At 37.1% G+C, this 72,089-nt stretch overlaps 1 long non-coding RNA gene and 1 pseudogene across 1 annotated transcript; one reads left to right on the plus strand and one right to left on the minus strand.

The window, feature by feature from the left end:
* Positions 1 to 9,833: 9,833 nt before the first annotated feature.
* On the minus strand, positions 9,834 to 54,496 carry LOC143689660 (vacuolar-sorting protein SNF8 pseudogene; annotated as a pseudogene).
* A 1,339-nt stretch (positions 54,497 to 55,835) lies between these two features.
* LOC143689684 (uncharacterized) lies at positions 55,836 to 59,590 on the plus strand. Its single transcript, XR_013178889.1, has 3 exons — positions 55,836 to 56,152; positions 56,786 to 56,866; positions 59,344 to 59,590. It is a non-coding gene; the product is annotated as an uncharacterized LOC143689684 (long non-coding RNA).
* The last annotated feature ends 12,499 nt before the right edge of the window (positions 59,591 to 72,089 follow it).

Below are 72,089 nucleotides of genomic sequence, written 5' to 3' on the forward strand. Positions count from 1 at the left end.
ATTTAGATTAAAAGGATATGAAGTTAGAAATGAGAGCAGAAATGTTTAGGGTGAAATTACAATGGTCTTGAAGCATCTGTTTTTTTTCCTTCACAAAAAGGAGAAGGAGCAGCTCAGATCCTCTGGAGATCTGTATGTATTAAGTACTTCAGGGAAAAAATGTTTGCTATTAAAATTCTTGCTCCATGTTAGTAGTGGCTCTGTTGCATGATTACTATTGGTTTACAAGCTATTTGTGAGAACATAATGGAGGAGCAATTTTCAGTGACCCCAGGCGGCTACTTTTTTACTTACTGCATTAGGCAGTCCTTTTATTCCTCCTCTGACTCTTTTTTTTTTTTCATGGGCAGGCACCAGGAAACGAATCTGACTCCTTTTTAACATGCAACTTTGGGTTCTTTCTCAGTAAGTGGAAATGATGGACAGAGCACACAGAAATAAATAATGCTTGTTGAGACAAAATTCTTTAAGGAGTGTGGACACTTGATTTTTCCCATCAGGTAGGGTTAACCCTACATAGGGGTCTCTCTTTATGTTGTTAGATCTAGAGGAATTTTCCTTCCCTCCCAGTTCTCCCCCTCCTTCTCTCCCTCCTGTCTGTCTCTTCTTTTCAATACTTAGTGCTTAGAGACTTGTTAAGGACGTAAAATGATTTACTGAGAAATAATTGAAACCTTAGCTTGAACAATAACTTTTAAACAATTCACTAAATATCTGTATATAGACCCTACATGTAAGTGGTCCCACTATTTAGTGGGGTTCTGATATATTCTTACCAAAGATCTGGGGATAATGTGCATAATTGTTATAGAACAAAAAGAAATGGATAATCTAAAAGAATATCCATGAAAATTTCTCAAAAATCCCACAACTCAGAAATAACCACTTGTTCTCTTTTTTATGTAAATGGCAATAGCATTTCATTAGCGTTCCCTTGTTCTGGAACTCTTTTCTTCCTGTGTTTTCTTGTAGTGGTTGATTCCCTCCTGTTTTGCACAGGAGGTGACTTTCTTATTTCAGCTTCCTATTTTTTTTGCATGTAGTTCTTAGTCTTTGCATCTGCAAACGCTCAACATTGACATTTCCTACTATTCTAGAAGCTTTATTTCCCTGCAATATTCCTTCTTTCTTTTCTCCTCTGGCAATTCCCAACAATTTCCAGCTGGCCAGCACCTCTGCTTCCTTTGCCTATTCAACTTCCCTCCTTTTGCTTCCTGACCCCCAGCCTCCTACCTCACTCACCTTCAGGCATCAACTCCTCAATAAAGTTACCACTGTACAACCACCCACAACCCTCCTGCTGAATTTTCACCCCCCTGCTTCCACCCACCCACTTTTCTTAGTTTTCTAGAGCTGCTGTAATAGAGTACCAGAAACTGGGTGGCTTAAAACAATGGAAGTTCACCTTCTCACAGATCTGGAGGCTGGGGGTCCAAAATTCAGGTCAGAAGGGTCACACAGCTCTGAAATCTGTCGGGAAGGGTCTGTTCCATGCCTCTCTTGGTTTTTGGTGGTGGCCAGAAATCCTTGGCATTCCTTGGTTTATGGTAAAACTTGGTCTCTGCCTCTGTCATTATATGGCTATTTTCTTGCAGTCTTTCTGAGTCTCTCCCTTTCTCACAGGGATACCCATCACATGGGCTTAAGGGCCCAACCTATACATGTAAGATCTTATTTTATCTTGCCTAATTCTATCTGCAATGACCTTATTTCCAAATAAAGTCACAAATTGAGGTACTTCAGGAGTTCAGGACTTCAACATATTTTGGGGGAAACCAATTCAACCCATAATACCACTCTATCCTGTAGATATTACTATCACAGCACCAATAAAATATTAGGTTCATTTTTGTTGATCAATCCCTCTTTTATCATTTATTGAGCAACTATTTATGGAGTCCTCCTGTGTGCCAATCCGAGGATCTGGGTCAACAGGGTGAACAAGACCAACAAAGTCCCATTCCTGTGGGGGACAACTGACTACAAACAAATGAAAATGTAATAAACAAATGCTGCAAAGGAAATAAACAGGCTGATACCACCCAAAGCAATAAAAGGAAAGGACCGCATTGAACTGACCATCCTTAAAGCAGAGTCCCTGCTCTCATTACCTGGTAACCCCAGTGCTTTGTAAAATGTCTGGCCCATAGTAGACACTTAATATTTGTCTGTTGAATTGTTTTTTAAAATTTTTAATTTTATTACATGGTGTTACCTTTATTTTAGAAAAATAGAAAATATAAATCAACAGAAAAAAACCACAACCCTATTAATGCATAACCTAGTAGCCAGAAATTAACACTCTAAAATTTTTACGTACATTTTTTTCCCAAAAAAATGTCTTATGGATTAATATAAATATTCTTGTAAAAATAAGATCATATGGCATGTGTTTTTTTGTACGCAAGCAATCCTTATGCATCTACATTAGCTTTTTGAAAGGCAGTGTGCCATGTCGGAATAAATAGTTTTAAATGTGCACAAACTTGAAGGAATCAGGTGACTCTTCAGCAATTTTTGCCTTAGGTCTGGTTCTACATTTTTATAAATGCACTACAGTGAAGTCTTGGATGACTTCTTTTCCCAGTCATCTGAAAGGAAAAGGAAGAGATGACATAGAAGGATGATTCTCTGAAGACAAAGAGCTCAATCTTAGGAGAACACCAGCATTAGTCCTGTTTTATCTGTAATTCCTAATCAAAGGTTTTCATTTTTACTATGCTCTAATATATAAACTCCTTTATTTGAGTATCTGATTTTGCTCTCAGAAAAATTGCATACAAAGAAACTTGGCTTTCAAATGCTGGTTCTGCTTTGGGGGAACTTCAGACAAATTGTCAAGTTCTTTTGAGTCTTAGTTGCCTTTTCTGTAAAATGAGAGCAATAGTAGATTAACTAAAGTAAGTACACATATAAAACCCTTATCACAGGGCAGTGCGATGGTGGCTCAGTGGCAAAATTCTCGTCTGCCATGCCGGAGACCTGGGTTCGCTTCCTGATGCCTGCCCATGCGAAAAAACAAAACAAACAAATAAAAAAAAAAAAACCTTGTCACAATGCCTTATCCATAGTAAGCATTTAACAAATATTTATGCTGTCACTACACTCTCTTTTTCTATGCATATGTATACACACATACAAATACACACACACTCACATGTATATATGAATACACATACCCATAAATACGTGTATAACCCAAGTATACAAGAACTATATATACATAATATTATATATCTAATATATATATAATCTAATAATATATTATATATCTCTTCTGAAAAAAATTAGGTGTTTCCCCCCTAAAGTTGTGCAATATTAATTACATTTATACTTTGTGTCCCATCCCTACCTTCTTCTATTAAAATGTGCTCTGCTGGCTGGATATCTAATCCACTTGTTCTTTTCAACTACATAATTTACTTGTCTTCTAGTATAAGTGATTTCCTCTCCTTTAAGCCTCAATACTCATTGCATGGAGAATTTGGGTAGCATTCATTTTGCCATTATTCACTCTCACAATGACATAGGAGAAAATTTTGAGGCTTAGTAGCTCTAATTTTCTACTACTTTGACACTTCTAAGATACATTTGATTGGAGGAGTGAATTGAAACTATTTCATAAAATGGAATTTAATACGGAGAATTGCAAAGTAAGAATGTAAAAACAGTGGACACAATTATCATTACCCTAATTCCCTTTGATTATTCAGAATTTTGCAATTGAATGAAGTTGGAGAACACTTTAAGTGTAACAAAAGACAGACCAGGGAACTCCTTATTTGATATTCTGAACTGATGTGATGGAATAATGTAGCCCTCATAACCTCCAACAGGAAACCCAGATTTTAGATAAGAAGAAAACAGAGCTGACCCTTCAAAATGTAGGGCTTCTGGGTTAAAAGAGCCTTAAGCAACTGATTTATCTGGACCCAAGGAAGAAGACAATGAAGAGTATGAAAGAGATAGAGCAAAGAAGAGTACTCATCCAAAGGTCCTTTTTATCTTTTCCATGGAAAGACTACAGTTCTAGTAGTCTAGCACAGTGTCCCATGAAAGGATGGACATATATTTATGTTACTACTAACAAATCAGGAAGCCTTACTGAAATGTATGCTTTCGCCTAAGAAATCTTGTGGTTGGCAGATAAGGTCAATCTACCCGAGCACACTTTCCACTGTGGTAATATCAGTGGAGTTTTCTGGGGCAAGGCAACCTGTATATACACATTTTCTGAAAGAACCCTACTTTTCTAAAGTCGAGATGCCTTTATTTGTTGAACATTTTCATAAATCAGCTTTCAAGGTAAATGGTTCATAAGATTTTACTACCCACTGGGTATTTACTCAGAAAATATTTCCTTCAAAATAAATGAATATACACTTAGATTTGGCTTTTTATACTTTGAGGCCTCATTTGAGTCTGCATCTAGTCTTTGAAGTAATTGGAGCTTGTTGTCTCCATCTTATAAATAAGATAGGCAAAAGTTCAGAGAAACAGTTACATGCTCAAGGTCCAACAGTTACTGAGTCAGTAACGCTTCTTTGAAGTCTAATTTAAGAATCTCTATAAGTGAAAGGCCCAGGATTTGGACCTACTTCTAGATCCAATGTGGTAGCCCACATCCCAAAATGTTCCATTATTTAGGTCCATGTTCATTTGGTCCTGGTTTATAGATTTTTAGAGATATCTTCTCTAATTTTTTTTTTGTTTTTAATTTTCAGGCTGAGGGATAATGCTTTTCTCCCTCAAGGGATAGTCCTCCACCCCCTGAGTCATTTTAGAGCTTCTCTGGAGTTGACCTGTAGCAACCAAACTGCACAAAGAATTCCATCAGGATTATGTCAAAAGAATGAAATTGCTTTCTGCCCAGGATGTCCAGAGTTTCACTGGTATTTCTAGACAAGAGCACATTGAATCCTCATCATCTGAGCATGAAAAATTTATTTAACCTTTGGGTATTTCTATTTTATACCTATCAACCTTTTTGTTTAGTGGTAGCTGAACTGCTAGCTGACCTGTCTGGAATATTTTAATGGCCATCTTATTTGAACAGAGACGCTAAAATCCTAAATAAACTATCAACTGAGTAAATCTAATTGCACATTAAGAGAATGGCCAAATCATCCTCCTTTGTGATCAAGTCGGGTTTATCCCAGAAATATAAGTTGAGTGCCACATTAACGATGTAATTGACTTAAATTAACAAATGAAAGGAGAAAATTTACAGGCTCCTCTCAATCCAATGGATGCTGAAGAGGCATTTGATAAAATTCAGCACCCATTCATGATGATAATGCTTAGCAAGCTAGGAATCAAAGGAATCTTCCTTGACACAATATTTAAAAGTGAAATATTAAAAATACATATTCCCACTATTTTAAAGGCAAGGAATGTGCTTGCTCTTACTGTTGCCATTCAACATTGTCCCACAAATCTGAGCCAATGTCATGGCATAGAAATAAATAGGAAGCCTAAATATTATAAAGGAAGAGACCAATTTCTTTTTTTCTTTTGCTCATGGTCAAATAGTCTAGCCTAGAAAATGCATGGACTTCCCATCCTCGCAACAGTCCTGTGGAGTAAATGCTTTTTTGCTCAAGGTCACATTGCTGGGGAGATCTGAAGCCAGAACTTGCCCTTGGGCAGCTGGAATCCAGAACCACAGGCTTCATCACCATCTATTATCTCTTATGTACTGTTCGAGAATTGAACATAAAGAATTGAAATAAAGAACAGGCACCACAAACACGACCAGGGCTGTCAAAAGCAGTATCAAACTTTCCCAGCTATTTTTCCCCAATCTTCAAAAAAGTGGAGGCAGTTTGCTTAAGAATCAGAGCCCATGCCCTAAAAAAAAAAACAAAACAAAAATCCTTCATTAAAACTAAAGCACTAGAGCACAGGAAGAATGCCAGTGAGTGCAAAGTCCTCACTGAAATTTTAATTTGCAGATTTCAGATCAAGGATATCCCTTTATTTTTCCATAAGACCTTACAGGTCAGTTAATTCTCATTTCTATTATAAAATAAACAGCATATTTATGTGATCTGTCTCTGAGGGTTCTGAAAAGCCTATCATGTAAGGTATCCTTGAGCATTTCACAAAATCATATGTCTAAGAGAGACTTTATAATAAAAGCAGGAATATTTTAGACAAACTGCTGTTGCCTCAATATCACTTTCTGTCCTATTGGTCAACATTTGTTTTGAAACTTGTAGCAGAAACTACATCAGATCAACAAAAGGAAAGAAGATATTTATTTTGCCATTAAATCTTAATTTTCCAAAATATAGTTGACTTCACTATTCTAAGTTAATTTAGTTGCATTCAGCTTAAAGCACCGTCGAATTTTGCACTTCACATGTGGTTAATTATACTTTCTTTTCTTCTACTATTAAAAATCAGTGCATAGGTTAGTATCTCTTGCTGGGTCTTTAGAAAAGAAACTGCATTGCCAAAACCTGGTATTTAGAACCAGGCTTCAAAGCAGACAGAGGAGCCCAGAATTGTGTTTCAGGGAAAAAAAAAAGTTGTCTGTAACATATCTAAATGCCAAGAGAATATTCGGAGAAGTTGTGGTGTGAACATTCTCTGGCTTTAGGCATGGGTCATTAGGGCCTAGTTTATTACTATTAATAATTACAGATAATCATTATAAAGTAATATCAATACGTGGATTTCCTTACTCACTTTAAAATATCTGGTTTTAGTTTCACCTTAGACAATCACATTGAGCTGAATCATGTCCAAACACCTTTTGAAGTTGAATAAATGATTTCAAATTGTTTCCAGAATATTTGGTTTCTGCAGAACATGTTGGCCACGCTGAAAACATTGTGTAGATAACATATCACAGAATCACTTGCTTACTAGGTTTGGGAGAGATCTACGGCATTCTACCAGGGAAGGGAAGTTTGCCGTCTTGTCTGGATGCGTTGTTGCTACACATATAGTTTCTGACACTGACAGTTTCTGAGGCTATTCACCTTTTAATAAAATAAGTACAGATAGTGTGAGGAGACCAGAGGAGGACATGGTGAATTACAGGAATTGCAGAAACTTTACCCAGCCTCATGGTTTCATTGCACAACATAGATGCGGATTTTCTCTGTCATAATTGATTCCTTAAAACTCGAGGTCAAAGTGGATTTGATGGATAGTTTAAAAATATATGTGGTCCCCACTGTGTATTCTCAGCCTGGTTTGCTCATTCTGGTCTGAACTCATCCAGAGAAAGACATTGTCTTCTCTGAATGTGTTCATAAGGATGATAGATGTTTTGCCAGAGAAAAACGAACTCTAATGCACTCATAACTCTCCCAGGAATATATGTTCTTCTTGGGAAATATTTGTTGCCTGACCTAACTGCTGGACTCTGTCCTCCGACATGAGCATGAAACAGGGCTTCTGAGGTGTTCATGTTATGCATCAACCTCGATGTTTATAAGTTCACCCGAGCAGATGCCTTCTTGTTTGCTTGGCCCGCTGGGCTGTCAGATGGAGTCAGCTCTCTCACTTAGGAGCTGTGTGCACCATGTCACCATTCCGTACATGTTGTTTTGACATGTACCTTGGATGATGATCCAATTTCTCTGGGGGCTGAGCAGAACTGACTGGCCGCATCAATATCAAGGCCAACACCATCGGCATCATTTCTGTGAATATTAATCAGATGCCTAAAATAAGTGAAGGGCTCTGGAACAAGCAAAAATAAGGTCCTTGGATATGCATCATGTGGAATGAACATCACATTATCCCTACCAACCAAAAGAGCTTAAAAGAGAAAAAGTTAGCCCTTATTTAATGTTCTTTCTAGCTGTGCTAGTTACTTTTACAACACATATCATATTGGGCTTTGTGGAGAAGTTAGTCAGCTAAGTCTTGACTGAGTCACAGAAGGAGAATCCTGCACTCATGCTTGTTTCAAATGGAGAGACTGTTTTTAATTCAGCCTTATTAAGGAAGTCATTGGTCCCCAGTGAAGATGTAGAACATAACCTATTCCACGGCCACAGTAAGGACACCATGATGAAGAGGCTGTGACTAAGAACTGAGGATTTATCCTCACATCACCTAGGTCCAAATCCCAGCTCTGACTGGCACCTGTCACTTCTGGTCGCTGTATCTCACTGGCCCTGTCTAGAGGTGGGATCATAATAGTAAGGTCTATTCCATAGATGTGTCATGAGACCTAACCAAGAATACAAATAATCCTTCAGCAAGTAAGTGAACACATCATGGCCATCACCTACTTCCGTTATAAAACACATTGAGATACCCAGTGTTCCAAACAGAACGTGAGACAGCAGAATCACAGAGACGAGTGACACAGAGTAAGGCATTCCCTGGAACGAGTAATTAGCAGCAGGTGTTATTTGGCAGAGCATATTGGAGGAGACAAACCGACTTAAAAATACAATTGATAAAGGTTACATCTGATGTTCATTCTGCATGTGGGCTGAAGATGGAAGCCATGGGCTGAAAACAAGGTTCTCAAGGATGGACAGGCAAGGGCCAAGAACAGCATCAGCAGATGTGAAAGGATCAGCAAAACGTGATCAACCCAGAAGAACAGAAACCTGGAGAGGGATAGAAACAATACTTAGCCACATCTGGTTAGGATACTTTCTTTTTCTTTTTGTTCTTTCTTTTCTTCCTTTTTTTTTTTTAATATTTTAAGCCAGTTTCTAAATGCAGTAGAAATAGAAATAGATAACAGAACCCCACAGTGCAATATTCTCATTTATGCTTGAGTAAATGGCAAAGTAAAATAAATATAGTTTGCATTCCATTATTTTTTTTTTCTGTATCCACTAATTGTGAAAGAATCTTTTTGGTCATCTTTAAGTCCCTGGAGGAACCTTATTAGAATATTATTATCCAAGATTCCAGGACCCAAAGGTGTTTACCTACACAGATTACAGAAGAATGTTGTTACCCCTGGAAGTCTTCCACATTTCGGTTGCCTTTCCTTTTCCTCTTTCCATTCCCTCAACAGCTCAGTAAGGCAGATATCTTGATTTTACTCTGAGGAAACTGGGTGGCAGACCCTGTTCTAGTTTGCTAGCTGCCGGAATGCAACACACCAGAGATGGATTGGCTTTTAATAAAAGGGGATTTATTTTTTTAGTTCATCAGAGGAAAAGCAGCTAACTTTCCACTGAGGTTCTTTCTTACATGGGAAGGCACAGGATGGTCTCTGCTGGCCTTCTCTCCAGGCCTCTGGGTTCCAACAACTGTCCCCAGGGTGACTTCTTTCTGCATCTCCAAAGACCTGGGTTGAGCTGCAAGTGCTGAGATGAGGTATGCTGAGCTGCTTGGGCTGTGCTACATTGAGTCTCTCATTTACGCACCAGCCAATTAAGTCAAGCATCATTCATTGCAGCAGGCACGCCTCCTAGCTGACTGCAGATGTAATCAGTAACAAGATGAGGTTCACATACCACTGGCTCATGTCCACAGCAACAGAACTAGGTGCCTTCACCTGGCCAAGTTGACAACTGAATCTATCTACCACAGACCCCAAACTCCAACCTCATGCCTTCCTATCTCCACTAGACTTGGCATCATATTACTTGTCTCATACATTCTCTGAAATGAGACTGGTCCCTTACTCAGTTGACATCTATTTCCCTTTATCTGTATACCCCAGAACTTTCATAGATTGAGAAGGAGAAAAGCTATCATCATCTTATTTCCTGCCTAAATATGAAATTATCACATCTACTCTCCCTAAGATCCACCCAAATGATATATATACTGTTTTTCTATTTTTTCAAACAAAATTGTTCAGGTTTTATTCACCAGTCACTCCTACCTCTTCTCCTTGCCTACGGATAGGGGAAGGCTTCTCTGACTGCCTCAGCTGTCATCCGCTGGGAGTAGAGGTCAGTGAAGACACCTTGCAGCCTGCAGTGGGCTTTCCTTGGGGCCTGCAAGGCCAGCCCCTGTTCCAGCAGATGTTCCAGCATTTGCCCTGCTGGCTGTGCCTCCCATGCTTTGATTTCACTGATAGTCACACAGTCATTTTTCTCTGCCACCTGCAGCACCACAACATGATCCAAATTGAGCTCAGCTGGACCAGACTGGATGAGGCAAGTTGCACCTGCCCACAAGAATGACACTAAAGTGAATGCCAAGTGCCCTTAATTTCCTGATGGCCACAATCAGGTCATCTTGGCTGACATTTTGGATAAACTTGCCCCTTCCTTTTAGCACCTGTTGATGTCTTTCCTCCAGAGTTATCAGACCTTGAAGACCAGGCACACTTCAATAACCTGGACACCCAGCTCAAAATAGAAATCCCCCAGGCCCAGCATCACAGACGAGAATCTTCTTCCCAAGCCCAGGGAATTCACCCAATGGTGGCACACACGTCCTGGATCTACACTTGGGACTTGGGTTTCTTCTGGATCTCCTGTTTGTTTTTGCTGGCAGATTCCTCCAGGATGGTCTTGAATATATCCAACTGCTTTGACATCTGAGCCAGCTAGTCCTCAGCCAAGACTATTCCTTGCTCCCTTACTTGGCCTTGGTCAAACTTCTTGGTGATGGGATGGCTCTCACCCTGCGGCTGTGCGTCCCTGCCTTGAGCCTGCCAACCATCCAGCTGCCCACCCAGCTGCCAGAGCTCCGGGTCTCTGTGTCCCAGGATTTTACTTGTTTCTGTTTTTTTTTTTTTTTTTTTGGTTGGTTTGTTTGTTTTTGTTTTTGAGAAGTTGTGAATTTACAGACGAATCACGCATAAAATACAGGATGCTCATATACCACCCCACCAACAACACTTTTGCATTGGTGTAGAACATTATTTACCATCGATGATAGCACTTGTTTTATAATTGTATTTTTAACAGTATTTAACTTTGCTACAATTAATGAAAGACTATTAAAAAAATTCTATGGTCCATTATTTACATTAGGCATATTTTTTCCCATGTGCCTCTTTATTTTTACCAACTTGTTATACATGTGTTATAACACATGAAAAAACATTCTTCTACTTGTGTTATTAACTTTAATCTTTTTAAATTCTGATTTCAAGATCTATTCACCATAGATGTATGGATAACACAGATATTTTCCAGCTAAATTCCCACTTGCTCCCACATGCTTTATCATTGTGTGTTTTTGGTTTGTATTGTCAGCTTGTTATGGGCAGAGAAGAATCATAAAGGAAGATGAGTTAGATGTTCATTACAAAATGTTTTATGATCATATGAATGATAGGGATGTATTTTGTGTTTAATGAGCATGGAAAACTTTAGATGGTGTGCCAGGATTACATGAGAGGGTTATTCTGTGGCTAACATGTTTTGGTATTAAGAATACATTCTGTTAACCGTAGATCACCAATTTACCTCCCCTTGGATGTAGCTCTAGTTGCCTTTCCTCCTTTCTCATTTTAGAAAACAAAGAGGCAGTTGTTGACATCCTGCAACGTGTTTGAGAAGAGGTAGAAAAAGATTAGTCCACATATTTACAGAAGGCACGTTCCTAATTGGACATCTCCTTTAGAGGGCAACTGAATGCTGCCGGCATGGATGCTTGACATCTCCATGAGGTGCGATCATAAAGCAAATGGGGAAATAAGGCAGCAGACACTGGGCAGTGTCCTCAGCAAAGGAGGTGCCAAGCATTCTTCTAGGAATTTATTTCAATGAATGAAGACAGGATTATCCAAGTCATGTGCTCTGTCACTGGAACAACAACTGAACTATTTTATATTTAGAATGTTCTTCCAGCTGCATATCACTTCATTTCAAAAGGAAAATCATAGAGGAAGAAAAAAAACCATAGGTGGGCATTTGGAGCCATTACCCTTGAAGAAGTTCAGACTGTGAAAATCAGGACATTTCATCCATACCACTAAGAATAGAAGGCAACCTCAGGGAATGAATGGCTTCTCCCTAAGCAGCCACAACTGGTTGTGTAGGTTGTACAATGAACAATATTAAGGGGTGCCATTCACATTGTAGTGCTATTGTAGTCTATGTGAATGACACTTTGTAGAATCGTGCAGTGTGCAACCTGAACAGATCTAGAGATTATACTCCTCCAGTCATAGTGCTGACATATCTTGAAAATTTAAGGAGGGGAACTTGAGACTTGGGGTCCCTATTAATGGACAAATTGGCTGTTTTGGTGAAGGGTAGAAAAGAGGGAAAACATGATGCAGTGAAGTCTCTCTGTGACATTATGAGTGAGCATCTTGTTCCACCACTTCATTGCAGCCTTGGATAAGTTATCTAACCTCTCTAAGCTTTGGTTTTTGTAAATAGTGATTAAATCATAGGTTTCAAGAATGTTATGAGAAGAAATAGAGATAACTCAGATCCAGAATGCACGTTGTGAGTGCTAAATAATTGAAAGTCATTGCTTTTGTTATCATTATTCAGTCAACCTATGGAAATCCAAGTGGCATAGGACCTGGGCATAACAGAGAAAAGCCTCCCTCAATTTCGAACCTTCAGGGATATTCATCTAAATGCAAGAATGAAATAATTGCGAATTTGCAGATCAGAGTCATCAAGCATGTTCCATTCAAGGAGGGAGGGGGCCAAATGATATATGTATATATATATGATGTAAATCCTGCTCATAAAAAGGGATTTGAATCAGCTTATTTAATATAAATTCATATTTGGATGGCCCAATGCTTATTTTTCAATTGACTTACAATTATGGTAGAATTTTTAAAATGTGGATGAGGAATTTTTGTAGAAGTAAAATAAGAGTAAGAAACTAGATTATAGACAGGTATACATTTGTATGAAATTTGTATTTCATGAGGTCTCATAGAGTTACTAAGAATCAGATACAAATTTTCCTCTATGCTCCCTTAAAAGACAAAGCAAAGAGAGAGACATGATAGGATTCCAGAGTTATATTGTCCATAAGGTTAATCAAACCACTTGTTACTCAAGGATACAGATTTCTCTGATTCTAAGATCTCAAGAATTCCTTTCTAGGTACTCATAAAGAAATGGTTGGATAATAACAAATTATAAAGACTATATGTATGAATGCAAGACAAAACATTTCCTAAGATAGGACAAATCAAAGATCTTTCTTATCCTGATTCAAAATTGGACTACTTCTGGGCACTTGACATTTGGCTTTCCCTTGCCCAGGGAATCTGGAGGTTGAGGACAAAGAGAACCATAGCTGAGCTCTATTTCCATTCTGACCTTGGCCCTGCTTTTTCATGACAATATTCAATCTGCCCCCGTGACGTTACTTTCTGAATGCTCAGCGTAGGAACCTCACTTCTTAAGGGATTGGCCAGCGGTTGAATGGAACTCTATCAGTTCCACCCAAAGCTAAGGACATTGGCATTTGTAGGCTTTTCATACATGACCCAGCATCTCTTTCATCATTCACCTACCCTACAAGGACCTCTACTTTGCAGATTTTGTGTTTTGTGAATTCAATACCTGTAGACTAATATAATAGTTCTCATTCCTTGTGCCATCAGCCTGTTCAAGAAAAAGGCACAGTTTAGAAAAGAAAGGGGGAGACAATAATTAATAAATATAGACCCAGGTGTTTGTTAAAATAGATTCCACTGACTCATTTTAATCCATTCACTTTCACTTTTCAAGATAGAGAGACATTCCCCATATTAAAATCACACAGTCCTGTAACTTGTCAACATGGGATGAAAAAAGGGATGAATTGAGTCTCCAAATTATAGAAGGTCATATATAGAAATTGGCCTATAATATCTGGGTGGGTAGTTTTGATATATTCCCCAAGTTGAAACATCAAGTGTGCAACTGATAGCTTTGCTATTCCCATGTAGGCTTGTGCATTTATTCCCAATTTCTCTTTGATTTTCTTCTTAAAAGTTAAGGCTGGACCTACACTATCAAAATAACCCATTTATACAGCTTCCACCTCTTTTGTTTAGATCCTTAAATAAGACTTTATCAGTTTGAAGTCATGGTTAATCCAGACAGGGAATCACGAAATTTTTCCTTTCCTGCTACTTAGGGATAAAATGGTTTGCTAAGTAAATTAATAGTGCCAATGAGATTTCAAGGGAAATGTTTGCCTACTTTAGAAAACAAACTGTTGTCAATTATATTCGAAGCTCAAGCTATCAATTAAGAGCGGGCCAGAAACTGTTTAAATGCATGTTGCGGCAGACTCAAACAGATGTGGGAACAATTCCAGCTCCACCATATGAGCTCAGTGACCTTGGGCAAGTTACTTCTCGAGTTACTTTATCTGGTTTCCTCCTTGAAGATCAGAATGAAAATACTTCAAGTGAGCCTGTGTGTCCTAAAGCACCTGACAGATATTAAGTTTCAGTATGTGTCAGTTGCCTTTTCCCTTCCCTCTCTTCCTTTTGTTCCAAAACGTCACCTCCACCTGCGAAAGAGATGCATGGTTAGTTATTCCAATGTAAGGGCCTCCACTTGAAACTCTATTTCTTTTCAGATTTTCTATTTTGCAGAGTGCCCTTTAACTGAATTTGAGAGATGGGATTTACTTTCAAGGTTAAATGAGAATATCTAAAACTATAACAAAATTATGTTTTGTCCCCCTAAAGTTAGATTCTCATGAACATTTCTATGATGAGCATAAATAGCTAAAAAAATAACAAAACTGACTTCCACTATTGGAAATACATTTCGGAATATATACCCCTTAGAAAATGTACTGGAAAGGTTATCTTCATATATAAAGGGTTATGCATGCATATAGCTAACTCAAATTCTAGAGCAAAGGTGTGGTATGTAAAGCAAGAAGACATGCATTTAGCTTTAGATACTATTTACTGAGCTGTGCAAAACCGAGCTAACCATGCCCTAGAGACCTGCCTCCAACACTACATTCATGATTCCTGCATATACAAATTCATTAGATGTTTAATTAAGTTAAATGAGGAATTGAATTTACTTATTTAATCATTAATTAAGGAACAAGTAGTGCTGTGCTTAAATTTAGCTCCTCAAGAAAAAAAGCTGAAGAAAATAACAATTTTACCTTCTTTTGTACCTTATAACCACCAATGGTTTCCGATTCCATCCTCTACCCTCTACACACGTGTACACATGTGGGCACACACACACACAAACACACACACGCACACCCATACTATGAAATCAGTTTTTGAAAATATTTTTACCTTTCCATTTCACACTTGGTATCATTTTCAAAATAAAAGTGAAAGTTAGAGTACTTCTGGGGAAAATGGAAGAATAAGTGCCTCCAGGACTCAGTCCTCCCACCAAAACAACAATTAAAAAGACAAGAACTGTCTAAAACAACTATTTTGAGACTCTAGAGAACAGAAGACTGTTCAGCACACAAGGAGGAGCAGGAGGAAGAAGCCAAACAATTGCAGTTAAGAACTGTAAACCGCTCTCCCCACGTGGTGGCTACAGGCACCCATCCCCCACTCTGAGGCAGTTTGCCACGGGTGTCCAGTCTCTGGCTAGCTGCTAGAGACAGAAAGGGATATAAAAACCATCTTCCCCAAGAACAGGGGAGGGTATGGCTGATTGCTGATCAGCCAATCATGGCTTTTGATTAGCAAGTTTAGATAGCTGGTTCCCAGCAATGATGACAGCCATTGTTTTAACCCTGTCCAGACAAAGGCAGAAATAGCCATTATCTCAGAACTCCCTGGAGCTCTGGGGCAGAGGCTGAGGAGATTTAAAGACACAGGGCCTCATCAGGGCTTCTGGGGACAGCTAGCTGAAGGGCTTCATCTGCTGGGTAGGCCAGAAAAGCTCAGCTTGGAAGAGCCATCAGAAAAGATTTTGAAGCCCTTCTTGACCCCTCCCCAGGACACTTTGGATACAGTTAGTACCTCTTCATGGGTCCCCGGCCCTGCTTTGGCTGGGAAAGTTTGACTTGGGAAGAGTCTCTCCATGCTAACCTTCTCCCAGAATTGGTCCTTTAGGCAAAAGCAGCTTGAGACAATGAAGGGAGTATAAAAAATTCAAGGTGGGCAGTCTAAGACAAAGACTTGCCAGCGTCAAATACTCAAGAGAGGGAGGTATGTCTCCTCCAAAATAAAGGGGACAACCAAACTTGCTCAGACAGGGGATCTCCAAAGCAACTAACAAAACAAAAACCCTGAAAAAGACAGAGGCCCAGAAAAACAGGAAAACCTCTGCACACTTCATTTGCCTTAGGTAGCTCTTCCTGCCCAAGAAATCTCTGTCTTATCATCAGCTGGTTATAAGACCAAGAAACAGATATACCAGGGAATAAATTCCAGAGTCAACATTTTAAATATTAAAATGTACAGTGTGCAAAAAAAGAGTATAAGACAAACAAAGAAACATGAAATGATGGTCCATCCACAAGAAGAGGATAAAAATACAGAAAACACCAATGAAGAAGATGAGAATGTGGACATACTAAACAAAACCTTTAAAAAGAGTCATCTTAAAAATGCCAGGGAGATGAAGGAAAATACCGAGAAAGAACTAGGGGATATCAGTAAAGCAATGAATGAACAACATGAGAGACTAAGTAAAGAGACAGAAATTGTAAAAAGGGACCAAACAGAACTACTGGAGTCGAAGACCATAATAACTGAAATGAAAAATGCCCAGGATGGTTTCAAGAGCAGATTGGAACTGGCAGAAGAAAGAATTCATGAACTTGAAGACAAGACACTTGAAATGAGTCATGTTGAGGAGCATAAAGAAAAAGAAATATTAAAAATGATAGTAGCCTAAGACAGCAATGGGACACCATCAAGTGTGCATAAGTAGACATTATGAGTGTCCCAGAAGGAGAAGAAAAGAGAAAGTGGCAGAAAGAATAGTCAAAGAAATAAGGACAGAGAACTTCCAAACTTAGCAAAAGAAATAAATATGCAATCCAAGAAGCTCTGAGAGCACCAAACAAGGATAAACATGAAGAAAAATATACCCCATCATATATGGATTACACTATCAAAAACAAAGGGCAAGGGGAGAATTCTGAAAACTGCTAGCGTAAAACAATGTGTTACATTCAAAAGGGTCTGAATTAGATTGAGTGCCAATTTCCCATCACAAATCATGGAGGCAAGAAGGCAGTGGGTTGAACTACTTAAAGTGCTGAAGGAAAACAATTGCCAGCCAGGGATTTTATACCTGGTCAGACTCTCAAAAATGAGAGAGAGATTAAGACATTTTCAGATAAACAAAAGCTGACAGAAGTTATCACCACGAGACCAGTCCTACAAACATTGCTAAAGATGTTCTTCATTCCAAAAAGAAAGGACATTAGATGTGGTTCAAAACACGATGAAGAAATAAAGATCTGCGGCAAAGTTAACCATTTGGGTAATTATAAATGCCAACATTATTGTATTGTATTGTTTGGTATGTAATTCTACTGCTTACTTCCTATATGTGCCACTATGCAAATGCATACAAATTAATAATAAATATATGTTTTTGAAATAATGTACGAAAGATACAAGTGGTAACCGTTACATAAAATGGTGGAGAGTTAGAGAGGTGTTGGAAAAGTATATGTGCATGCTATGAAGTTAAGTTGGTGTCAAACCAAATATGATTTGATATTTAGGATGCTAAATTTTAATGCCATGGTGATCACAAGGAAAACATAAAAAATATATCCAGATAGAAGTAAGAATTCACTCAATATTAATGAATTCTTATTCACTTATTCATTCCTATTCTTATATAACACAAAAAAGAAAATAAATATAAAAGTAAGCTTTACAGAAGTGAGGGACAAAAAAAAGGTATAAGGTTTACAAAGGCTAAATAGCAAAATGGCAGAAAAAGTCCTATAGTATCACTAGTGTCTTTAAATATAAATGGATTAAACTCTTCAGTTAAAAGGCAGAAATTGGCAGAATGGATAAAAATATGCTGTCTGAAAGAGACTCAACTTAAAGTCAAAGATAAAAGGAGGCTGACAGTGAAAGGATGGAAAAAAATGTACTGTTCCAGTAGTAACCAAGAGAGAGCTGGGGTGGCTATACTACTATCATATAAAATAGATCTTTAAGTCAAAAACAGTTATGAAGGACAAAGATGGTCATTATATAATGATAAAAGGGATAATTCAACAGAAAAATGAAACAATTATAAATATGTATGCACCTAACCCAAAATATATGAAGCAAATACTGACAGATTTGAAAGGAGAAATTTATGGTTCTACATTAATAGCAGGAGACTTTAACACACCACTTTCAATAATGGATAGGACTTCTAGTCAGAAGATAAATAAGGAAGTATAGTACTTGAGTGACACATTAAACTAACTAGACCTAACAGACATATATAGAAGAGCACCCAATGAGAGCAGCATACACATTCTTCTTAAGTGTATGTGGATCATTCTCCAGGATAGACCATATGCTGGTCACAGAGTCACAATAAATTAAAAAATATTTAAAATCATACAGTGTCTATTCTCTGATCACAATAGAATGAAGTTGGAAATCAGTAATAGAAGGAGAAATGGAAAATTCACAAATATGCGGAAATGTAACAGCATACTCTTAAACAACCAGTGTGTTAAAGGGGGAAATCAGAAGCAAAATTAGGAAATATGTTGAGGTGAATGAAAATACAACCTAACAAACTTATGGGATGCAGTAAAGCCGGAGCTGAGAGGAAAATTTATAGCTCTAAGTGCTTAAACATTAAAAAAAGAAGAAAGACTTCAAATCAAAGAACTAATCTCAAAACTGAAAAACCAGAAACAGGACAGCAAATAAACCCAAAGTGAGCAGAAGGGAGACAATAATAAAGAATAGACTGGAGATAAATGAAATAGAAAACAACAACTACAAGATACAAAAACAACAGAGAGAATCAACAAAACCAAAAGACACCTCACCTTTATTAAAAGGGCCATGAGCAAATGACATTTTTGTTGAACACATCTATAAAGTTTGGAGTTTATACTGAAATTTGTCAAATAGCCTTTCCAAAATTATTCGCGTGAAATATACACAAAAATAAAATGAAATTGATCTACCTAATTTCTATTCATTAAAAAAAAAACTCCCGACAAAGAAAAGCTCAGATCCAGATGGCTACACAGGGGAATTCTGCCAAACATTCCTAAAATACCTAACTCCAATTCTCCTCAAACTCTTCCAAAAAATTGAAGGAGAGAACACTCCCTAGCTCATTTTATAAGGCCAACATGACCCTCATACCAAAGCTAGATAAAGATACTACAAGAAAAGAAAACCACAGATCAATAGCTTATATAAATATAAATGGAAGCACCCTTAACAAAATAACAGCAAACTGAATCCAATGCATAGTAAAAGAATTATATGCCATGGTCAAGTGGAATTTATTCCTGATATGCAAGGTTGGTCCAACTTAAGAAAATCAATTAATGTAACACACCACATTAACAGAAGGAAGGAAAAGAAACCACATAATCATCTCAATTGATACAGAAAAGGTCTTTGACAAAATATGGCCAGGTATCCTGATAAAACCACTTAGAATGCTAGGAATAGAAGGAAACTTCTGCAACATGATAAAAGGCATGTATTAAAAGCTCACAGCTAATGTCATATTCAATGGGAAAAGACTGAAAGCTTTCCCTTTGATGTCAGGAACAAGACAAGGATGCTCACTGTCACCACTTTTTCAATACTGTACTGGAAGTTATTGCAAGAGCAATTAGGCAAGAAAAAAAAATCAAAGGCATCCAAACTGGAAAGGAAGAAGTGAAACTTTCCTTATTTGCAAACGATATGATCCTATGTACAGAAAATCCCGAAAATTCCACAGCACAGTTCCTGAACTAATAAATAAATTCAGCAAAATGGTGGTGTACAAGATAACACTAAAAAAATCAGGAGTGTTTTTATACACAAGCAATGAACAACCTGAAGAAGAAATCAAGAAAAAAAATTCCATTTATAATAACAACTGAAAGAATCAAATATCTAGGAATAAATCTAACCAAGGATGTGAAGGACTTGTACACAGAAAACTACTAAACATTGCTAAAAGAAATTTAAAAAGAACTAAATAAGTGGAAGGATATTCTATGTCCATGGATTGGAAGAATAAATATCCTTAAGATGTCAGTACTACCCAAAGCAATTTATACATTCGGTGCAATCTCAATCAAATTTCCAGCAATACTCTTTCCATAAATGCAAAGGTCTTCAGATTTATACATTGATTATATACTTTTGGATGGATTATATGGTATGTGAATATATCTCAATAGAAATTGTAGTTCAAAATTTTTTTAAAATTTATATAGAAGGGTAAGAGGATCCAAATAGCTAAAGCCATCTTGAAAAAGAAGAATGAAGTTGGAGGACTCACACTTTCCAATCTTAAAACTTATTACAAAACCACAGTAATCAAAACAGCATGGTACTGGCAGAGGGATAGACATATGGACCAAATTGAAAGTTCAGAAATTAACCCTCACAACTACAGCCAGTTGACTTTTGACAAGGTGACAGGGAACACTCAATTGGGAAATAATAGCCTCTTCAACAAATAGTGCTGGGAAAATTGGATCTCCATTTGAAAAAACAAAAGGAGGATCCCTACCTCACATCATATACAAAAATCAACACAAAATGGACTACATACTTTAATTTAAAAGCTAGAACCATCAAACACCTGGAAGAAAATGTAGGGAAGCATCATAGGACTTTGTGTTAGGCAATGGTTTCTTAGACTTTGCACCCAAAACACAAGCAACAAAAGAAAAAATAAGTTGTTGGACCTCATCAAAATTAAAAACTTTTGTTCCTCAGAGGCTTTATCATGAAAGCAAAACTTACACAATAGAAGAAAATATTTGAAAAGCACATATCCAATAAAAGATAAATATCCAGAATATATAAAGAAATCCTTCAACTTAACAACAAAAAGACAAACAAATCAATTAAAAAATGCATAAAAGGCTTGAAGAGACATCTCTACAAAGAAGATAACAAATGACCAAAAAGAACATGAAAAAATGTTCAACATTATTACCCATCAGGGAAACAAATCAAAACCACAATGAAATACCATCTCACACCCATTAGAATGGCTGCTATAAAAAAAAAAAAAAAGAAAATAACAAGTGTTGAAGAGGATGTGGAGAAATAGGAACACTCATTCATTGCTGACACCAATGTAAAATGGTGCAGCCCCTGTGGAAGACAGTTTGGCAGTTCTTCCAAAAGCTAATATAGAATTGCCATATGATCTGGCAATCCCACTACTAGGTGTATACACAAAAGAATTGAAAGCAGAGGCTCGAACAGATATTGGCACACCACTGTTCATAGTGGCATTATTCACAATTGCTGGAAGATGGAAGCAGCTCATGAAATATTGCTCAGACATAAAAAGGAATCAAGTTCTCATAATAGACAACAACAAGGTTGAACCTTGAAGATATCATCTTGAGTGAAATAAGCCAGAAGAAAAGGACAGATATAGCATTATCTTCCTGTTTTGAAACAATTAAAATAAGCAACTCATAGAGTCAGAATCTGGACTATAGGTTATCATGGCACAGATTAGGGATAGGGAATGGGAAGTTAAGGCTTAAAATGTACAGGATTCCTATTTGGAATGATGGCAATGTTTTAGTAATGGATGTTGGTGATGGCAGCATAACATTGTGAATGCAAATAACAGCACCGAAATATATATCTGGATATGATTAAAAGGGGAAAAGTTAGATTTATCTATGGTAACAGAATAAAATTTTTTAAAAATCCATGTTACTGCACTACACAAAGCTGTGAAGCCTCAGTTAAACCATGGGCTTTAAAAACAGTACAATTATAATAATGTGCTCTCATCAACTGTAGCAAATATTCCACACCAGTGCAAGGAGTTGTTGCTACATGGGAATCCTGTATTTTATGCATGATTGTTCTGTAAATGCACAACTTCTTTAATAAATTTTTAAATGAAAGTAATTTGTTTACAGATGATATGTTTGATACCTATTTCTTCTACAGATGGCATTTTCTTATTTATGAGGACAAAATGATTTGCCAAGCTTCACAAAATAGAAATGTTGGCATTCCCCCCCCCCCCCCCCCCCCCCACCAAGGACCAATCTTCAGAGAAGGAATTAAATTCTACCCCAATAGCATTCTTAGGGGAACTCTATCAATGATCTTCAACTCTTCAGTAATAAGCGTTTTAAAAATTCAGGTTACAATGTAGTTAGAATCACAAACAGATATTTTCAGGCTTCTATCTTTTAACGAAAGTGAGGGTAAAATGAATAATTGCATTTATTCAACACCTAAAATCAAACTCCCTCTCATCAACTGCAGTGAAATGTTGAATGCAGTATAGAGCTCTTGGGATTGAAACATCATTTAAGTCCTGGCCATTTTCTCTGTGAATATAAACAGCTCCTGACTGCAACCTTGGGGATGGTTTGTGAATCTCATGGGTTTCCCAGATGGTTTGTGTTTTGGTGTGCTGGTCTAGTGCTCCATGGCAATTTATTCTGGTTTATAGCATCAATCCATCTTTAAATCATTTAAAGAATCTCTTATAGGTGTTTCCCCAAAACAGGATGTGAATTCTGGTGAGCTTGATTTTGTTTTTCATGTTGACAAGTGGGGATTTGGAGGGTTTTATTTGACAGTGTAACTCAGGGCTCAAGAAGGCTGAGAATCCCTGCACTGGCATAATTGTCCACGCTGAAGTGACTGGGCTAGTTGTCATGACAACAGACTCAAAAATGATCTACCTGAATTTTCCTTCTGGCTTTTCAGGGTACAGAACTGTGAAGTGTAGGAAACCCTCTTTTTCATTGCACTTGCAGGAAAGGCAGGTGAGTTTTATCACCTATTACCTCTGAAAGCTGATTTTCAAAAATCCTTTCATTCAAATTGCAGCCTGGAGGACTGGTCAGAACATATGCACATTTGAATCATATATCACTCTACAAAGCAGCATAAGCCATGTCAACTGAGTAATCAACCATGTTTGCTAATGGAAGGTGAGATCTGTGTGAACTAGAGTGAGAGGTAGGACTTCACACAAGAGGAAAGACAGTGATGGATAGGGAACGAGGGAGAGAATTATTTGTCCTCTGAGCTCACCAAATGGAAATAGAAAGAGTACTGGATCAGTAAGTTGTCTCTCTGTAGAATTCTAATATTTCTTTGAATGATCCAGTAAAATATGGACGCTTTTAAGAGTCTTAGAATTCATCCATATAGGATATATGTTAAAGTATTTCCATATGTATATACACAGTATCAATTTCAAAGAACAAGATATTTGAGTTTATGCTCAATATTTCATGTTCAGCACAATTCTACAAATATTTATTAAGCAGATACCAGTTAGTGAACACAGGTACTGCATAGAGTGTGAAGGTGAAAAAGACAATCAAGAGACAACTTGTCCTGCCAGGAGTAATAGACAAATGCAAGTAACTGCAACATAAACCATGATAGCAATACTTTAAAGAAAAGTGCAAAATACAGGGAAATGCCGTAAAAAAGTTTGGCTTCATAATCGGAGAGACAAGGAAGAGCTTCAAAGAAGAAGAGGCATTTAAGATGAACCTTGAAGAATGAATAGAGTATCGGCAGAGAGAGAATAGGGAGATTGGAAGACATTCCAAATGGAAAGGATAGCGTGAATGGAGGCTCAGAGGTGGGAATTCACTGCATTTTTTCAGGGTAAGGGTAAAGAATTTGAGATAAAACCATAGTGCAGATTGGTACGGTGTCAGGAAAGGGTTTATGTTTAATTGGGGGAGTTACTGAGAATTTCTGGTAATGACCAGAGTGGAGCTTCACCAAAAGAAGATGAATGAGACACCAACCTGTATGTAAAATAAGCTAAAGTAGGGAAGAAAGCGGGCACAGGATGGTGAGAATGATACGCAAAGGGCCCTTACCTAACAAATGAGAAAGTATTTGGCAAGGAAGAAGGAAGACTCAATAATGGCTGAGGTTCCCATGGCTAAAAATGGAACTTGAATATCAGTAAAAATAATAACTGCAATGGGTTGAAGTATACCATGCGCACATGTATACACACTCACACAATCCACTGGCTACCTTTGGAGGATATTTGTTAAGCAATTAATTGTTTTGAAAACAGGTAAACATAGGGGGAAAATCAAACATTGATAGTGACTTTCTTATACAAACTGTACCTCAAGGTAATCAATGGTTGATAAGTTTCTCTTTATAGAAATAGACTAGCTAATAAACGAAGAAGAAAGGATAGAATAGAATATCATTACCTTCCCTAATGAGATAATCATCCAAGCTAGTGGCTCTCAAAATGTGGTCCTTGGACCAGCAGTATCAGTATGGCGTGGAAGGTTTTTAAATATGCAAATTCTCGAGCCTAACCCAGTCCTATTGAATTAGCAGCTCAGATGGGGACCCAGGAATCTGCGCTTTAAATGCCCTCCAGGTGATTCTGATGCACACTGAAAATTGACAACGACTGAACTGGACAGTAATTATAATAGTTGATAACATCACAAAAAGAGACCAAGTACATCACAATGTAGCAGTTTTGCCAAAATTCCTATCATACCTCTATATCAAATGATCATTTTAAGGAAATACAGAGGACGATGGTATATGCTAAAGAAACTTTCAGGGAAACATAATCAACTAATTCCTGACTGTGGGAAATTCTGCAGGATACACACATTAGTTTCTTCAAGAAAGGAAAGAGAGAGAAAGTGTGGGAATGGGAGAGAGCGTTTATAGACAAAAGGAGGCTTTAAACATATCTAATAATTGCAATGCATGACCCTCATTGCAATCTGATTCACACAGATGACAACCACAGCAAAAAAATATTGACAATCAGGAAAGGGGAGCATTGTTTGGAAATATCATATATTATTAATGAATTCAGATGAAATAACAGTTGGTTGTGACTACGTTTAGAAAAATTTAGGGAGATAGACTGTAACATTTACAGCTTCAAAATAACCTCAGGAGAATGGGTATGGTAAAGATAAAACAGGATTGCCCATGAGTTGATAATTATTTGCTGAATGATGGATAAATAGAAGTTCATTATACAATCCTCTTTACTTGTCTAGATGTTTGAAATTTTCCAAAATACTTTTTATAAAAATAGAAAGACTTAAATATCACCTTCTCCCATTCCCCACCCCACCTCCACAGACACACACAGTGAATCTGAGGTTTGGTAGATGGGGTAATTACAACACTGGTGATGGGGGGAAATACTAGATTTGAGAGGGAAAATGATTAATTTCTTTTTGACTTTGTTGAATTTAAGGTGCTGACACTAAATTCGTGGGAAGAATTCAGGCAGTCATTTGGAAAGGTTGGTATTAGAGAATCACCGGGTTAGATATCCTTTATTGTAGATATCAACATATGCAGTCTCAAATTTGAAAAAAAAAATAAGGAGCTAAAGGAAAAAGTTAATTGCAAAGTAAATATCAGAGAATAGTGTTTTACGGTTCATTTAAAGAGTATGTAGTGTTTTAAGGTGCCTGTTGGCTTTATGAATCCCAAATCTAACAACAAATGAATTCTTAACCATGTGCAAGTCAAGATAGGGTTGATTATATACAGACAATTAAGAACTCCCCAAATCTCAATAGCTAAACATAATTTTTTCATTTGTTTCTCACTCACACTAGGTGGACTGCGCGGGTCACCAGGGATTCTCTGCTCTCAGGCTCCACTGGTGAAAGTGCCATCTTGATATGGAGTTTCAGAACTCCTGACATGAGAAGCAGAAATGTGGGGATTCATGCTATGGCTTTTAAAGCTTCTTGCAGGTCTCTTGTCCTTTCTTCACACCGTTCCCTGAGCTTAGCAAGTTGCCTGCCACATCCAAGCTCAAAGGAGCAGAGATGTTCCAGCTTACTACGTGCCTGGAAGAGTAAGTAGAATGTTTGGGAACAGCCCTACCAGCTACCACAATCACAGAAGAGACACTTGAGTTCAAACAACTCTCTCAGCCTTAGAAAGCTTGATTCAATTTCAATGGCATCATGCTGAGGTTTGGAAGATAGAACAGATCAAATATAACCTGGTAAAAACAAATAAAAATCAGACACAATTCACTGCTTCATTAAAAATTCCTCCCCATCTATGGCAAAAAAAGTATTTCCAAGAGTTGTTTTCATACATTTGAGATCAGGATAAATAATCCCAGGCTCCAGCTTTCATCCCAACTTGTTTAAAAAACTAAAATGTTGCCAAGTAAACTATTACTTCTCTCAATTTAGCATGGAAATGATCTGGTACAGAGACAGTATACCACCTGCTGGCTGATGGCTGAGTGTATAGATAATAACACAAGGTGTTTATCTTGTGTCTTTCATCCAAAACGCTCATGGAGTTTAGCAAACATAATCTGATCATCCTAAAAGGCATGATGTGAAGAAATACGCTTTTATTTAATCAACCCAGAGACGTAAAACCTGATGTGAGAAAATGTGGATATAGGAGGACACCTGTCCTCAAATGGAATAAGGCATTTCTTATTTTCAGTTCTTATTCCAACTTTACAGAGCTGCTCCAGTCTTGTGAAGGCACCACATTCTCACCCCTGAGCCTTAACTGTTCCCACTGCCTGGGATTTCCAAGCCTTTTGAGGGACCTCCTTCCCTTATCCTGAGGGACTGTGCTTTCACCTCCTGCTCCTGGGGTGGGGGTGGGTGGTTGGTTTCCTCTACTCATCAAGACTGGGATAAAAATCTCTTTTATCTTTTTTCCCTAGTGTATTTTTATAGTACTCATTAGCATATTGAAATTGCTTTTTTACCTGGTGCATCCCTCCAGGAGGAGAGTACTGCTTTGACCTCAGGACGGTATTTGGCCAACTGCTGGGTATGTCAATGCCTAGATTGGACCAAGGCAGAGGTTTCCACTGTCAGCATTTGACCAGACCCTGATGAATGGAAGCCAAGTGAAGTTTAGGAAACTTGCTAAAGTTAAACCACCAGACTTTGGGAAATAATGATAGCAAATATACATATTTAACATCACTTTCTTTTTAAAAGTTTATTACGAGTATATATATATCTCATAAAATTTGCCAGTTAACCATTGTAAGTGTACAATTTGGTGCTGTGCTACCATTACCTCTCATTACAAAAACTTTCACATATCTCCAACAGAAACTCTGTACCCCGTATATAATAACAGATATTAATTGAGCATATTATGTGCCAGACAAATTTTAAGCACCTTAGACATAAAGGAAGGTGTTTTAAAAGGGCATTCTGCCTCATTTTTGGCTTAGATCTCATGGGCAGGGGGGAAGTGCAAAGTATCGACTTCCAAAGTGAAGTTGAATCCAGGCTACCTGTGTAGGTTTTGCAAGAAGGCAACTGCAAAAAGATTTTGCAATGCTTTGCTCATCAGCTAACTGCAAGATGCATAAAGAGTGGGTAGGAAACTGACTGGAGGTTGAAGATTAGGGTAGAGATTATCCTTTTGATAGAATTGTTGATATGCAGAGGCATTTCCTCAGGGGCTACCTCATCCCCACCTTAAACAAGTAAAAGAAGCTTTGAGAGGACACCTTAACTTGTGTCTTCTGGATTTGGGAGACAGTGGGAGAGGTGTCTGATGCATATAAAGGTAAATTTCTGTAGTGATGTTTCCAAGCAACAAAGGACAGGAAGACCCAGAATGGGGTGGGGAACTTGCCTTCCTCTGTGATGGGGTGTCATGAAGGTGAGTTCCCAAGAGCCACTAGCCCACAGGATGGAGCCAGGTGGGTCCTCTTAGACTGGACTCTGTCCAAGGGCCTGCCAAGGAAAAGTGATGCAGGAGAGAGTGGACTGCCTGAAGCCCAAGGAGGAGTGGAAAGTCCAACACTCTCATATTCAGGAGTTGCAGTGGAGTAGCCCCAAATTAACCTGGTATCTCTGCAACCCCAAACCATCACATGAGACAAAGTGCCTGCTCCAAACATCTGCCAAACCTCTGAGTTAGGCACCAGTTGAAACTAATGCTGGATGGAGACAGTGTCAGCCACTCAAGGTTGAGCACTGTATCTCCTAGTCCTCTCACTCTAATCTTGAAAGGCCAGGGCTGTGCGTAAGGTGGGTTGGGGAAGGGACTAACACTGTAAAGACTTTACTCCCTCCTCTACCTCAGGTCCCCAGTCTAGGCATTACCAAGGAGAGAAAGAAGCTTTAAAATGAAGAATTCTGAGTCTGTATAATTACTGGATATTTTAATTACTTACAAGAGAACATTCCTATGAATGAAACAGACTAGGGAAGCTATAGGACCTCTTTGTTGGAACAGACAAACATCGGCCCCAAAGTGCATTTGAACTTATAGGAGGGGAAGGAAAACCGGTGGCTCTATGCTTGCTTCCCCATGGCATCAACCTCAATCAACAAACTGATGATGATGCATTATGTTATTTAATCCTGATTTTCTCAGGAGGAAGTAATGATTATCATTTAAATCTGACTGATAAGGAGGTTGAGGCACAGAGAGATTCAGTGTGGTTAGCCTCTTAGACTGTAGAGCTAGTAAATGGTAGTGCCAGAAAGGATAGGTCAAGCCTAATTAAAATTAGGCCTAAGAGACACCCCCAAGAGAACCTCTTTTGTTGCTTAGATGTGGTCTCTGTCTCCAACCAACATGACAAGCAAACTCACCACCCTCCTCCTGTCTACTTGGGACATGATGCCCAGGGGCGTAGACCTTCCTGACGACGTGGGACAGAAATCCTGGAATGAGTTGAGACTCAGCATCAGGGAATTGAGAAAACATTCTTGACCAAAAGGCGCAAGAGTGAAATGAGATAAAATAAAGTGTCAATAGCTGAGAGATTTCATGCAGAGTCAAGAGGTTATCCTGGAGGTTATTCTTATGCATTAAATAGATATCACCTTGTTAGTCAAGATGTAGTAGAGAGGCTGAATGGAACTGCCTGAAATGTGGAGCTGTGTTCTAGTAGCCTTGTTTCTTGAAGATGATTGTATAATGATATAGCTTTCACAATGTGACTGTATGATTGTGAAAACCTTGTGTCTGATGCTCCTTTTATCTACCTTATCAACAGATGAGTAAAACATATGGAATAAAGATGAATAATAGGGGGAACAAATGTTAAAATAAATTTAGAATGAAATGCTGGTGATTAGTGAGGGGGAGGGGTTGGGGGTATGGGATGTATGAATTTTTTCTGTTTTCTTTTTATTTCTTTTTCTGAATAGATGCGACTGTTCCAAGAAATGATCATGGTGATGAATATGCAACTATGTGATGATATTGTGAATTACTGATTATATATGTAGAACAGAAGATCAAAAGTTACAAACATTTGCATTTTTTTGGTGTTTTTTGGTATTTTAAAATAATTTGAAAATTAAAAAAAAAAATGATAGTGCTGGATCCACCCCCAGACCAATCAACTCCACTGGGTTAGAGCAATTCCCCAGGAAGAAAAGGACTAAAACTCAGAGCACTTTGACTCAAGTGCTGACCTTAACCCTCATTAGATGTTTACCTATGGGAAACTAATCAAGTCCTCATTGATAAAAGCTAATGATAACTGCCTCCCTCCCCCTCCTTAAGAGGGACTTTAGGAAAATTCAAGTTCTATAACAGGTATGAAAATTCTTTAGAGATTAAGAAGGTTTATACAATAAAAAAAGAACCTGAATAATATCGCCTACTAAATGAATTTGAGTTCTCACCGAGATTTGTATTCAAAGGAAAAAGATAATAAAAAAAGATCTAATGATGCTTAGCATATAACCCTTGTTTTTGGGTCCCAACTCAGAAGTAGCCTTTGGATTCAGTAAGGCTTTCATAATGTTTTAGAGTCAATGGTACCAGGTTTATTCAGATAAATATGAAGCTCATGACTTAGGGCATTAGATCTATTGCATAAGTGAAAGATCACATCTCAAACCAAAGAGATTCTAGCCAAACGAATTGTTTTTAAATGAGCAGAGTTGCTTACAAAAAATACTTTCATTCAGTATTTTTTCATATGGTGTTCAAATTGTAGGCTTTGTGAAGAAATAGAAGGAACATATGCCTCAAGACCAGATATTACTATTTCATCTATGATTTTTATGTGCTTCATCATATCCCCAAATGATGATAGAACCTCCCACAACTTTTGGTTCTGGCACTGGACATTCTGAAGATGGTGGGCTGAAACTCATATATATCACAAGCCTTTTTCCTTTTTTTTTCTTTTTAATTAAGGCCTTCACTTCATACCAGAGCTGTCCAATAGATACATTAATGTGAGACCTACATACCAGGCACATATGTAACTTTAAATTTTCTAGCAGCCATATTAGAAAAAAAAGTAAATGCAATTGGTGAAATTAATTTTCTGTATTTTATCTCACTCAATATATCTAAAATACTGCTATTTCAACATGTAATCAGAGTAAAGATTTTCCAATGAGACGTTTTATATTTTTTTTCCTTAATACTAACTCTTCAAAATCTGGTATGCATTCTACACATCTTAATTCAAGCTGGCCATATTTCACATCTTTAGGAGCCATGTGGGGTTTAAAGCTGCCCCTTTAAGCAGCATGAGTTTATATAGTCAGCTAAGCTCCTCCTGGCCCCAAGGGAACCCACTTAGAAACAGAAAGTCAAAATCTTGAGAAGGTAGGATTTGCCTATAGAACTATGGAGCCCAGCATAGGCAAAATTTGATGTGACATTCCAACAAGATTCCTCTGAAGGTCATCAGAGATCTACATAGGGTAAAATATGCAATTCGGCCTTATTTTACACTGGTAGAAGAGTATTGTGTTAACAAAAAGGGCATTGGGTTTAAGAGTGTCACCTATTCTATTACTGAACTCAAACATCAGGACAAGTATATTTGCAGATTTTACACAAATTCAACTTCTCAGGGCCAGAATCTTTATTACGAGGAAAAGGTCTCCTAAACTGTAGGGAACTCATAAAGGTCAATATTTTGGTTACTTTGTTTGATTGACAGGAACAATGAAACTTTACTCTCTGAAAAAAAGGAATTGTAATTCTACTGAAACAGAATAGAAATCTTTCCATGGAATATGTTACACAGTTTGTTCTGGTTATTTTGTTAAGTGGTTTTTATTATTTTTAATAGATTTCATTTTATATGGCCATGTTGACTTCTTTCCTATTCACGTTTGTTTGTCAATCTTTTCCTTTCAAGCAGGTCATGCCATTTGATGTACTTCCTTTTTTTTTAAACATTTTTTATTGTGTAATATAACATATATACAAAGCAAAGAAAGAAAAAAGCAATAGTTTTCAAAACACTCTTTAACAAGTAATTACAGGACAGATCCCAGAATTTTTCACGGGCTATCATACCATCATCTCAGAATTTTCCTTCTAGTTGCTCCAGAACATTGGAGCCTAGAAAGAATATTTATTTTTTTATCATCACTTTTTTCTTTTTTTGTGAAAAATAACATATACACAAAAAAGCAATAAATTTCAAAGCACATCGCAACAATTGTAGAACAGATTTCAGATGTTGGTATGGATTACAATTCCACAATTTTAGGTTTTTACTTCTTGCTCTAGAAGGCTAAAAGAAATATCAGTATAATGATTCAGCAATCATTTTCATTTGTTAAACCTGATCTTTTGTGTATGACTCTGCCATCACCTTTGATCCTTCTATCCCACTCTTTAGGGGTATTTGGGCTATGCCCGTTCTAACTTTTTCATACTGGAAGGGACTGTCAATAATAAGGGGTAGAAATAGCTGATGTTCGAGAGAGGTTGGCCTCTCTAGGTTTCAGGACTTATCTGATTCAGGCATCAATCTGGAGGTTGTAGGTTTCTGGAAAGTTACCTTAGTACATGGAACCTTGTAGAATCTTATATATTGCCCTAGGATTGGCTGGAATGGTTTTGGTTGGAGTTTGGCCAAGTTATGATAAATAACAATGTCTAACTGACGCTTGCACAAAAGTGACCTCCAGAGTAGCCTCTCGACTTTATTTGAACTCTCTCAGCCACTGGTACCTTACTTGTTACACTTCTTTTCCTACTCTGGTCAGGATGGCATTGTTGATCCCAAGGTGCCAGGGCCAGACTCATCCCTGGGAGTCATCTCCCATGCCACCAGGGAGACTTTCACTCCTGGATGTCACGTCCCATGTAGGGGGGAGGGCAATGGTTTCACTCGCAGAATTGGGCTTATAGAGAGTGAGGCCACATCTGAGCAACAAAAGAGGTCCTCCAGAAGTAACTCTTAGGCATACCTATAGGTAGGCTAAGCCTCTCCACTACATACATAAGCTTCATTAGAGCAAGTCTCAAGATTAAGGGATTGGCCTTATTGGTTTGGGTGACCCTAGTGTTTGACACAGTACCAGGGGTTTTCTCAGTGGCAAAGTTTAATAGTTCCATATTTTTTCTTCCATCCCTCAACGGATTTTGCCAATACTTTTTGATTATCTGCTTAATATATTCTCGGATTATCTTGGCAACTACAATTCTAATTCTTATGAAGTTTTCTTTCCCCCGTGTCAGTGATACTCTCCACAGGTTTACTTTTTTTTTTTTTTTTTTTTAATTTTGAGACTCAAAAAGTGTATTTTCAGGGATTCCAATCAGCTCTCCTTCTATTGGTTTCCTTCTTAAGAAAAGCCCATTTGAGTTAATTCCTAATTATACTATTTTTGATAAACTGAACCATTTTATCAACTGAATTCAAGCAATCAGCAGTCCTTTGAAAAAAGGTTTTATCTGTCTCCATCCAAAGGCAATCGCTCCCCAGCCCCCTAACATATTTACATTCCAGACAAAATAATAAAATAAAACAAAACACAATAATAGAGTCAAATTCTACTCTCCCTTACTAATAGGGACATCAGCCAAATGAGTAATGTGAAAACAGAATGATCTCTAAACTACTTCTATTTGACATTGGACCGAATTATGCTTCTGGACTTGCATTTTGTGACACTGCCCAAGAGTTACTATGCTGCTTGTCTTTTGCTTGGGTTGCTGGTAACATTCATGCTTCCCACACATCTAGCAATTGAAAATAAGTGAACAAAAGATTTTCCAAACATAATCAATAGGGTGGCTTATCCATCTAAGAATTAAGATGAATCCTCTGTATCATCTACTCCCTCTTTCTTGTTATACTTGAAATGTTTATGGTGACCCTGCTTTGGGCAAGTACTCTGCTGGTCTCTGGGAGCCTACCTTTGGAAGAGTTTCCACTTTAGTAAGAAATGTAAATCATGCCACTAAGTCGTGGTAGAAAGCGATAAGTTTTGTAAGAGAGAAAGAAAAAATGTCTGCCATGGCAGTTGAAAGGGGAAAGAGATTACTTCTCCTGGAAGCATCAAAAGAGCCTATAGGCAAGGTAGCTTTTTTTTTTTTTTTTTTTTTTTTTAAAGAGAGAGGGAGGAAGGGAAGGAAAGACAGAGAAGGAAGGAAGGATGGGAGGAAGAAAGGGAAACATCTTTAAACATTTTCTTATTATTTTTTTTTTTTATTATATTTTGTTTGTTTTTTTTTTTTACATGGGCTGGGGCCGGGAATCGAACCGGGGTCCTCCGGCATAGCAGGCAAGCACTCTTGCCCGCTGAGCCACCGCGGCCCGCCCGGCAAGGTAGCTTTTGAAATAGGTCTCAAAGGTTGAATTTGGCCATTTGGAGATAAGAGGTAAAGGAATGTCAGGCAAAGGAAGCAAGAGAAAGTAAAAGACCTGCTCTTGAATAAGCAATAATGAAAGGGTTAATTTAGTCTTGGTAATGTGCTCACAACTCTGGGAAGATGAAGGATGAAGCCATTGCTCATAAAAACACAAATGGTTACCTGATTAATTATGGACTAACAAACGAGGTCATTTCCAAGGAAAAAAGGCCTTTGTGTATATAACTCAGGGTAAATTGTTGCTTGGTAACATGGAAATCAGCAAAATAATTGTCCTATGCCCCCATGATGGAGAATTAGGCTCTCTGGTCACTAGTTTGTGCTTTTGAGGAATAAAACACAGAGTACCATCCTTTAGAAGGAAAGCATAATTTCCATCCCAAACATTTGTTTTGTGTACATATACTTGGCAGCAGACACGCACAGCACACACACTCATTATGGTAATTTATCTCTAGCACAATCAGCATTTCTACCCAATGTATTTCTGAAGAGAAAACATCTAAATAAACATACACACTTGAGCTGTTATAATCTCTGAAACATTAGTACATTTCTTTTATGATTTTAATTCAAGAGGCTCTGCTTTTGTGATTAATGCCCTCGATTAATCAGTGATGGGCAAATTATTAGCCTACTCAAAGAACGACCAGAAATGTTTATGGAAAGACACCGACTGGCAGCTTTAGAATGCTCTCTTAGATCAGAGTCATCAGAGCCGGGGGTGGGAGATTAGACCACACTGTTCTTTTACCGATGAAGAAGCTGGGTTCAGAGAGGCCCGCTGGAGACACGCAGCCCAAGCTCAGACCTTAAATTAAAATAAAAGTTACCAATTGGAAGTATGTCTTTTGACTCCACTGCAACATCTTCTCTAATGCTGCTTGATGCCTCTTCATTCATGTGCCAGATTGGTTTGGTCACTGAGATCCTCCAGAGAAAAACAGTTTAACCATTTTTGTTTGCCTCTTTTGTTGTAACCTATATGTGTTCTCCTATTTTATTAACAGTTTGAAAGAAAATGTCTGTGGGATCCTGAGATGAGTTGATCAGGTAATAAATCCCAATGTACTGTGCCTTTAGACTTAGAAGACTTTCTTTAAACCTGGGAGCATGTCTTGCCATTTGAAGACTTAGAGCTTCATGCAAAAATGAGATTTTTAAAAAGTTTTGCTTCCCAGGCAAAAGCTCTCGATTTGAGATTTGAATGTGAACATTAAAATCCCCCAGGGGGCTCCGTCCCACCCTTATCCTCTTTATTTTTACTTTATTTTATTTAAAAAAATATTTTTTTATTGAGGAATATCCCCACATATACAGCCCAACCATATTATAAAATCAGCAGCTCACAATATCATCGCATTGTTGTGTGTTCATCACCATGATCATTTATAGAACATTTGCATCACTCCAAAAAAAAGGAAAAAAAAAGAACTCCTACATCCCATTACCCTCATCCCTTCCTCTCATTGACCCACAGTATTTTTAACTACCCATTTTTTACTCTTTATCTCCCCCTATTATTTATTTATTTATTTTTTACGTGTCTGTCCACACCACAGATAAAAGGAGACTCAGACCTTCTTTTTTCACAATCACACAGTCATGTTGTAAAAGCTAAATAGTTATACAGTTTTCTTCAAGAATCGGTGCTACTAGAACACAGTTCAATAGTTTCAAGTACTTCCCTCTAGCTACTCCAATACACCCAAACTAAAGCAGGATATCTATACAATGCATAATAATAACTTACAGGATATCATCCTAACTCTGCTTGAAATCTCTCAGCCACTGAGACTTTATTTTGTTTCACTTCCCTCTTCCCCTTTTTCATCAAGAAGGCTTTCTAATTCTTATAACAGCAGGTCCTGGCTCATCCCCAAGAGTCAGGTCCTACATTGTCAGGGAGTTTTACATCCCTAGGAGTCATGTCCCACATAGTTCATCTGTCAAGTGGGCTTAGAGGGATTGGCCACATCTGAGCAACAAAAGAGGCTCTCCGGGAGTGAGTCTTAGGCCTAATTATAAGTAGGCTTAGCTTCTCCTTTGCAGAAATAAGCTTCATAGGGGTGAGCCACAAGATTGAGGGTTTATCCTATTGAACTGGTTGTCCTCACTGCTTGCGAGAGTGTCAGGAATTTGCCAGATGGTGGAGCTGAATATTTCCTCTTTTTTCCCCAGCCCCCCAAGGAGTCTTTGCAAATACTTTTTATTCACTGCCCAAATTACTCTGGATTTTGGGGACATCACATTAACTGTAGAAACCAACAGCATCTTACATCTCATTGAAGATTCCATGTAATTATGGTGTTCAAGTAAATTGACCATACAAGTTAAATTAGATAATGTCCTATCCAAAATATAAATTCTGTACCGCATAAATATCTCTCCCTTTGGTCTCACACACAGAGGTTGAAGTTTGAAAATATGGGCCATATCATCCTTTATCTAGTGTTCTGATTTCCCTTAGTCCTACCCAGACCAGTTTCATTCATATCTCTAGACAAAGTCTGATCACTTTTTCCAGCTTTTTTAACAGTTCCTGTGTGGGGTACTGCTGACTTTCATAGCTTCAGTGCTCTGACTCTGTCTCAGGTGTCACATATATTCCTGAAGTTTCAGAGAACATCCAGGTTATATACAAATAGCTCCACCCTGATCCTCTTGACTGCAACAAAGCTGCAAACTCTAAGGACTCAGGGTTCAACACTCATCAGAAAATGAAAAAAGATACAAGGGAAGAAATGAATCTGAGCTCATGCTTGCTGGCAGGCAATGCCTTCTGGGAGCATTCTGTGTAGTACGGACTGAGTACACATTGCCCAACATATTGGTAGACCAGAAGAGAGGGGAAAAGAAGCCAATCTGTTCATTGTGATAAGCCATGAACAACAGTTGACCTCAATTGATAATGGAACAATGGAAGCTGGCTTTTTCAGATCCATAAAGGAAAGCTTTAGTGTCTGAATGGCACGTACCTTGCTTCCAGCTTGATTTAGCACAACACAAGCCACAGGTGTCTGCAGCCAAAAAGTACCTGAAATTTGCATTCTAAGGAGCTTGAAATCATCAGGCAATTTTGAAAATATCCAAGCAATCTATATGACTTGGAGATTTTGCAGTGATCTCCCAAAATATACATATCAATTATGGAAAAAAGTGAGCTCTGTGCGTGGAGTTAAGATGTAAATAGTACTCCTCTAGAAAAGAGTATTCCTCTTCCACTAGAATCCCCCTCAGATTTTTGAAGCAATAATGAGCTTCACAAGTTCGGGACATCATAAACTTTAGATTTTTTTCATTCTCAATATGGTGGAGGAACTAGTTTTCAGAAATAAATCACAAGAAGTGTATGCCCAATTTGCTATTTGAAAACAAAAGTAATCATTGAACTCCTAAATAGAAGATAAAAATGTGTTATTTAGTATCCAGATGAATGTATCTTTTTTATTAAGGCATTCTGTTTGCTATATACCATATCTGTATCAACACTTATACCGAATGTGTTCCTGATAAACTTTTATAATTTCTAGCTTAGAAATTTCTTTCAGCAATGATGCTTATATAAGAGAAAAGGCATATGTGAGCATGAATTCATTACTTTTAGAAGATTATTTTTCCTGAATTTCAAGAATTGTCATTTTAGCCTGATAAAATTAACCTACATTTAACCTACTCCTATTTACTGTTAAACATTTTAGATAATAAAAAGGTCATCTAATTAGTCATTTTCTGATTATTTTCCTGTTTTCTTGCTATCCGATAGCCTATTCCATTGAATAAACAGAATCAGCCATTAAATCTTTCATAATTTTTTAATGAGAAAATTATTAAACTTTTCGTGATTTTTGGGGTACAATTTTTCTTTTAAGCTCAAGTGTTTGTCCCAAAGTCAACAGGGTGTTTTTAGGCTCTCCTTTTCCCTCAGCCAGGTCTACATTTCTGACACTAAAACACATAGGCCAGGTCCGAAGGTAGATCAGTGGCAGAGTTCTCGCCTGCCATGCGTGAGACCCGGGTTTGAATCCCGGCCCATGCACTCCCCCAACAAACAAACAAAAAAGAACAAACAAAAATTCAACAAATGGTACTGAGATAAAGGAATACTCACATGGAAAAAGAATGAAATGTGACCCCGCCACACAGCATACAAAAAAAACAGGTGGGCAGTCAGGAAACACAGCTCCATTCCAGTGTCCCACTAATCCTGTAGGTGGGGGGAGCAGAGGTGCATATATTTTTCAAATCCAGGACTATCTGTGCTGCTTTTCCTTGTGTTATCTTGATTTGACTAAGTATATGAAATGAAATCATTTAAATATCCAGGAAGCATTTCCTCAAGTAACATTTCAGTAGTGTAAATACCAGGTCTCAAGTAGAATGGAATGCTCAGGTAATGTCAGATCTATTTATGGGAAGAGATTTTTTAGAGGAAAATGACTGCAGAATGAACACTCACATGATGGGGAAGGAAAGAAAGCACAGTGACCGATCACAACTAGGGTGGCACTGCAATTAAATGAGTAGGAAACAGTGCAGATCGACCAAACATACAAGTGGTTATGATTTAATGCTGTGAAAAATAAGACGCTTTTATAAACCCAAGAATGTCAGTGCTTTTGTGTTGTTTATTGTATCCGAGGGACAACTAATTTCACAAAATCTCAGCAGGAAACAAGGAAAGAGAAAACATCAAGGCAAGCAAAGGGAAGAATAAAACAAAAGGAAAAGAAATAGGATAAAGTCTATAAAACATGAAAGAAATGTAAGCATAGGAAAGCAATTGCAAAGATGGCTCAGAAATCCATGATCCCATCTGTGTAGGACAAAGTTTAAGAAATAGGACAATTATTTTTATTATATTCCATAAAATTATCAAAGATAAAAACTATATTATTTAACATATTCTGACTTTTTGTCCCAGAGTTTTCCTGAAAGTTACTAGGTACGTGTATCAATGAGCAATTCCAAAAGTATGTGCTGCAACAAGAGAAACTCAGAATTTTATATCTGATAGGGGTCTTGGAAGGGATTTAGTTCAAATCCATCATTCTATAGATGAAAAAACTAAGAAATACTTTCCCAGAACCAGAATCCTGGCTGCACTTAATTATGATTCAACGAAAAACAATGAGAGTATGATAATGAAATAATAAGGAAGTAATTTCAATACTGCAAGATAGACATTATATTGCTGACCTGAAAATACTAGCACTCTATTTGTTGTATTATCCTATATAACATTAGCCTTAAATTTAAAGCCATGTGTATTTTATGGGAGGCATTTTACCTGAAGAAGTTCATCAGATAGGGCAACTTCATGCGTTTCTGAAGTAAGCTTTCTTCTTTTTTTGTATGCTGTTTGGCAGGGGTCATGTTTCATTCTTTCTCCATGTGAGCATCCCATTATTGCAGCACCATCTGTTGAATTTTTGTTTGTTTTTTTCTTTCTTTGTTTGCCTGTTTGTTTATTTTTTGGGAGGAGTATGGGCCGGGAATGGAACCTGGGTCTCCTGCATGGAAGGCGAGAATTCTACCCTTGCACCACCAGATAGAAGCTTTCTTTAAAATCTCATTTCTCCTTCACAGAGCAAGTTAATCTAAAATGCTTCTGAAATTATTTGAATCTGGATTCAAAAATACTTCAGACTTTTTATTTATAAAGAAACTATTTTAAAATAGAATCCAAACATTATTTCCTGTGAATCTGTCTGAACTGTTTTTTGAGATCATTAGTCTGTTTTCAAAGGAATTTTTTTTAGGAAACGGAAAGTTAGAAATATCTTTAAAACTGCAGAGTTACAAAATGTTCAAAAACATATTTGAAAACTTTTCCTCTGAATTTTTTTTTTACTGATGTCCACGGGTTTTCTATAACCTTGCAAATGCCATATCAGACTTTACCATACATACTAGACCAAAGGAATTGGATAAAAGACAATTACAGTTTCCAAATCAAAGTTTTTTTTCCATTGCAAAAGTAATAATTTACTTGTGATTGAATTTAAACCTTTTTTTCCATTACAAAGATATTAATACCACTGATGACCATATCATTGCCAGCACTTAGTTATATTTTCCTTAGGGCATTTTTTTCCTGAAACAGTTACTACTCCAATACCCATTTCTTCTTATTTTTTTGTCTAAAATTGTCTTAAAATTGATCTTCAAACAGAACTGCAGGACAAGAGATGAGTGGTTGACTTGAATTACCTGGAACAACATCTCAAATTTTTACTTTGCTGAAGTCTCTATACGTACCAACACTGATTTATGTAATGTCTTTGGTAATATAATACTGTTTGACTCAAGTTCCTTACTATAAATGTTTTAAATAAGTGTATTTCTGTCCACAAAATCATTGCTTTTTATTTTACCTATTCTTTTTTTATATATTAGATCTAATTCACTAGAAACATTGAATTATCAGAGTACCACTTCAGACTTGTATCCCTCCCTCAAAGGAAGTCTAATAACTTCTAGCAAGAGGTGATCTTGAAGAAAAATGAAAATCAGAAAGCTGAATGGTTTACAATAACTGCCTAAGGCACACAGATTAATCAGTAAAGAATTTCTTCCCTGAAAATATTCTTAAAATGTTATCTGCCTGTGCTGTTTGAAATTATGTACCCCAGAAAAGCAGTGTTCTTCTAGTCTTGATTCAATATAATAGGGTGGGATCCTTAGATCAGATTGTTTCCATGGAGATATAATCCAATCAACTGTGGGTGTGCCCTTTCATTAGATGGAGCTGTGACTCCACCCATTTAAGGTGTGTCTTGATTAGTTTTTTGAGTCCTTTAAAAGGGGAAAAATTTTGAGGAGAGTTCAGAGGTGACAGAGCCAACAGGGAGAGTCAACACAAGATTCAGATGTTTGGAGATGCAGAAAGTATAACCTCCCCTCCACCCTGGGAAGCTGTTTGAAACCAGAAGCCAAAGACTCCAGCAGACACCAGCCACGTGCCTTCCAGACCCATCGACTTTTCTTGAGTCAAGATAACTTTGTCTGAATGCCTTAGCTTGGACATTTTAATGGCCTTAGAACTGTGCACTTGCAGTGTAATAAATTCCCTTTTTAAAAAATTTACGGTATATTGCATTCCAGCAGCTTTAACAAAACCAAACACTGCCCTATAAGAAAGATGTTGTCAATTCAATGTAACAAAGATGGTCCCGTAGAAAGATCTGTTTTATAAAGCAGACAACACTGGCTGTGCTCAGACATGACAGTCTATTTTAGGAGGAGTGTGGTCAGTCCACCGCCTACCTAGGAAGGGGAGGGCTTGCATGGCCTGACACAGGAATCATGGAGAAAGAAACTTAAGGGTGTTTGATCTGCCATTATAGGTAGACTTGTGTCCCATGTTAATGGTGGGCAACAGTGGCTCAGTGGCAGAATTCTTGCCTGCCATGCCGGAGGCCTGGGTTCGATTCCTGGAGCCTGTCTATGCCAAAAAAATTAATTAATTAATTAATTAATTTTTAAAAAGGTATGTTGAAGTCATGTCTGTGGTTCCAGAACTGTGACTTTATTTGAAAATGAAGCCTTTGAAGACACGATTAGTTAAGATGAGGCCAAACTGGATTACGGGTCCTGATCTAAGACAACTGGTGTCCGTATAAGGAAAGAGAAATTTGGACACATGGAGATGAAAAGAGAGTTGGAATGAGGCATCTACAAGCCAAGGAATACCAAGGATTGCCAGCAAAGACCAGAAGCTGGAAGAGGCAAGGAAGGATTCTTCCCTACAGGTTTCGGAGGAAGCATGGCTCATTCCACACCTTGACTGCAGGCTCTCAGCCTCCAAATCTGTGAGGCTTAAATTTGTGTTTTAAGCCACCTAGTTTGTGATACTTTTTTTTTTGTAGTTGAAAGACTGGCATGTTAAAGGCACATTGAGATTTATCTGTGAAGCTCTAAAAGGCAGAGCAGAACTCATATGTGGATTCATCAAGGGGCTAGAAATCAGCTCTCTGAAATTAATATGTTTCTAAATACTGAGATTTTCCAAGATGTAATGGTAAGTCTCGTACAGGTTTCCATCTGGAGAAGTTTAATAAGTAATTGCTAAGTGACGCACTCTCTAAGATATTCTAAAGAGAATTTCTACACTGGGTTGTAGGTTGTAGAAGGTTGTACTATTAGTTTGCTAAAGTCCCTTCCAACTGCAAAACTCAAAGATTATGTGATGGTGCTAGAAAGATTTCGATATTGAGAGGGAGATTGATATACATCCCAGATGATGCTTGATTCCTTTCATCACCCTCTAAATCTGGTTTTTGACCGTCTGCTCAAGGAATCATGCACTATGGTCTCAATCTATTTTTTTATTGTACGTCACATAAACACATCAATTAACTAAACAATGCTGCCCAGAATGATCCATTTCTTAGCAAGCCAATAAGTAGAATGTCCACTAAATACATAAAGCTTTCTGCTGTGGTTTTGTGCTAATTGGCGTTGCAAAGCAATGAGATTTTCTAATTTTCTAGTTCTTGTTTTTCCTGACAACATCTGTTGACCTAAACCTGGCATTCAGCATAGCACATATGTGCCAGAAATTGCAAAGGTAGCCAAGAACAAAAAAGGAGGTGGGATATTGTTTGGAAGCAGGGAACAGATACAAAGGAGGGGAAGTGTTTTTTATTTTTTTTAATCACTTTTCAAAATGAGAAGCAAAATACAAATACCCATAATAAGATCCTATGGTTTGGAAAATTGTTTGCCCTGTGACCTTTCACAGGGATATCCAAAACCAAAGGAATGATCAAACCCACCCCGAGCCATCACGGACAGTTGTAGAATTTCTATATGTCCTTATCAAAGAACTGCTTGGTTAATGGAGCCATGGACTGAATGTCACGGTTGTCCCAAAGCAAATAACTGTTTATACAAAGCAGGTAACATTTACTAATTATTTGTTTGTTTGTTTGTTTGTTTCTTACCTTTTTTGCCTTCTTTGTTTCCTGTTAAATTTGCTTTGAAAATCAGAAATACTCCATCCTATACCTCTAATTCTATCTTGTTTTTCCTTCTGAAACATAAAGCAGTTCCTGATTGTTCCCAGGTATCTAAGCTAAGAAAACCCAGAGTTCCAACATACAGAAGAGGGAGTACTAGATGCAGCTATTCTCTGGGTGTCTGATATTTTTTGGAAGAAACCTTTCAATGAAGCCCCGTTTAGTCACATGTTTGGTTGAGGTCTGAGACCTTTGCAGGATGGTGCACTCATTCTGTTTTGCCTCCATATGACTTAATAACATCAAGCAAGCAAAGTGAGAATTATATCACAAGACAAAAATGTTGGTAAACCACCATTTACTGGCTTCATAAATATATTTTATTGCTATTGATGTTATATTGGGAGAGAGAGAGGAGAGACTGAATAAAAAATAATTGTCTTCGCTCAAAGAGATAGCTTCCTATTGCATTTTTACAGATAGTTTTTATTGAACCACTAGTTGCTAAAACTACTGATTACCTCTGGCCTCAGTTGGAAATAACCTCCTATCCAATTATAATTTCCAGAATAGTTCCTTTTTCCTCTTTGGAACAGGAGGCAGCAGCAGTAAAAGGTAATTAGTGAGAACTGCAGGGAAAGCATATTTTCTACACTGGGGCGATGATGCTGAGCTTGACTAAGTGAAGGAAAAGTGACTTTATTTTCTCCCTTTGATAGAAATTTTGACTGTTAATGTTGAAGTGTTTTGATATTGTATAAGACAACCTCCCTGAGGGAGACGGACATTGAAAATGAGTAAATGAAGACCAAGATAATTGAGCTGAGGGCTTGATTGTTTTTCAGATTCTGACAATGTCAATTGTCTTTGCTCTGCAAATAAGCTGGGAGGTAGAAGAGAACATAGTCTAGAAATAGAAATTTCTAAAGAGCTTTAATAGGAAGGAAACGATTTTTAAAAGAAAAAATAGTCAAGTTTTTGGTAGAAAGCAGATATTACGCAAATAAGGTCTGGTATAACAATGTAGCAATGCCCAACATTGTTTTCAAATGAACAGGACAAGAAAAATATTCCACTGTTCATTTACTCAGTAGGACATTTTTGAAGGTGTTATGTTTGTTCAGGGATGTGAAGTCAAGGAGCTTGAAATCCGGAAATGGTGGGAGTGGGGGTGAAGGGGAGACTGTTTAGAAAATAGTTGAAGAAGGACTTCAACTTGGTAAAACCAAACTGAGCTACTAGTTTGTGAACGTGCATGCAAACTGGGCAAAAAGTAAAATTAAAAAATTACAAAGAAGAGAAGAAAGTGTCAGATTTCTAGGGGCTAAAACCAAAAGACCTGCAGCTTAGGCACAAAATGTCCCCAAATCCCAGAGGAGAGGCAAGAAAATTATTTTCTCATTTCTGAACCATTCCCAGAAAGAAATCCAGGAATCATGGTATAGAATGAATATGAGATTCCAGCCAGACTTATTAGGAAGCATCCTCATACATTTAGAACTGAGGAGGACTGTGCCAGTTTGAAACTTGTGTACCCCAGGAGGGCCATGCTCTTTAATCCTGAATTAATATAATAGGGTGTAAACCTTTTATTGCATTGTTCTCTTGGAGATATGACGCACCCAATTGTGGGTGTGACTTTTCTATTAGATGGAGATGTGACTCCACCCATTCAAGGTGGGTTTTGACTAGTTTACTGGAGTCCTTTAAAAGGAGGTTTTTAGAGCTGCTTCAGAGCTGACAGAGATGCAGACATTTGAAGATGTTTGGAGTATTGAGGGAGTAGACATCTAGACATGGACTTTAAAACATGCAGAGCCCAGCAGATGTAGCCATGCGCCTTCCTATGAGATTCTAAGCAAGCCAGAACCCAGAGTTTTGTCCTGGAGAAGCTAAGTGGAACAAGGACCAGCAGATGCCAGCCGTGTGCCCTCCCACGTGACAGACACTGGCCTTCCTTGAGTCATGATATCTTTTTCTGGATGCCTTAATTTGGACATTTTTAAAGCCTTAGAATTGTAAACTTGTAACTTAATAAATTCCCTTTATAAAAGCCAGTCCATTTCTGGTACATTGCTTTCCAGCAGCATTTAGTGAATCAAAACAAGGACGTTAATAATAACTAAATCCAACCTCCTCAATTATAGCCAAAGTCACAGAGGCAGGGGAAATGAGGTGACCAGCCCAAGGGGGTTGGCTTACGAAGCTCCAGTCCTTGGAATGAAGCTCCTGACTCCTTCCCAGGCAAGAACTTTCCCCATTGCCAAGGATTTCCTTCCCATCTAAAGCTTTCTATATTACATCCATTTTGTGGTCCCCAATCTTACACATTTGTGCAATACTACCCTGATTATATTTGCATCCCTCTACTCTGATACCCTGCTCTATGCTGCCTTTATACTTACAAATACTAGCTGCAATTAGTCATTCCTGAAAATAAAGATAGATCAATGGAGCACAAAAATCTGGGTTTAGCCCTCTGAGAGTGGCCAAGAGTTCAGAAGAACTAGATTCTGAAAACCATGTTTCCCTCCCTCATCTCAGGTGTCTCCAGGGTAATTGTTAATCCTATTATATTTTGCTTTCAGAAAAAAAGATAACATTGGCAAAAAACCCCTCACTCTAAAGATATTGACCTGAATGGGGAAACTATGGTTTATAATTCACTTGATGTCAGACGGAATTTTCTGGAGTGAAGAGGACTTCAGTTAAGTGCAGGATGATAGTAGATAGTACACCGATCGTACAGGGATTGCCTCTCCTCCACCTAATGCTTCTTCTCATCACGGAGGATCCCCTATGAGTGAGCTGAACCACAAAAGCCAATCCACACTGCGAATGGCCAACGTCTTTAACTTCTTTATCACACATTGCTGTAGGTGTGTTTCAGGTTCTACTTGAGGCCCCGTCATACCTTCTGAAATCTGCAACTTAAACTCCCAGCTGAATAAGAAAACATGAAGTAAAATAATACCATCTACCATTCTAGCTAAATTCCAGGCCTAGGAATCCCTTCACATTCTAGACACAAACTGTGAAGATACTTTTTTCCCCCCTTTTTCTCCTTTGACCATTAATGAAAGGAAAATAATTTTTTTGTATTTCTATACATAAAAAAGACAAGAACTTTTTTGATTATCCCACAGGAAAATCATGACACAGTAACTACTTTGGCATACCGGAAAGCCTTTTTATATTTTCCTGACTTCACTCTCTTCAGCCACTCTCTGCTGGATCTGTCTGCCAGTTCCTGTGCCAATCCCAGCAGGTGCTGGGAGCAGGACAGAAATCTCATTCTTGCTGCTAATAGATTCATAGCTATTCAGTCCCTAACTGAACCGGTGGACCCAAAATGAACTGAGTGTCTACACTGTGGACTTACTTCCCCATTGCTTTAGCTCTGTCCATAGGTTTTGGCTTCTGCCTCAGTTTCCCCAGCTAGCAGTCCAATGTGTGCTCAGGATCAGTGCAGTGTCATAAATGCCAACCTAAGTTTCTAACCTCTTGTTCTAACCATGAGTCATAATCCGATTATGACAGATCTTTCAGCAGAAGCCTATGTTAATGCCCCTGGGGTTCCCCTACATTTTTGGCTGGGCCTCTCTGATTTTAATGCCCACACAAAACAAATCTGAGCTAGCTGCATCTTTTGTTCACCAAGTCTTGGACAAAGATTCTTACGGTCTACAGCTAGGTCAGTTCCTTCTGTTCCTGTCCTGCCTGGCCTCAGTCTCTCTCCATCCCCATCTTTTAATTAAAAGGTAAGGTGATATGTTAATCCCAAGTTAGAGCACCAGAAAGACACAGTCCCTTTGTTGTAGCTCAGGCATCCTGGCAGGATCCAGCTTTCCACTCTTTCTGAAATAAGGTGTCAGACAAGGATTAGGGAACATTTTGCCCCCAGAAAGACAACCTCCTAAGGCTTCATTCTACCTCATATATCATCGGGATCCAGACTTACTTCCTACCTATTTTGAAGTGTGAAGATTCTCCCTATCCTGCAATTCTGATACATTGACAAATGTCTTAGCATCCCTGCACCCATAAACCGCTTCTACTTCAACATTACCATGCATATCGATTGTTGATTAGATGAAATCTGAATTCAGTAATTCATTTCACCATGAGCAAGGCTGAGGTCCCTTCCAATAGACATTTTTGTCTGGAATGCTACTAGCAGAGATCCAAGAGATGAGAACACAGAGAAAGTAGCTCTTGAATGATAAGCTAGAACATTGCAATGTAGTGAAGTAGTATTCAGAAAATATTTAAGTGTTTGTTCAGTATCCCTTCCTACCTCCACCACCCCAAGAAAAGTGAGGAGGTTTTATGACAGCTGACTACTCCATTATATACTTAGTCACCTGTGGCAAGTTCTGTCTGAAACCCAGCCCCTAGAAGTTCTATCCAGAGTCTGGAATTCATGACAATCTACTGGTGAATGGCTCCGTTCCCTGAGCCCTCCATCCTCATCTTCCAAGTCAAAAGTATATGGACCAGTAGAAAAATTATTTTTAAATAATGGCAGAATCACAGCAAGTTGCAAAAATTGTATATCCAGGTCCTATGTACTCTTAATTCAGTGTTGCTCAATGGATGTTTGCATCTTATATAACTAGAGTACAATATCAGAAAAAGAAAATTCACATTGGTGCAATGTGTGTGTATAGTCCTATTTCATTTTATAACATGTGTAGATTCAGACAGAACTTGTGACAAGCTCTGACTGAAACCCAGCCTTTAGAAGTTCTACCCAGATGCTGGAATTCATGATAATCTTCTGGTGTATGGTTCCATTCCCTCAGCCCTCCGTCTGCATCTTCCAAGTCAAAAGTATATGGAACAGTAGAAAAATTATTTTAAAATAATTGCAAAGTAACAAGAAGTTGCAAAAATTGTATAGCCAGGTCCTATGTACTCTTCACTCAGTCTCACTAATGGATGGTTGCATCTTATACAACTAGAGTACAACATCAGAAAAAGGAAATTGACATTGGTGTAATGTGCGTGTATATGGTTCTATGTCATTTTATAACATTTGTGGATTGATGCAATAGCCACTGCAATCAAGATACTGAACTGTTCCATCATCACATCTTCTAAACGTTATCCCTTTAGAATCACACCCACCCACCTCCTTCCTAACAGCCCCAAACCCTGCCAACCACTGATACGGTCTCCATCCTTTTAATTTTAATCATTTTGAAAGTGTTACATGAATGGAATCATACAAAATGTGACCTTTTGAGATTGGCTTTTTTTCACTTGGTGCAATACCCAATTGCTTTTCATATCAAGAGGCCATTCCTTTTTATAATGGGTGGTACCTATGGTTTAGAAGTACCACAGATTGTTTAGGTATTCACCTACTGGAGAACATTTGGGTTGTTTCCATTTTGGGGCTGTTACGAATAAAGCTGTTATGAACAACGATGTACATGCTTTTGTATGGACATAAGTTTTCATTTCTGTGGGATCCATGCTTAGTTGCATGATTGCTGGGTTGTGTGGTAAATATATGTTTATCTTAAAAAGAAATTGCTAAACTATTTCCCACGTGCCTGCACCGTTTTACTTTCCCACCAGCAATGCATGAGAGATCCTGTTTCTCTGTATCCTCAAGGATTTGGTGTTGTTGCTTTTTTTTTTTTCTTTTTCATTTAGCCTTCTAATGGGTGCATCTTAATGTCTCATCATGGTCTTAATTCGCATTTCCCTAATGACTAATAAATGTTGAATATCTTTTCACGAGCATATTTACCATTCTTATATCCTCTTCAAAAGATATGTCACAATATGTCTTTTGTCCATTTTGTAAGTGTATTTTTTTTTTTTTTTTTTTGCATGGGCAGGCAGCAGAAATCGAACCTGGGTCTCCAGTATGGCAGGCGAGAATTCTGCCACTGAGCCACCATTGCAGTGTTTTTACCCTTGTGTTTTAATCATTCTTTATATATTCTAGATTCGAAACCTCTATCAGAAGTGGTTTGCAAATATCTTGTCTCATTCTGTGAGTTTTCTTTTCATTCTCTTAACAGGGCATTTTGCAGAGCAAAAGTTTTAATTTTGATGAAGTCCAATTTATCCTTTTTTATTCTTTAATGGACAGTGTTTTTGATGTCATGTCCAACAACCTTTCATTTAGCCCTAAGTCCCAAAGATTTCCTTCTAAAAGTTTTATAGTTCTACATTTTACATTTATATTTATGTTCCATTTTTAGCTTATTTTTGTATAAAGTGTGAGATTTAGGTCATCATTCACCTTTCTTTTTCCCTATGGATCTCCAATTACTCCAGTACTACCTGTCATAAAGGATTTCCTCCCTCCATTAAAGTGCATTTACACCTTCATCAAAAATAAGTTGGCTGTGCTTGAGTGGGTTGATTTTTGGGTGCTTTATTTTTTTTCATAACACACACTCTTGAGTTCTGTAGCTATGTAATGATTTAAAACTGGGTAGTATAATTCCTCCCACTTTATTCTTTTCTTTCAAAATTGTTTTAGCTATTCCAGTTCTTCTGCTTTCCATATACTTTTTGGAACCACCTCATCATATTTTCAAATTATTTCGTTAGAATTTTGACAGAAATTGTGTTAAAATTTCAAATCAACGTAGGAAAAATTGGCATCTTTCCTATGTTGCATCATCCAATTCATGAATTCAATGTCTTTCTGTTTATCTTGAGCTCTTTCATCAGAATTTTACAATTTTCATTGTACAAGTCTTTATGTACTTTGTTATATTTATCTAAGTATTTCGTTTTTGAGTGATTTTGATGATAATTTCTTTTTTAATTTTGGTTTCTATATTTTCATTGTTCCTCTATAGGAATACTACAGTAATGTACAGGAATGTTGATCTTTTATCCTGTAACCATGATGAACTCACTTCTTAGTTCTAGAAGTTTTTGTTGGTTTGTTTGTTTTGGTAGATTACTTAGGATTTTCTGCAGACCATCAGGTATCTGTAAATAGGGACAGTTTTATGTATTCCTTTCCCAACTGTATGCCATTTATTTCCTTTACTTATCCTGTTGTGTGATCAAGAATTTCCAGTTACTATGTTAAATAAGAGTGGTGAGAGCTGACACCCTACTTTTGTTCTTTATCTTAAGGGAAAAGCATTCAATCTTTCACCATTTAGAATGATGGGAGCCATGGATTTTTGTAGATGACCTTTAAGAAGTTGAGGAAATTCTCCTTTGCCCCTAGTTTTCTGAGAGTTTTGATCACAAATGGGTGTTGAATTTTGGCAAATGTCTCTTTTCTATATCCATTGATATGATCATGTGATTGTTTTCATTAGCCAGTTAATATGGCAGATTACACCAATTGAGTTTTTAATGTTGAAATGGCCTTATATCCCTGAATATAACTCCACTTGGTTATGGTGTATAACTCTTTTTATATATTGCCAAATTTTATTTGCTAATATTTTGAGTCTATATTTATGAAGAACAATGGTTTGTAGTTTTCCTTCTTGTACTGTCTTTGTCTGCTTTTAGTAACAATTTAATACTGCCTCATAAAATGAGTTGGAAAGTGTTGCTCCTCTTCTATTTTCTGCAATAGATTTTGTAGAATTTGAGTTAATTCTGTTTCTTTGAAAAGATCAATAAAATTGACAAACTTCTGGCAAAACTGATAAAAAGAAAAGACAAATTACCAACACTAGGGATGAAACAGGAGATATAATTATAGACACCGCAGCTATCAAAAGGATAACAAGGAAATACTATGAGTGACTCTACACACATAAATTTGACAACTTAGATGAAGTGCAACAATTCCTTGAAAAACAAACTGCCGCATCTCACTCATTATGAGATAGATGACTCAAATATCCTTGTAACTGCTAAAGAAATTGAATTTGTAACTTAAGGAAAAAAATTCTAGAAAAAGAAATCTCTTTTTCTGGTTGAGATTTCTTTTATGGGTCAAGATATAGTCTATCTTGTTGAATGTTCTATGAACACTTGAAAAGAATGCCTATTCTGTTATTGGTGGGTAGAATGTTCTATAAATATTGATTAGATCATGTTGATTGTTAGTATAGTTGAGTTCTTCTCTATCCTTACTGATTTTCTGTCTAATTGTTCTATCAGATTGTTTAGAGGGATGTTGAAGTCTCAAACTATAATTGTGGATTTGTCTCTTTTTCTATTTAGTTCTATCAAGTTTTTGTCTCACATATTGAAACTCTGTTGTTTAGAGCATACATATTTAGGATTGCTATGTCTTTTTGGTTGATTGACCATTATGCAATGTCCGTCTTCATTTGGGTAATTGTATTGTTTTAATGTTAACTGACATTAACATTTTCATTCTTGCTTTTTTTGAGTAATCTTTACGTGGCATATATGTTTCCATCCTTTTACTTTTACTCACCTAGACTGTTATATTCGTAATGAGTATCTTGCAATGAACTGCTATAGATTGAGCTGTGTTCCCTGCAAAAGACATGTTTAAGTTCTAAACCCCAATATCTTTGAATGTGATATTATTTGGAAACCAGGTCATTACAGATGGAATTAGACAAGTTAATGGGAAGTCATTCTGGAGTAGAGTGGGCCCTTACCTAGTATGACTGGTGTCCTTATAAGAAGAGGAAATTTGGACACAGAAAGTGAGACAAAAGGGAGAATGCTATGGTTTCCTGGCAAACTATCAGTAGCTGAAAAAGGAATGGAACAGATTCTTTTCTATGGACTTTGAGGGAAAGCATGGTCCTGCCGATACCTTGATTTTGAACTTCTAGCTTCCAGAACTCTAAGACAATAAACTTTTTTTTTAAGCCACCCTGTTTGTGAAACTTTGTTATGGCAGCCCTACAAAATGAAGACAACATATAGTTAGACTGAGTTTCTTAAAAACTATACCTTGTAAATCTCATATTTATCAAGAATTAGTGAGATTTCATTCAACTTTATTTTTCATACTTAGTTATTAATCCTGTCACCCTCAAAATACTCTTGTATATTTTCAGTTTTTCTCATATACCTAGTACAATTTATTACAAAAATATAAATAACTACTGCTTATTTGCAGGCATATATAGCACTATAGACCTCGTTTCCAGGTATATTTAGCATTACAGACTCTCAAGGATCTCTTCTGATGATTAGAAAAACAATTATTCAAAGTTATCATCATACATTTGAAGAGTACTTTAAATGTACATTTAACAATTTATGTTCTTAATATTTTAAGCAATCTCTCTGAAGGTTTGTTTATACTTTTGATTTATATTACAGAGAGAACAGAGAATTTTCCAAAATGAAATTATCATAAATAATTGTAATAGATCTGAGTAATTTTTATTTTAATATGAAAGCTTTCATATTTAAAATTCACATTAACCATTCTATGGATCGGCAATTTTCTTTAATTGTGAAATGTATTTGCAACTCGTTTAAGCTATACACTATACTTATATTATATATACACATATACTTCAAATTTTCTATCTTTTACACAAAGTAGCTCAAAGTCACCAGCTCTGAATTTTCCCATTTCCACGTTTGAATGTAAATCATAGCTTATATTTTTAGAAGACACCTACCCCACACTCCCCTACCCTGATTTCATATAAACACCCATAACTGAAAAAGAAAAAGAAATTTCTTTTTGTTCATCAAAAGTAGAGGAGAGAAGACAAGAGAAATGATGACAGTAGGATCATAAAGTGTGAGAGTTTAAATTTAATTTCCCCAGCGACAGGACTCCCCACCACCCACCCCCACCCTCCTGTTCCCCAGCCTTAAGCCACAGAAAGTAGCAACCAGGTCCTACATACAACAGCAAAAATGCTTTTCTACAGAAATGCTTTTTATTTTCTTCTCACAAGAGAAGAATGACAAATAACACAAGTTTTGTCAAGACTTTTCAAAAGAAAGTCATAGCAACAATTTACCAGGGACCTAGCCTGTGCTGATATGGAAATATGTACCCCTGCACACTGTAACTCAGGTAAGCTTTGCAAAAATTCTGAGATATGGGCAGATGTTATTAACCTAGTTTTAAAGATGAAGAAACTGGGTTTCAAAGAGATTAAATGATTTTTCCAAGGTCACTCAGCCAGGAAGAATTTAGTTGAACCATAATTTGACTCAAATTTATTTGACTTCCAGCCTAATCTCTAAAATATCAGATTCTTTGCTTTCCATAATGTACCCCTGGCAGCAAAAAAAACAGGTAATGGGGATTCTTGTTCCAATATTAAAATAGTAACAAGCTCTTTCGTAATGGTAGCATTAAGCTATTTTATTTAAACACTTGTCTTTTTTACTGTATGAAGGTCTATTTGTGCGTAACTTGTGTAACAAATGGAGAGGAATCTTGAGTTAATTTCTGCTTCCCTCTAGTGTCAGAGATTAGTAATGACAATTGCAAGGGTGGCACACTGGATTTTTATCTCCTTTACCTCCCCCCTTTACTAAGCCTATAAATGATTTCATTTCCTCTTCTTCAGAGTGAAGTAAGACTCTGAATTTGAAAATTTGGCCTCTTGGCAAAGTATATCTCAGCTCCCTTGAAGCTTTTGGCAAAATATATCTATTTCCTCAAAAGCAACATTTTCAGTGTGTTATAGAATAAGATTAAATCAATACAACACAATGCAATAAACCTTGTCTCATGCCTTCCATACAAACTGCCTCAAAACAATTTTCAGTCTTAAGTAAAGATATTGGCTTTGGGTCTGCTTCAGAACATCAACCACTGGTTTATAAAATACAGGTTTACAGCCCTTCCTCAACACACGGTTCTGTCTCTGAAAAGTCATCCTGTTTATTGCACAGTTAAATACTTAATAAAAGAAAGACCTTATCAAAGAAAAGCTTTGGTGAGCCAGTTTTCCAAAGCAGTTACGCTCCATTTTAGTTGCTTTACAAATCTACTTTCTATGCAGACAGCTTTACCTGGGGGAAGCTCTAGAACTTCCAGATAAAGGGCAGAGGGGTAGTAATCTAGGTGGGTGCAGATCCTGTTTTTTCTTAGATGGTCTTATTTCTCCCGGGTGGATCTAGACAGCTGCTATGGATGGTGTTGGCAGGATGCTCCAGGGTTTCCCTATCACTACTCAACCTCTTGGCACTGCCACTGAGATTAGCATTACTACCTCTATTCTGCTACAAAAGTTATAGGACTGAACAGTAAAGTCAAGATGTCTACCTTTAAATAGTCTACTTTTCCTTTCCCTGCATCCTATTGTATCTAAATATGTCCTTCTAAAGCAGTGTCAGCACCTTTCTGCAGCTTACTCCATCCGAAAAGTTCAGACCTGACTTTAGTTATTTGAAGTATGCCAGGGCAAAACTATGCCAGGAAGCAAAGATAACCATCAGCCGCATGTGCCATTTAGCCCTGGCTTGCTCTCTAGGATAAAGAGCTTATTGTGATGACAGCAGAAGGAATAAAGGGTACTTTCGGCATCGTGTGGTATAGATGTCCTTTTGCTCTCTTATTCAGGGCAATTGGGATGTCTGATTCCAAGCGGCACACTCTACAGAACACACATTTATGGAGTGAAATCATCAGCATCCAAACTGCACTCTTAAGTATGCCTGTCACAAGCCACATGTGGCTATTTGACCTAAACTTAATTAAAATGAAATGAAATTAAAAATTCAGTTCCTCAGTTGCATTATCCACATCTTAAGTACTTGATAGCAACATGTGTTATGAGGCATTATGTGTCACAGTGTGTTAGAATGGCACATATAGAGAACATTTGCACGTCACAGAAGGTTCCTGAGGACCGCACTGGTCTAGAAGGCCCCAGTGAGGCAGGTTAGATAGGGGAGGAGAGAGGGGGAAGTGACCCTGAGACCCATAACAAACAGTTCCTTTTGAAGCACACACACCTACCTCGCCCCGGCACACCCAGCCCTCGCTCAGGTCAGCACCTGAAAAGAACCAGTGAAGAGTGCAGCTCATCACTCCCTTATTAACACAGCCAGAGGGGGGAAGGGCCCCTCCAAGTCCTTATAATACAAGGATCCCAGCCTCAGAGGGTGTCATGGTCAGGTTCATGTGTCAATGGGGGCTTCTCCTTCTTTGGAGAACACCTGCACTCATCTTCTGTCAAGCATGTACTTTCGCTACACATTAAGGTTTTGAGCTGCATACACTGGCTAGTCTTTGGATTATTTGGCGGTACATGCTGACTAGTCCTGTAGCTCTTTCCTGCAGCTGAGTCAAGAACCTTCCCAGTGCCAGCTCGTGGTTGAGTTCTCAACTTCTCCAAGAATTTCCGGGGCTCTCTGGCATCAAATTTTTTGACTGGACACACCGACGAGTCATTGAATTCTTTCCTGCGACTGAGTCAAGAACCCTCAGGGTGCCAACCTTTGTTTGAGGTCAGAATTTCCCCAAGAACTCCCGGACATTTTTGGTGTCACCATTTCATATGAGATTTCTTGGCTCCAACAAGTTTATTACCAATGACCTAAAGAATGGAGACTAGGAATTCCTGGAGAGCTTTCTCTATTTGAGGGGTTAGAGTTTAACGCCTGAAAGAAGAAGAGGGAAAAAATAAAATCGGGATTTTAAAATCACACATGGCCAGGAGGGGGCACTCTGATCCTCTGACAGTGAGGTCGGCTTTTCCCCTACTGGAAATTGGATACCACACAGCTGGGGCTGGATTAAGGCACCGGAACAGAAATCTAGCTTCATCATAACGATGAAATACTTCACAGCTCAAACTCTTTTGCAACACTACTTAACTTTAGAAGTATTAAGGAGCAAAATAATATAAAAACGTGGTGCATTAGTTGTGGCAAATAAACATTAGATCATTACACAAAATATTCCGAAAATAACACTATATGGTTTTCAAAACAATACTTTTTGTACGTATATGGAAGGTCATACATTCAATGTAGAAGTGATTTAAGACTATAATTTAGAGTGAACCCCAGAAGATGATGCCAAGATAGAGGGGACCTCCCGTTACAAGATGATAAATCCAAGTAGAAAGCCTATAAAGCGGTAGATTCTCCCAGTCATGCAAATCAGCACGGTTACTCCATTTATACCGTAAATTACACTGTAGTTCCTCGAGTGCTCTGATGCCCTACAGCGTATAACGTCCTTCTCCAATGCACCCAACTTCTTACTCTCAGAGAAAAATATGTGCCAGTATTCCTCCGGATATGTGTGTTAAGCCCCTTACGTGGAAAAGGGTCCATTCACAGCATCAAATGTGTGCTCCATACATTTAGAGACATTTAGAGTCCTTCTAACTCTAACATCACAGGACAATGTGACATTGCGGAGTTAGTCCTTACGGTTCAGCTCTTTTTGAGCCATAGATGGAGTAGATTTTAATTGTTCTATTGCAGAAGTTTGATTTGGGACCAGGAGCCAAACTTTTGGGTCTCCAGAGGGCGTAGCCAACCAGGCCACATTTGCATCTCCTTGACTTCACAATCTCGCTTTGCGTGTACAATGAACCGAAGGAGTAGATATTATCAACCCCATTACGCTGATGAAGCTGAGAAGAGGATATGCTGGGGTGGTGTTTTAGAATTGAAGTATTTGAAGGGTTTCTAAATATATTTCTTGTCGAGTTTACCTCCCAAATGTCAGGTACCTACTTTATTTAGTTTTTTTTTTGGGGGGGGGGTGAATGATCTAGGAAATGAACCGTGGTCTCCCGCATGGAAGGCGAGCATTCTACCACTGAACCACCCGGGCACCCTCTTTGTTGGTTCTTAGTTTAAATTATCACACAGAAGAAAAATCCCTAAAGTCAATGAGGGCCACTTTAATTGCCTTTGTCTGTCTTCTGTTTGTCTCCTTTTTCAAAACTGAGATTTTTCAAAAACCTCTAAGAAATTTTTGTGTTTTTGGACTTGCTGAGGATAGGATAACTTCACATTTGCATTTCAAATTTATCATGCTCTTGAACAAGCTGATGCTTAATATTTTTTTTAGACAGGTCTTCAATTTTTCCCAGTTGGAGCACATGTTTTGAATACATAAACATAAAAAGAACACTCATATAACTTACCTGCCGTTTCAAAAAAATTTTGCTATCCTAAAACTGGCTTTAAGGGGAAAAGAAATTACTATGGGGATAAGGTATGCCTTCCAGGGCATCAGAATGGGGGTGCCATCGGACCTTGGGAAAAGACCGAACCAGGAACCAGTCCTCTTTCTCTGTCCTTCCTCTCTGCTCATATCTGCACATCTGATTTGTTTTTCTCTCTCACTCTGCAGAATGTACCTCCCTGAACCACCTGACAGGAAACACGGTGAACAACATCTCTTGGGCTTTACATCTTACAACTTCAGCCCCAGGCAGGTACCGAGTTCACTCTCTCAGTTTCAAACCCAAAATCCCAAGGAAGAAACTCAGAAGCCCACATGGAACATGCTCCTTCCAGCACCAATCAATCTGGTCATGAATCAAGATCATTTTATTTTAAAAGTATGAATCAATCATTGTGGAGAGAGAGAGGGAGGGAGAGAGAGAGAGAGGGAACACACGTGCACACAGGCTGGGAAGGTGTTGCAGCTGCTGACTTTCCTGGTCTCTCTTTTGGGTTAAAAGTCAAGTTCTCAAACTATTACCTATAAATTGTTCTGCTTACTGGACTAGCCAGGAATAAGATGACTTCATATTCTAGTGAACTTCTAAATTGTATCAACACTTCGCTATTGTTATTGCTTTCATACAAGGCTATAACGTTTTTCCATGAGTTTGTATTGGGTTGATGAAGCAGCTGGATGACACTCACAGGTGCAGTACATTTTGAGTTGTCCGAACTTTTTGAATTGCTTGAATTTGAGTTGATCTCCCTTCTCAAAGATTTTGAAATGACAAACGGATACTCTAAAATACTAAGTAATACATAATGAATTCATAATATCTAAATCATCTACAAAGGTAGTGATGAAAGCATATGCCTCAAGTATTACTGAAAGGACAATATTAGCCATATCATTACTTGCTAACTTCTCAAAAATGTTTCCTGTCCGTCCACATCATGGAACTGCATTCCTATTTATATTTTTATTCTAAATCATAATCACTTGTAATCTTAAGGAAAATCTATTAGCTTGGTGATAACAGTAAAATAATTTGCTTTAAATAAGCCCCTATAACAATAGGCAAGATTGAAAGGTAAATGTGGAAATTCAGGCACATTATTATTAAAATAAACAAAAAAGATCATAATGAAAATAAAGTATTTCTAGACAAATAGATATTAAGCATTAACTTATGATGTGGAAATACAGCCCTAATAAGTTGATTTGCCAACAAATTTGCCTGTGCTATAAGCATGAACTATTATCAACTTTTAGTCTACTGTACATCATAAGTAAAAGAAATTCTTACCTTTCAAATTGCCAATACCCTTTTTCATCAGTCAGTGAGAAAGTCACTTCAAAAAATGAAGGGAGATGATTAATTTGGTAGATATGTGCATAGAATGATTTCCAATTTCATGGAAAATGAGTTCAGTAATAAAATTTGGAAAATAGAGCTATGATACAAGAGTCCAAAGCTCCCATTTTAATCCTGGACCCAACACAAAGCTATTGCATGACCTAAGGAGTCATTTCAGCATTCTGCAGCTCAGTATCAAATATTTCAAATGGATACAGTGAAAGATATTCTTATTAATGCAGCAAAATTTATATACAATGAAACACATAGATAGATCTTAAGTAACAATTTGATAAATTTTCACATATGCAAGCACCCATGTCACCGAGACCAAGTCAAGATATGAAACATTTCCATCACCCCAGAAAATTTCCTCCAGACATAGAATAATTTAAATATCTTTTAAATCTCAAGTAACTGTGTCATATGTAAATCTAGACTTCAATATGAATAGTAGCTGGCAGAATAGGTCTATGAGTCTGTTTTTCTGCTGACTAAAATACACATAGATAACTTTTATTTCTTAGGCCAGGATTTCTCAAACCCTCTTCTAAGAAACTTCCTGTGACAAATTAAAGTTCGGAGAGACAGCAACATAATAGCAGTCAGAAATTGGCCAGATGTAAGGCCCAAACACTCAGGAAACATCAGGTCAAAATTAAAAACATTTCTTTGCTGCAGGACTCTTCAGTGCCTTTTTTTCCCCTTAAGGTGATTTATGACTCTATCCCATGGAATATAAAGTGTTTCTGAAACATACTTTTGCCCAGAGATATCCACTTATATCACAAGGGAATTCAACTTGCCACCGAGACTTGAAAACTATCAAGGAAGGCTGACAATCACAAAGACATCAATTTCTACCTAGTTTTTGTCACTGAGATTTCCCTTGAAGCTGTTGCCTCTTCCCAAGTTAGTTCACACTCTCTAATTTTATAGGATAGATTGTCAAGAAGGAAAACAAATCTCCCCTCTCCTACAGACTTTGTGGTAAATGTGAGTCTAACAATTGTAGTTTTTGAAAATGTGATAGATAAGCTCCCTGACACCTCAATTATTCAAACAGCTTGGGACTCTTAGGTTATTATGGTAACTCTTAGGTTCACTTCTGACTATATGAGAACTGGGATTCTCTATAAATATCAGTCCTCAGTATTTATTATTATATCTTGCCTCTTTTTTAATATTTTTTTTATTAAAGAAGTTGTAGGTTTACAGAAAACCATGCATGAGCTACAGAATTTCCATATACCACTCTATTATTAACACTTTGCATTGGCGTGGTACATATGTTAAACTTCATAAAAGAATGTCTTTGTAATTGTGTTGGTAAGTATAGTACCTTGTTTACAATAGCGTTCACTTTTTCTTGTCTCTTTTTCAGATTATGCATTTTCTAAGATTTGGTCAGAAATTCATCTCTGCTGTATTCCATGCACTAAAATTGCATAAACTTGTGTGTACTCATCATAACATAGACATCTAAACTCTGCAGAAAGTTATTCTACAAATGGTCATAAGAAGTTTCTCTAGTTTATTAGGCATCAATTACCCAAACCCTGTTTCCTTCTCTTTGGTTTAATCTTTCCCCTTCTTTTCTCTTTATTTTCCTGACTTCTCTACACACTCAACTGCCCTAACACACACATACATGTGCACACATAAAAATCACATGTTATGCTTTATTCTGTGCATCTGTGTGTATGATATACACATTGTCGCATCTGTTTGTCCAGTGTCCCTCAAACTCAATTTAGGGAAGATTATTTTTTCCCCAGTTAATAATTTTAATACTATTCCCTTATTGATAGTTAGTCATTTGCTTACTCACCATGGTCTTATGAATGTTTCAAGTCAGACAAATTCCAATCTAATCTTTCCTATCTAGAGAAGAAGAGAATGTGGGGAATAACAGATAAACAAATCCTATGTTATATATTGTTTGCAATAAGTCTTGGAAGAAGAGACAGGAATCAATTTTGAAGGAATATTATTAAATCTTATTTTTCTACGAAACACCCTCAAGTTATCAACAATGGTAGCAAAGCTACCATATGAGTTTTGATTCCCTTGTGGGATGAAAGCATTCTATTGCAGGCTTTAGGGGAAGGGATTTTGTTTTGCTTCTGTTTATTTGCCATGTACTTGACCCATTCAACTCTGTAATGGATTTCAAACTCTTAAAAACAAATTTCTATTCAGGCTTTGGAAGACAAAGCACCCCTTACTGGAAAGGTTTTCTGTTTGTTTGTTTTTAATCCATCTTTTAGGTGAGCCTGTTTAAAATCACTGTAAGAGTTTTTGTGGAAAATCAAAGACCGTAGAATCAAACTTAAAATGAGATTTCGTGGCTTATAAGAACTGCATTGCAGGAGTAAAAGAGGAGAAGCGCTTACCAACCAGTAGCTGGGAGGCTTAACTCTCCAATTCTTAACATATCAAAAGTTCAGACTCCCTTATATTTATAAGGGAGACCTCAGTCCCCTCCTAGAAGGTCAGCGAAGCAGGAAGGGCCTTGTGACAGTAGATGGGGCAAGAAGACCACCCAACGCTTAGCTGGGCTGAAAGCCAGATGTCATACTCCTAACGAAGCAAGGGGACCTTGAGACTCACACTTGAAAGGGTCCCTATAATTTTCTGGCAAGACGTGAATGATATATTTTTTTCCCTAAGTTTTTGACTGTCTCTGACTACTGACATGCTGTGTCCCTTTACCCTGCACTTGATCTTAGCCAAAAAGCTGAGAAGCAATGTGTCCCTTTGCTCTTGACAAGCCAGTATATTCTTCATATCATATCATATCCAATGCCCCTTGAATCACTAAGATTCTCAAGTGAAAAGTAAATGAAGGAAGCTCATGTATCTGTGTAGGAGGACAAAACGCAACAATCAAAAGAAAACTGTTTATTTTAATTAATTTAATTAGTTAGCTCTATAAAAACGACAACCAATTTAGGTCACAGATGCAAAAGTGGCAGAGAAAACAGGGCATCTGGTATCCAGTCAAATGTTCTGTGACAATGATCTAATTGCATAAGTGATCTCACTGAATCTGCCTCAGAAGAAAAATCTGCAACTGTTTAATTAACGAGTCCAGGTTCAGGAGGTGAGGAAAATGTAAGCAGACATAACAGAGATGATCGCTTATCAACATCATCATCAAATAGTAGTCTGCTTCCTATAAAGACACATGTTTAACAGATTCGATGTTTTCATAAAAAGTGACAAAGCCATGCATAATAATATAAAAATGCACATGTGCATACCAGTTACTCAACAGCCTCACTCTCATATAGAATAACATAGGAATAAGTGGATAAATTGCATTAATTTGTCTCTTTTAACATAAATTGTGGGTTTATACTGTTTGAAAAGGCAACATCAAATTTCCAACTTATAACAAAACAAGAGGTAAGCTTCAAAACTTGCAGAATAATAACAGAGATTCATGTATTTTGACTGAGCAAAAAAAAAATACCTAATTTCTTTGTAATTTTAAATTTGGGTTAGTATAATTTATATTAGCTTAGGAACACCCTCCCTTTTTTGGCTTTGGTCTTGAAATATAGGGCATTAAATTATGCACAGATTATTGAAAGTGGCAAAGATCAAGAGCTCTGCAACCAGAAAACTTGGGTTGAAATCCAGGCTTTATGTGTAAAGCAAAAAGCCTTCTCAATGGAAAATATAGGTGGAAGATAAAATGATTAAGAATTATGATTGTGTCTCACAAAAGTAAAAAGCTATCACTGAACTTTATGAAATGCATGGGGCTACTTGCAGATAGTTTTCTATAAATGAGGGTAAAAATTACTTCTGGCTAACCCAGCAGACGTCACCAAAAGCCCTACTGACTGAACTAGAGATATATTTATTAAATATAACTATACAGTATTTTCTATGTGCCAGGCATTGCTGCATGGATTTTTACTTATTAATTTACATAATTTTAATAAAAAACATACAAAGATATTAGCAGGAATGGTGGAATAAGGACACTGAAAACCATTCCTCCATACCAACAACGAGAACATTGGCAAAAATAGAATCAAAGTCATAATTATCAGAACTCTGGAAATTAACTAAAGGCTTACAACAATAAAAAATAAAGCATTTATTCAAGAAAAACAGCTGAATCTTGGTAAGAACAGTTTAACTTCTTGGTAAGAAGCATTTAACTTCACTTAGCCCCATCTCTCGCTCCTCAGCTTCAATTAACCTTACTATGAAATCAAAGAACTCTAGATAATAACTTGAATCTCACAGAAAAAAATAAAAGTGCCAGTTTGGTTGACTGTATAGGGAAAATATACATATATATATTTTTAACATATATATATATGTTAAAAAAAGAAACAGTATAGATGTATCATTGGTTTGTAACTCCTTTTTTCTCCTATCTGATTTTTTAAAAACTGCATAAAGCAATATTTATAAATGTGTGTTGCTCGGCATATAATGTATAAAATGTAACTTGTATGTCAATAATAATACAACACAGAGAAGAAAGAATGGAACCCTAGAGGAACAAGGTTTTGTACGTTATTGGAAAACAGTTGTTATTCATTTGAATTATATTGTTCTAAATTAATATGCTAATTGTATTCCCCAGGACAACCCATAAGAAAATAACTAAAAAATATATAATAAAGGAAGTGACAAGGAAATTGAAATTTTATGCTATGGAATATCTATTTATCACAAAAGAAGGCAATAATGGAGGAATAGAGGAGCAAAAGAATCCTAAGATATAGAAAAAAACATATAGCAAAATGACAAAACCAAATCCGATCTTATCAATAATTGCTCTAAATATAAATGGATTAAACACTTCAATTTAAAAAACAGAGATTGGCAGAATTGATTAAAAAATCATGATCCAATAGTATGCTGTCTTCAAGAGACACATTTTAGATTTAAAGAAAAAAGTAGAATGATGTTAAAAGGATGCAAAAAGATAGATCATGTAAATAGCAACCAAAAGAGAGCTGGAATAACTATTATTAATATCAGAAAACATAGATTTTAAAGCAATTGCTCCCAGAGACAAAGAATGACAAGTTATAATTATTAAAAGGGGCCAACCCATTAAGAAGACATAACAATTATAAACATACATCACCCAGTAAACTCAAAATACATGAAGTGAAAACTGAGAGAATAGAAGAGAGAAATAGACAATTTAATGATAATGATTGGAGATTTCAGTATCCCACTTTCAGTAATGGATAGAACAAATGGAAGATTAGCAAGACAAAACTTGAACAACTGACATTATGCACCAAATAATCTTAACAGACATATATAGCATTTTTCTTATATTCATATTCAGCAACCTCCAGAACAGACAAAATGTCAAGTTATAAAATAAATTTCAATACATTTTGAAAGTTTAAAATTATGCAATGTTCTCTGACCACAATGGAATAAATTAGAAGTCAATAATAGAATGAAATTTAGGGAGTTTGCAATATGTGGAAATTAAAGAATATATTCCTAACTAATCAACATGTCTGTGGTAGTTAGGTTCAGGTGTCAACTTGGCCAACTGATGATGCCCATTTGTTCTGTTTATGGTGGACTTAAATAATCAGTATGTGAAATTAGTCTACGGCTGATTACATCTGTAACTGACTAAGGGGAATGCCTTAGTCAATGAGTGAGGTTTAATTTAATTAGCTGTAGGCTTAAAAAAGATCAGAAGAGAGCTCAGTAGCACTCACAGCTCAGCCCAGATATTTGGAGATGTGGAAAGGAATTGCCCTGGGGAAAACTGTAGGAAAATAGAAGCCAGGAGAGAAGGTCAGCAGAGGTCACTGTGTGCCTTCCCATGTGACAGAGAAATTCAAATGAGAGCTAGCTGCATTTCCTCTGAAGAACTACAAATTTTTAGCTAAATAAATCTCCTTATTAAAAGCCAATCATCTCTGGTGTGTTGCATTCTGGCAGCTTAGCAAACTAAAGGAGAGCATGGTACCAGGGGTGGTTCTTGAGAAACAGAATCTTAAAAATGGGTTTTTACAATTGGTTTTCTATTCTGACTAGACTCAGAAGCACTAATAACCCTGTTTCCAGATGGCACTGACAGTCCATGGGGTGAGTTGGCAAATGAGATATTCAAAATATCACCATTAGGTCACCAGGGCCCTGCTCCCCAAATCTATGCACCTACACAGCCACATCTTCCCCACCACTGGCTACCCATTCTCACAGACACCAGCATAGCATCCCCAACCTGCACCTATACCCGCATTGCAATGCATCTCCACACTATTGTGCCCCATCCTGCTCCATATCCATCCCTCAAATACAAGGCTTTAGACTATTGAAAGATATCAACTTCCAAAGTAAGCCAATCATGACATTTACATTCCTCGAAAGTAACAGAAGATCACTAAGCATATCACAATGCAAACAAATATAGCCTAATGACCAAATTAAAACACCAGAGGAGACACAAACATTGGAACAACTGATCAAAGATGTTCATATAAGTCTAGTAAATAAAATAAATGGATGGCATTCTAATTTGCTAGCTGCCAGAATGCAATATACCAGAAACAGAATGACTTTTAAAAAAGGGAATTTAATAAGGTGCTAGTTTACAGTTCTAAGGCTGAGAAAATGTCCCAATTAAAGCAAGTCCATAGAAATATTCAATCTAAGGCATCCAGGAAAAGATACTTTGGTTTGAGAAGGCTGAAGAAGTTCAGAGTTTCTCTCTCAAGTGGAAGGGCACATGGCAAACACAGTCAGAGTTTCTTTCTCATCTGGAGAGGCACATGGTGAACATGGTGTCATCTGCTAGCTTCTTTTCCTGGCTTCCTGTTTCATGAAGCTCCCTGGCAGGCATTTTCCTTCTTCATCTCCAAAAGTCACTGGCTGGTGGACTCTGCTTCTCGTGCTATGTTATTCTGCTCTGCCCTCTCTGAATCTCTCTCATTCTCCAAAATGTTTCCTATAAGGACTTCAGAAACTAATCAAGACCTACCCAGATGGGTGGAGACATGCCTCCAGCTAATCTAGTTTAACAACCACTCTTGATTAAATCACATCTCCAGGGAGATGATCTAATTACAGTGTCAAATATACAATACTGAATAGAGAATAGAAGAAACAGCTGCCTTTAAAAAATGAAATTAGGATTAAAACATGGCTTTTCTAGGGTATATGCATCATTTCAAACCAGCACAGATGGCTAATGATATAAAGGAAATCAAGAAGATACTAGAAGAGCATAGAGAGGAATTTGAAAGAATAAATAGAAAAATAGCAAATATTACAGAGGTTGAAAATGCCATAGACCAAATCAAAAGCATACTAGAGATACACAACAGCAGATTTGAAGAGGCAGAAGAAAGAATAAGCAAACTAGAGGATAGGATAACTGATTTCAAACATTCAAAACAGCGAATGACAAAAAAAAAGATGGAAAATTTTTAATTGGATCTTAGGGAAATGATGGACAAAATAAAATGCACAAATATAAGAATCACTGTGGTCACAGAAGGAGAAGAGTAAAGGGCTAGGAAGATTAGCTGAGGATATAGTGAGGGAAATCTTCTCAACCCTTGTAAAGGACATAAATATACAAGTCAAAAAAAAAACCTCAAAGAACTCCAAATAGAATAAATCTGAATAGGCCTTCTCCAAGATACATATTAATCAGTCCCTCAGTATTGAAAAGAAGCAGAAAATCCTGAGAGCAGCAAGAGAAAAACAATCTACTACCTACAAGGGAAACCACATAAGGCTGAGTTCAGACTACTCAAATGGCACCATGGAGGTAAAAGGCAGTGGCATGATATATTTAAGATCCTGAAAGAGAAAGACTTTCAGCCAAGAATTCTGTACCCATCCAAATTGTCCTTCAAAACAAAAGAAGAGATTAAAATTTTCACAGACAAACAAATCCAGGAAGAATTTGTCAACAAGAGACGAGCCCTACAAGAAATACTGAAGGAAGTTCTACGAGTTGAAAAAAAAAAAAAAAGACCGGAGAGGAAAGTCTGCAGGAGGGCACAGAATTGAAGAATACCAGAAAGGGTAACTTAAAGTATAAAAAAGAGAAAGAGGGAAAAGAATATATAGATCTGGCAAATAAAATCCAAAAGTTAAGATAGTGAATTCAAGAAACACCTTTTCAGTAATAACTTTGAATATTAATGAACTAAACTTACTGATTAAAGATACAAGGCAGGCCATGGTGGCTCAGCAGTCAGAGATCGCACTTGTCATGCCAGAGACCTGAGTTTGATTCCCAGTGCCTGCCCATGCAAAAAAAAAAAAAAAAAAAAAAAAAGAGATACAGATTGACAGAATGGATTAAGAAATATAATCTGGCTATATGCTGCTTACAAGAGACTCGTCTTAGACACAAGGATACAAATAGATTGAAAGTGAGAGGATGGAAAAATATGCTCCATGCAAGTTGTAACCAAAAGAAAGTAGCTATACTAATATCAGACAAAATAGACTTTAAATGTAAAGACATCATAAGAGACAAAGAAGGATACTACATATTAATTAAAGGGACAATTCACCAAGAAGAAATAACAATCATAAATGTTTATGCTCCCAATCAGGTGCCCTAAGTTACAAGAGACAGACATTGTCAAAACTGAAGGGAGTGATAGATGTTTCAACAATAATGGTAGGAGACTTCAATACAGTGCTTTTCTCTATGGATAGAACAACCAGACAGAAGGTCAACAAGGAAATAGAGAAGTTAAACAACTTGATAAATGAATTAGACCTAGCAGATATATATATAGGTCATTACACCCTCAAAACACAAAGTTATATATTCTTCTCTAGTGCTTATGGAACGTTCTCCAGAATAGATCATATTCTGGGGTACAAAACTGGTCTTTATAAATTTAAAAACATTGAAATTATTCAAAGCACTTTCTTTGATCACAATGGAATGAAGCTGGATATCAATAACTACCAAAGAACAAGAAATATATTCACAAATATATGGAGATTAAATAACATACTCTTAAACAACCAGTGGGTCAAAGAAGAAATTGCTAGAGAAATCAATAGCATTCTGGAGACAAATGTAAATGAGAATGCAACATATCAGAACCTATGGGATGTGGCAAAGGCTGTGCTGAGAGAGAAATTTATTGCTCCAAATGCCTATATTAAAAAACAAGAAAGAGCAAAAATTGGGTACTTAACTTCTCACCTGAAGGATTTTGAGAAAGAATAGCCAATTAACCCCAAAGCAAATAGAAGAAGAGAATAACAAAGATTAAAGCAGAGTTAAATGAATGGGAGAACAAAAGAACAATAAAATCAAAAGTGAATTCTTTGTGAAAATCAATAAAATTAATGAGCCACTAGCAAGACTGACAAAGAAAAAGAGAAGATGCAAATTAACAAAATCAGAAATCAGAAGGGGTGCATTACCACAGACCCCGAATAAATAAAATAAATCACAAGAGGATACTATGAGCAACTATATGCCAGCAAACTAGACAAATTAGATGAAATGGATAAATTCATAGAAATACACAAACAAGCTACACTGACTTCAGAAAGAAAAAGAAGATCTCAACAAATCAATCACAAGTAGATAGATTCAGTCATCAAAAATCTTCCTACAAAGAAAAACCCAAGACCAGATGGCTTCACAGGAGAATTTTATCAAACCTTCCAAAAAGAACTAACACCAATTCTTCTCAAACTTTCCCCCAAAAAATGAGGAAAAAAGAGCACTAAGCTAATATCATTTTAATACAAAAACCAGGTAAAGATGCAATAATAAAGGAAAACTAGAGGCCAATCTCCCTAATGAACATAGATGCCAAACATTTAAACAAAATACTAGCAAACCAAATCCAACAGCACACTAAAAAATAATACACATGACCAAGTGGAGTTTATACCAGGAATGTAAGGATGGTTCAACACAAGAAAATCAATTAATATAATTCAGCACATTAACAAATTGAAAGGGAAAAATCACATGATTATCTCAATTGATGCTGAAAAAGCATTTGACAAAATTCAACATCCTTTTCTGATAAAAATACTTTAAAAGGTAGGAATCAAAAGTAACTTCCTCAATATGATTAAGGGCATATTTGAAAAACTGCCAGCATCATACTCAATGGAGAGAGGCTGAAAGCTTTCCTCCTAAGATCAAGAATGAGACAAGGATGCCCTCTGTCACCACTATTATTGAACATTGTATGAGGAGTTCTAGCTATAGCAATTGGGCAAGACAAAGAAATTGGCAGGCATCCAAATTGGAAAGGAAGAAGTAAAACTTTTTGCTACTTGCAGATGACATGATATTATTCTTGGAAATTCCTGAGAAATCTACAACAGAATTATTTAAGCTAATAAACAAATTCAACAAGGTGACATGATATAAAATTAATGTGCAAAAATCAGTAATGTTTCCATACACAACAATGACCTAACTGAGGAGTCATTAAGGAAAAAATTCCCTACAAAATAGCAACTAGAAGAATCAAGTACGTAGGAATGAACTTAACTAGAATGTAAATTGTTTGTACACAGAAAACTATATAACATTGCTAAAAAAAAAATCAAAGATCTAAATAGGTGGAAAGATATTCCTCGCTCATGGATAAGAAGGTTAAATAGAGTTAAGATGCCAGTTGTATCCAAATTGATCTACCAGTTCAGCAAAGTGCCAATCAAAATTCCAACAACCTACTTTGAAGACTTGGAAAAGCTAGTTACCAAATTCATTTCGAAGGTAAAGAGACCCTGAATAGCTAAAAGCATCCTAAAAAAGAAGAATGAAGTGGGAGGATTAATACTTCCTGACTTTAAAACTTATTATACACCCACAGTGGTCAAAGCAACATGACACTGATACAAAGGTAGATGCATTGACAATGAAATCAAATCAAGAGTACAGAAATAGACCACAAATCTATGGTCAACTGATTTTTTACAAGGCCCCTAAATCCACTGAACTGGGACAAAGTACCCTTAATACATGGGCATGGGAGAACTGGATATCAATAGCCAAAAGAATGAAAGAGGACCCTTATTTTACACCCTATACAAAAATTAACCCAAAGTGGATCAGACACCTAAATATAAGAACTAGCACCATATAGCTTCTGGAAGAAAATGTAGGAAACACCTTCAAGACCTCAGAACAGGAGGTAGCTTCCTAAACTCTGCACCTAAAGCACAAGCAACATGACAAAAAAATAGATAAATGGGAACTCCTCAAAATCAAATGTTTCTGCACCTCAAAAGACTTTGTCAAAGAGGTGAAGAGGCAGACAACTCAATAGGAGTAAAATGTTTGGGAATCACACATCAAACAAAAGTTTGATATCCTGTGTACATAAAGAAATCATATTGCTCAACAACAGAAGAACAAACAACACAATTATAAATGTGCTGAAGATATGAGCAAGCATTTTTCTGAAAAGCGAAAACAGATGGCTCAAAAGATACTTGAAGAGATGCTCATTTTCATTAGGTATAAGTGAAATGGTAATCAAGACTACAAAGAGATACCTCCTCACACCTATAAGAATGGCTGCTATTAAACAAACAGGAAACTATAAATGTTGAAGAGGATGTGGGGAAGTTAGGACACTTATGCATTGCTGATGTGAATGTATAATGGTACAGCCACTATGGAAGACAGTTTGGTGGTTTCTTAGTAAAGTACATATTGAGTTGCACTATGACCCAGCAATAGCACTACTTGGTATATACCCAGAAGAGCTGAAAGCAATGAGATGAACAGATATTTGCACACTGATGGTCATCGCAGCATTATACATGATCACCAAAAGATGGAAACAATTCAAATGCCCATCAAAAGACAAGTGAATTAACAAAATGTAGTATATACATAGGATGGAATATTATGCAGGAGTGAAATGAAATGACATCCTGAAGCACATGACAAGATGGATGAGCCTTGAGGACATAATGCTAAGTGAAATAAGGCACACACAAAAGGACAGATACTGTGTGACTCCTTTTATGATGATGGGAAAGGTAAAATCAGAGGCTTATAATACAGAATATAGGGAACTTAGAAATGGGTGAATGATTAGCTAATGAGGTTGAACTCAAATGTAAGGGAATAGATAGAAGTGAAGGGGGTTCACTAGTGGGTCTATAAGTAACATTACCATATTGAACAGGAACAAAAGTTACAGGGGTTGTGTAGACCTATGTTTCCCACTGATTAATACTAGAACTATAAATTAGTTCTTGCAAAAACTCTTTCAAAAATGAGATTCATGGGCGGGCCGCGGTGGCTCAGCGGGCAAAGTGCTTGCCTGCTATGCCGGAGGACCTCGGTTCGATTCCCGGCCCCAGCCCATGTAACAAAAACAAAGAAACAAAATACAATAAAACAAGAAAATGTTTAAAGATGTTTCCCTTTCTTCCTTCCTTCCTTCCTTCTATCCTTCCTTCCTTCTCTCTGTCTTTCCAAAAAAAAAAAAAAAAAAAAAAAAAAAAAAAAAAAAAAATGAGATTCATGTGCATAGAGTGTTTAAGTCCAGGGTACAGGGGGAAAACTGCTATTACATGCTCTGGGCTGTGTTTAACAGGGACACATCAGCAGTACCACAGCAGCAGCAGTGGTAAATAATGGGGTAAGGGACAAGAGTTAAGAGGAAGTTTAGATTTCCTATCTGGTGAGGGTATGCATATTGGTTATCTTTCTCCTGGGAACAATGAAATTATCTAGAATTGAAAGTGCTGATGGACTGTGGACTTTGAGCATTACACATGATGCCTAATGAATGCAGGTGGCTGAAGGATGCACTGACTGAGAAGTAGATTGGTGAACAATGGTGGACACATATGATTGAATATTGTGCTGCTACAAAAAGGAATGGAGTCATGGGGCATGTAATGATGAGAATGAACCTGTGGACCATTTGATGAGGAAATAAAGCCGGAAACAAAAGAACAACTATGATATGATCTCTTTCAGGAAAAGCTTATATGGAAACAGGGGCCTAGATTGTAAGCTCTTATAGCAGGCACATTTAGTCCAGAATGGTAATTGTTATTTCTGAATTTTGAGAGGCTGTTTTATATATCTATAACCTGGTATTTGGAGATAGGGACAAAGCTGATCATGTCGGGACTAAAGTGGTTCAGAACACAGTGGTAAGGAAGACATTATCTGTGTTTTAGAACCACACCTATTCTTTGAGACCAAAGGAAGAAAGGTTTATTTTGTCCCAAACCTTAATTTTCTCTAGCACATAATCTAACTCAACCGGTCTGGATAGTTCATTTGAACAATTGAAACACAGGGAGCTCAGAATAAGAATGAGTGCCTTTAATCCTTTGTAGCTTAATGTAATGCCCTAAAATATATTAAGCAAATAATCAAAAAGTATTGGCAAAGTCCTTTGAGGGATAGAAGACAAAATATGGAACTATTGAACTTTACCATCAGGGAATCTCCTGATACTGTGTCAAACATTAGGGACACCCAAATCAATAAGCCAAGCCTTTGATCTTTTTTTATTTTTTATTTTTATTGACAGAACATAGCAACATACAAACATGAACATTCTTATCATACGAACATTCCATTCTTGGTATATAATCAATGACTCACAATATCATCACACAGTTGTATATTCATTACCATGATCATTTCTTAGAACATTTACATCATTCCAGAAAAAGAAATAGAAAAGAAAAGAAAAAAATCATGCATACAGTACCCCTTACCCATCCCTCTCATTGACTGCCTAGTATTTCCATCTACCCAATATATTTTAACCTTTCTTCCCCTATTTTTTCTCTACCCCTTACCACTTCCTTTTATTAATCATTAGTATTTCAATCTACTCAATTTATTGTAATATTTGTTCCTCTTATTATTTATTTATTTTTAATCCATATGTTTTACTCATCTGTCCATACCATAGATAAAAGGAGCATCAGACACAAGGTCTTCACAATCATACAGTCACATTGAGAAAGCTATATTATTATACAATCATCTTCAAGAAACATGGTTAGTGGAACACAGCTCTACAATTTCAGGCACTTCCCTCTATCTCTCTAATACATCTTAAACTAAGGGGATATCTATATAATGCATAAGAACAGCCTCCAGGATAACCTCTCAACTCCGTC

Source organism: Tamandua tetradactyla, chromosome 7 (genome assembly GCF_023851605.1).
Source record: "Tamandua tetradactyla isolate mTamTet1 chromosome 7, mTamTet1.pri, whole genome shotgun sequence".
Classification (NCBI taxonomy): domain Eukaryota; kingdom Metazoa; phylum Chordata; class Mammalia; order Pilosa; family Myrmecophagidae; genus Tamandua; species Tamandua tetradactyla.